Consider the following 72,089-nt stretch of genomic DNA (forward strand, 5'->3'; position numbering starts at 1 on the left):
CAGGGCTCTACAGAAAAGGGGTGAAGTTGCCTCTGGAATAAGGGTTGGCAAACTTTTCTGTAATGGACCAGATAGTAATTTTTTTGAGGGGGCTTTATGGGCTACAAAACATCTTTGCTGTCTATTCCATTCCTAAGCTTTCTCATTTCTGTACTGAGGAATAAGTGCTGAGAGTTGAATCAAAACTGAACAAAAAGGACAGTAGGGATAAAGGAAAGAGGGGAAGAAGAAAAACAGGGAAGGATGGCAAGAGCATGTTTTAGAAAGTATGAAGGCCACATTTCTAATGACAAAGCAATAAAACTGAAGGCACCCTAGAAAGGTGAAGTTGGAAAAAAGGAGAAAAAAAATCCTTCAGTGAGAGCCATAAGAAGACATGCTCACAGAAGAGATGGAAACCACAACCTAATATTTTAAGGCAACTAAAATAAAGCAAGAAAATGAAAAAAAGCAATATCAAAAAAGCAACACAAATCAAAGGTGGAAGAAATCAGAAATGAGGTAATTGAAAATCAGGAATATTTGTAAATATAGGTAACAGAATTACCTCAGAAAAGAATTAGAAATTTTAAAAAATCATTTCAGAAACTAAGGTTAAACTATCTACAATAAAAGAACAAATAAATATATTATCTTTTTTTTTTTTTTTTTTTTTTTTTTTTTTTTTTTTTTTTTTTGCATGCTGGGGATTAAACCCCAGGCTCTATCACAAAGTTTTACTCCAGCCCATATATTCATTTTTTTCTCAAAACTAAGACAGCTTTATTGTCATTTATTATAAAAGTAAAACATATTACCATAAAAATTAAAGCAACATAAAGTATAAAGGAATATAAATATCACCGGAATATAAATATCACCAGAATATAAATACCATCACACAGAGATATTGTTAATATTGTTAATATTTTGGAAAACGACCTCTCCCAGGGAGAAAACTTGACATTTTTTTTTTAAATTTTTAGTTGTAGATGGACACAATACCTTTATTTATTTTTATGTGGAGCTGAGGATTGAACTTAGTACCTCTCACATGCAAGGCATGCACTGTACCACTGAGCCAAGACCCAGGACCATATATTAATTTTTAAAAAGGAGATTAAAAGGAGGAAAAATTGAGAAAGAAAAAAAATGAAGAGATCGAATTTGAGATAAAATGAGCTTTTTACATAGAAAATATGTAAAGAGGTACAAACATTATGTATAATATGAGTAATTACAGTTCTTTGAGAATACTTTGTTTTGTAGAATTGACTTTGGAACTATGTAAATATTTTATCTAATTCTAAAGTAAAATAAAATAAAACCAATTCCTGAAAAACAAGACTAAAATTAAACAAATCAACCTCCCTGTCTATCCACAGAGACAAACCAAAATAGGGAGAAAATTTTCAAACTGCCTGTAAATCACATAATTTGGTTCTGTTCTCTCAGTGTGATAAACCTAAGATAAAAAGAACTATCAATAATTCATATGATTGATCATATTAATCAATATGATTGATTTCTAACAATCATATCATTGTTGCCAGTGATACTGGTATTGTAAGTCCGTTGTGCGTATATGGAAGGATAAAGCAAAAAAAATAATTTTGATGATATCATTGAAAACAAAGACTTTCGACAAAGAAAAAGAGAGATTAAGTCAATGAGGTTGATATCAGCAAAGTTAAATAAAAATCTGATAGTAGCATGAATTTGTGATATATTTTAACACTAAATTTTTTCCAGGATCTAAACTTCTAGAATGGTGGAGAATAGTGACAAAAACTGTCAAAATACCTGTTTTTAAAATTCTAGATTCAAAGGCTTCAAACAATTTGAGGGTATTTATTTGAGAAAAATGACTTGATGTGAATAGCAAGCTTGAGGTGGTTTAACTTGCCTTAATCCTATCCACAGCCCCCTTTCCATGGTAGCCTGCAACAGCCTTGCAGCTTGCAGACACTGCAGGAGGGGAAAGGATGTGTTTGATGCTCTCCAAAAATCCATTCCTAGAGCACTGTCACAATTGACCTGTCTGGTCACTGGAAAACTCCATTCTCAGAACATTATTTGACTTAACTGAGAGCTCATACTGTGTGAACAGCCCAGTCTGCAGGAAGTTTGTGGAAATTGATCAACAACTATTTAACAATGCAGCTGCCCAAGGCAGCATTACCATTTGGGGCTGATACACAACTGACTAAAACTTAAGAAAAACTGGAAAATAAGATTTAAATAAGGGGCTTTGAAAAACTCCAGCAAATTCCATAATCTAGAAGGCCATGCATTTGTTCAGGGCTGTGTGTATGCCTAGGAAAGAACAGAGAAGGCTTTGCATAGGTAGGAACAAAGGCAAAGACAGAGTTGTACAAGGTCTGCTGCAGCCACAAAGGTGTCCCTCATCTTAACAAATCCAGCTATGTACTATATATACAGATGTCGAACAAAGTGATAAAGATGAAAAAGGAGTAGGCAAGGAACACCAGGCTGTTATAAATGAAGGGTAAGTAGAAGCAGCATGTTAATTTGAACAAACAAAAAGGATAATCCACTAGATTCACATTTCCCTGATTCAGAAAACTTAAAATTTTAGTAATTAATTAATCATTTGTCATAGCTCTCCTTTCCCAGTCTTAAATGGTTGAGATGGCAGTCTGGGTTGTATTGGGCTCTTTGCTTCCTCACCTGGAAAGCTCTGCCCTTGTCTGGAAGCTGCAGGCCATCAGCAGCCTGGGAAGTGGCTTGGGTGGGGCTGATACAGCTCTTCCCAGCTCTTATTGCCTTTTCCACACACATAGTCCTGGTCAGCGGCTGAAGGAACTAAAAATAGCTGGAAATGCTGTAGCTGGTCAGTCTCAAGGGGCTGGGTCAGCTGAGGCTCCAGAAAAGGGAATCATGGAGCCTGATAAACAGCTCCCAGAACTGCAAGTGCCTATTTACTGGAAGTCTCTGTGTGATTTTGGCAGCGGAAGAGCCAAAGACACGTCTAGTCACACACTCATACCCACCTGATACTGAGCACGTACCACAGACAGTAGCTAAGGCCATGAACCCTCCTGGAAAAATAATGTGCTAATTGAATGTCTAGAGGCTGACACCAGGTTTCTTGAGGGACCTCCCTGGAAAAGGTGACTAGAAAACAGATCTGGAGTGAGATGCTGTATGTGGCCAGACATGAACAGGGCAAGAGGAAAGCACTCTTTTTCACCTAGCTGGTACAATGTGTTCAGGAAGATGAGATGGTGGGATAGAGTCGGACAACCCTGGCTGTAAATCTCCTTTTGTTCATTACTAACTTTGTGTTCTTAGACTGTTACTTTATATTTGTGTGCATCAGGCATTTTTTTTTTTTGCACTTATATTATGGCAATGGTGCTGGGCATCATGGTGCATGCCTGTAATCCTGACTTGAGAGGCTGAGGCAGGAGGATCTCAAGTTCCAGGCCAGTTTTAGCAACTTAGTGAGAACTTATTTCAAAATAAAAAAAATATGAGATAACTGTATTTATGTAGGGTGGTCTTTGTGTCTTCTATTCTGTACCATTGGTCTACTTGTCTATTTTGGTGCTAATACCATGCCATTTTTATTACAATAGTTTTGTAGTATATTTTAAGATCTGGTATTGTGATGCCTCCTGCTTCACTCTTTTTGCTAAGGATTGCTTTAGCTATTCTGAGTCTCTTATTTTTCCAAATGAATTTCATGATTGCTTTTTCTAGTTCTATAAAGAATGATGTTGGGATTTTAATTGGAATTGCATTGAATCTGTATAGCACTTTTGGGTAGTATGGCCATTTTGTCAATATTAATTTTGCCTATACAAAAACATGGGAGATCTTTCCATCTTCTAAGGTCTTCTTCGATTTCTTTCTTTAGTGTTCTGTAGTTTTCATTGTAGAGGTCTTTCACCTCTTTTGTTAAATCAATTACTAGACAAAGGTGCCAAAAACATACATTGGAGAACAGATAGCCTCTTCAACAAATGGTGCTGGGAGAACTGGAAATCCATATACAGCAAAATGAAACTAAACCCCTATCTCTCACTATATATAAAACTCAACTCAAAGTGGATGAACCTAGGAATTAGACCAGAGACCCTGTGCTTAATAGAGGAAAAAATAGGCCCAAATCTTCATCGCATAGAATTAGGCCCTGATTTCCTTAACAAGAATCCTAAAGTGCAAGAAATAAAATTAAGAATCAATAAATGGGATGGTATCAAACTAAAAAGCTTCTTCTCAGCAAGAGAAACAATGAGGTGAAGAAAGAGCCTACACTTTGGGAGCAAATTTTTGCCATATAAATGTCAGATAGAGCACTAATCTCCAGGATATATAAAGAACCCAAAAAACTTAACACCAAAAACCAAAAACAAAACAAACAACCCAATCAATAAATGGGCTAGGGAGCTGAACAGACACTTCTCAGAAGACATACAATTGATCAACAAATATATGAAAAAACATTTACCATCTCTAGTAATTAGAGAAATGCAAATCAAAACTAAGATTTCATCTCATGCCAGTCAGATGGCAGTCATCAAGAACACAGACAGCAATAAGTGTTGGTGAGGATATAGGGGAAAATGTATACTCATATATTGCTGGTGGGAGTGCAAATTGGTGCAACCACTCTGGAAAGCAGTAGGAAGATTCCTTAGAAAACTTGAAATGGAACCACCATTTGACCCACTCCTTGGTCTATACCCAAAGGACTTCAAATCAACATATTGCAGTGATGCAGCCACATCAATGTTCACAGCAGCACAATTCATAATAGCCAAACTATGGAACCAACCTAGATACCCTTCAATAGGTGAATGGATAAAGAAACTGTGATATATATACACAATGGAACATTACTCAATATTAAAAGAAATAAAATTATGGAATTTGCAGGTAAATGGATGGAGTTAGAGAATATCATGCTAAGTGAAGTTACCAATTCCAGAAAACCATAGGCCAAATGTTCTCTCTGATAAGTGGAGGCTGATCCATAATGTGGGGGGGGGCATGGGAAAAATGGAGAAACTTTGATTGAGCAAAGGGGAGGGAGGGGTTAGGAGGGAGCATGGGGGTAGGAAAGATAGTGGAATGAGATGGACATCATTACCCTAGATACATGTTAATGGTGTGATGCTATATCATGTACAACCAGAGAAATGAAAAGTTGTGCTACAATTGTGTTCAATGAATTAAAATATATTATGCTGTCATATATACCTAGTGAGAATAAATTAATTAATTTAAAAAATTTAAAAAATAAAATAAAAATGACTGGGATGTAGCTCAGTCATAGAGTGCCCCAGAGTTCAATCCCTAATAGTACAAAAAATTAGAATTAAAAAATATATATAGTTTTTTTTTTAGAATAAAATAGTTTTAAAAATTGGCTAGGGAGTCTACCATAGAGTTACTGAAGGAGTTAAGGGTAAGGTGAGGGAGTTCATTTATGTCAAGTGCTCTCACAGAGAGTTGGTCCCTTCCAATCTTTCTTTAATAGGATATGACACAGTTAGCAAGTCAGAGAATATTTGCAGGTAAATGGATGGAGTTAGTTTCTTTTGCTCATCTGGTTATAGTTAAGAGCTCCTAAATTTGGCTTAGGAACCTTTTGAGTTGGGGCTTCCAGGAGAACTATGATTTTGGGAATACGAGATTGGGGTAGGTGATGCTCTACTGAGTCAGTTGAGGTTAGAGTTTTTCAACTACAGGTGACAACCATTAGTGAGTCAAGAAATCAGTGTTGTGGGGTAAAACTAGCATTAAAAAACAACAACAAAACCCCAATATAGGCTATAGAACTCACAGAACAGATGCAGCAAAGTAGCATAATTGAGTGGACTACCTTGCCAGGTGAAAATGTTTCTTACTGAGGTGTGGTCAAATAAGTAAAAAGAAGCCAACAAACATTATGGTCTGGAAAACTTGAAAATTTTTTAAGGGTATTCTGACTACACTGGAAGCTCAGGCCTTGTGAAGAGGGCTACAAGCTGCTGCTTGTGGTTTTGGAGACCTTAATGATTTAATTTGACCTTTTCTGGGTATAACAGATGGAAATGCTAGTCTGGAATTCCCCACAGATGCAGATGGCAGAGGAGCACTTAAATGGTTGACTGGTTTCTACTGATCATTTTTTTTTTTGGCCTTAAAAAGCACTAGCATTTGTCTTGATGAAAGGAGGATGTTGGGGGTGTTGAGTAGAAGTGGGTGGAGAATACATCATGGCTTGACCATCGGGTGGGGAGGGAGCCAAGTGAGGCCTAAGTGAGATTTTAGGTTGTGAAACTTCCTTTGCTCAACCTGAGATAGCTGAGTGTCTACTATGGGCCAGGCCCTACTTTAGGCCCTGCAATACACTTTCAAATAGGTCAGGCATTTTTCCTGTCTCATGGAGAGTATTATCCAGTGGCAGAAACAGATAAGAACTTGCCAAAGAAATAATTTTATTAAATGAGTTCAAAATCTTGCCTATCAAGGTTTAAAGTGTCCCTGGGTGTAATATGGCCCTGAAATACACTTTTGAACTAATTGTGGTAAATATATCAATTGCTTTGTTCTCTTAATTCAAAACTAGTTGAGAGGGAAAGGAATGAGGCATTTCTTTCTACACACGCACACACAGATAAATACACATACTTACACACAATTCAGTTGCTGTTAGTTCTGGCCTTCAATTTTTTAAGTGGGCCAGTGGCTCTCGATAGCAGAACGCTTTCTCTTCACCCCACTTTAGCAAATGGAAAAACTTACATTCCCAGAAGAGTCCTGGACACCCCACTGTGTGGCTTATGTGATCAGCACTTGTGATTTTATCAGAAATGCTGTCATTCCTTGATCATAAAAGTAATACTCACACATTGTAGAAAATATAGATAACACTGAAAAGTATATACCTAGAATTTTTAAAAGTGTGTTTTTATATATATTTTTAGATGTTGATGTACTTTTATTTTACACATTTATTTATATGTGGTGCTGAGAATCGAACATGGTGCCTCACACATGCTAGGCAAGCGCTCCACCACTGAGCTGCAACCTCAGCTCCTATATCTAGAATTTCTGTGCAAGGAAATTATTGATTGAAGCTTCCTTGCAGGCTTATTATTTTGCATTATCATATATGAAGAGGAGATGGGATTTGTTAGAACAGCTTAATAAATTTACAGTCTGAAAATGGTATGAAATATGACTTTTTCCCAGAGCTAAGTCATTCTCCTCTTTGCTCTCTGTAGGAAAAATACAGAGTGACCTTTCTTCAGTTAACATAGAGTGACAAGTTCTATAGACCTCATATGACTTTGGTCATCTTTGCTGTGCCTTGCTAAGCAGGAGAAAGAACACGGATGCAGGGTTAGAAAGCGGGTAACTTGGGTTATAAAGATGTAGGGGTGAGTCCTGAATGAGTGTTTGGGTAGTGGTTTACACAGAGTGGTTCTCAACCAGAGATGATAGGTATTTAAAGATTCTCTGGTGGTGTATGCTGATGACTTACCCCCTCTCCACTGCCATTCCACTGGTGTGGGTCAGATTTTCAGGCGTAAATGAATGGCTGTGGTTAAAGAAGTCCACAGGTTAATTCTGATTCTCTCCCTCCCTCCTCCACTGAATGATAAAAAAGATTATGTGCCTAAACCCTGATAAAAGATACAGATTCAGATGTGAAGAAACATAAAAATTTGAAGCAAGAAGCATCCAAAAAATAATCCACAGCAGGCACTATTTCTCAGATTGCATCTTTCCCTGAACTAAACTGTCCTCTGATATTTCTAAATGTGGCTTCCTGTGCATCATGATCATCTGGGGTGAGACTGAGCGAGCTCTTTGCCTGAGGCAATTATTATCCCCAAAGCTTGGTAAATGAAGCTACAGCTCCTCATTGGAATGCTCTGTTCCTTGTGAGCACCACACTTGGTGGGCACACTGTTCTGGAGACTGATGACGTCAGAAACCTTGAGCAAACAGGTCATCTGATTGAAAGGAACATTGCTGCAGTTATTTTCAGTAAACTCCTTTAAAAATATTTTCAACCTCTTGCATCTTATGTTTTAGATACAACTCTTGTAAGTAGCAAATAGATTTAAAATTTTTATCTTTCAACTGGCTGTATGTGTGTAGGGATATATAGGTACATATCATTCTCAGTGTGCATATACAATTTGTTTAGTCTTCACTATTTGTCTCCCGTTTTTCTCTCATTTGTTTCTTTGAAAAAATGAGCATCTTACCTTTTCCCATTTGAAAGTAACATATTTTATTTCTCTCCTGTTAGCTCAATATACATATACAGATATTTACCACAGTCTAAAATTGATATATAACTATAATCTCTTCCCAATAATTTAAATGCTTTAGGTTAATTTTTTGTAGCATACTGGGGCTTGAACCCAAGGGTAACTTATGACAGAGCCACTCCCCATCCTTTTTCATTTTTTGAGACCAGGGCCTCACTAAGTTGCTGAGGCTGTCCTCAAACTTGTGATCCTCCTGCCTCAGTCTCCTTTATATATATGTATGTGTGTGTATGAATAGATAAATAAATAATATAAATAAATAAATTTCAACAGCTCTGTGTTGGCAGGTCTCCTTTTTGGGACATTGCCTTGCCTTCTGGTTTCCATTGTTGTGGTTGAGAATTCAGTGATCTTCCTTAGAGTGTAATCTCTTTTTCTCTAGCATTTAGGGTCTTTGTGATTTCTGATTTACAGTTTCACTATTATGTATCTGGGTATATGGGTTTAATTTATTTGCTTGGGATTCATTGTGCTTGAACTTTCAGATTATTGCTTTGCATTATTCGGGTTAAATCCTGAGCCCTTATTTCTTGAAATACAGCCCCTGCCCCATTTTCTCTTCCTTTTTCAAAAGCTTTCCTGAGACTGATTTTAGGCCTTTTCACTTTCATGTTGCATAACTTCATTTTTTCCATTTGCTTTGTGCCGCATTCTGCACACTTCCTTCTGATCTGTCTCCTAGGTCATCGGTTCCCTCACTGATCATTAATGTCAGTGTGTTTTATTTCCACAGATTCTTTAAAAAAAATTTTTGTAGTTGTAGATGAACAGCATGCCTTTATTTTGTTTATTTTTATGTGGTGCTGAGGATCAAACCCAGCGCCTCACACATGCAAGGCAAGCGCTCTGCCACTGAGTTACAGCCCCAGCCCTCCACAAATTCTTAATAATCACTTTTTCAAATCTTGTCATTTAAAATATTTCCTATTCCTTGTAAATGTTTTCAAGTTTTATTTGAATTTAAAGAATGTTATTTTGTAGCATTTCAATTTCAGTGTCTAAACCCTATGTGAATCTTTTTTCCCCCTATTCTTGCTAAAGGTGTCTTATTTCCTTGTGTGTTTACTTACTTTGGGAGCTGTTCGTATTCCTTAGGAGATTATTTTGGGAATTCTGAGACTTATGATGAAAGTATCCTTTCAAGAGAGGGTTTGCTTTAACTTCTATCAGGCACACAGGGAACCCTGCTTGTTTTGTTCATCTAAGTGCATAGGTTAGATTTTTGTAATATGCAGGGCATATGAACTTGAACTGCAAGGACCAGCTTGCGGTGATACTTTGTTAGATTTTTCTTAACTAGCCAGTGCTAGAGCAATTTTTCTTAGGGTTCCCTAAGGAACTGGAGGTAGACTTACTACTGGTTTAAGGATATCCCTTAAAGGAATGTCTTTCTGTTTAACATGTCTAGTCAGGCCCTAAAAACTGAAGCTCAGTCCCTAGGGTTCAATTCCCAGTACAAAAAAAGAAAAAAAAAAAAAAAGAAAAATTTAAAAATACTTCAGAAGTGTTTATCTTAAATCTCATTCATTTATTCAACAGACATTTGAATGTCTACTCTGTGCTGATGCAGAGGACACAGATGATTGTCCCATTTTAGGGACAGTCGTGGATTATAGCAGTGCTATTGTAGAATACACTCAATGCCTATGGCATAAACACGAGGCAAGGCAGTAATGGGGAGGAGACCAGAGCTGGTATTATGAAGGGAGTTATTATTTTTTAAGAATGCAAGAAACAGGAATATATTTATTGGCCAAAGAGGAAAGACTAGAAAGGGAGGGTTTGAAGATAAAGAGTTTTCTTCCATGCTGAGAGATCTGGTAGAACTCTTCCAGCTATTCAGGAAGACCTGATCAGAATTAAACTTGTAGTCAATTCACTAAAAGCTTGTAAACATAGTAGCTAATCCATGTCAATAAAAAACCACAAAACATTCCCCAATTTGTAATAATATTATAGAATTTTTTAAAAATCAGAAAAATTGTTTTTAATTAATTATTTTTTCTAAAGAATGACTGACTTTTCTCCAGATTGAACACAAATCAATATAAACCACCTTCAGGTGGGATCTGACCTCTGAGTTCATGGAGAAAAACCAAAGAGTAAGTTTGCACCCATCCTCTTCTTTCTTCTACAACAGAAGATGCACCTCCTCCATTTAAGGGCAGTCCCCCCTCTCCAGTGTTTTGGATCTTAGTTTTCTCCTCCCTCTGGAATCCAAACCATCATAGGTCCCCTTTTGTCTTACTCTCAACAACTCCCTCTTCCCTGGGCCCTTTTCCAAGATAAAAGCAGCATCTAGAGAGAGAGAGGGACACACTATTCTCCTTCTTCCTTTTATACCCGACTCACAGTTGTGTAAGGTAGCTTCTTTCTGACATTTGCCTTCTCTACTACCTAAATTGTCTCTAAGACACCAATTATTTCCAGGTGGCTAAATCCAGTAGCTGTTTTAAATTCTTCAGTCTATTTGATCTCTCAGTAGTCATCAACGCCTGAGCTGAAAAACTCTTCCTGTGGCATTTGTGACTTTACTCCTAGTTTTCCTTTCACCTCATTAGCTATTGCTTGTCGGTCTCCATTTTCTGCTCATGCTCCGTCACTGAATCTTCAAGAGTTACTCATGGTTTGGTCTTTTTTTTTTTTTTTAATTGTAAATTGGCAGGTTTTTTCTGCACCAGAGAGTAAATTATTTTAGGCTTTGCAGGACATATTTTGTGTTGCAGCTACTCAACTCTGTCAATGTAGCATGAAAGCAGCCAATGACCGAAACAAAATGAATGGCTTCTGGCTATGTTCCAATAAAAATATTTACAAAAATAGACAGTGGACTGGATTTGGCCTGTGGTCTGGCAACTCCTGCTCTACACTCTCCCCAGGAAGTCTCCTTTACTGTGCTTCTAATGAGCACCTATGCAAAGACATACCTCAAGATCTTTCAGGCCCCAATCCTTTATCTCCAATCACCTACTTACTATCTAGACTTAAAATGTTTTCCAGGTATCCCAGACCTTAATAGAGGAATTGTGCTCTTGTCTCTTAAATGTGGTATCCTCCCCCAGTGTGTTCTCCTAGTAAAAGGCACCGCTATCCCTACACCTGCATAAGGCAGAAAACAGCAATCACCCTTGATACTTCCTCCTTTTTCTTGAACTGGGGAAAAGCTAAAAAAGGTCTGTAAATGGCATTACTTGAAGCACACAAATTTAACATTTCACTAATAGAGCTAAACTTTATTTCCATGTTATTACATGTTTATCTTTGATGTTGAATACATATTAGAATTGATTTAACATACAACTTGGGAGAAAATTTGACATTCTCCTCTGAATGGATTAAAAAGGAATGTAAAACTACAAAATACTTGTTTAAGTGTGAGTTCTAAATTATGGTAAACAGAACAATAAATACTTTGCTAGTTTTCTCTTTCTAGTTTTCCAAGATGGATTTCATTATAAAAAATTTTCATAACAATTTATTTCAAGAAAGGAAATAAGGGACAATCATAAAAACCATTTTAAGTATAGGGTACAAATAAATTAAAGAGTCTTAACACAGAATTTCTACCTTCTAATTAAAATTATGAAATTGAGGGGGATTTGTTAATATCATTAATGTCAGCTAATGACTTAAGCCCAGGTATGTAATTTGCTTTTGTAAGAAAGAGGCTGATTTAAGGGTGACACCAAGCACAGTTCTATTTGACATTCATGTTAACCATTAGGTACTCAGAATGGGCATGGCCAAATATTAAGTGCTCAGTGACAGAAATTCAGAACCAATTGATTTCAAGTGGCTCAGATAGAAGAGAATTAATCATTCCACCTCCTGCTTTATGGTTACGTACAGACAGCTTTTAGCATTCATTGAAAGTATCAAGACAAAGCTCCTCTAGATATTTTGAGCTACTGAAATTCAAAGAACAAAGAATACTGCCTGAAGCATAATTCCAATGTTCAACATGGACAAAATTATGGTGGTTACTGAAGTTGTTAGTGATTATAAATTGTTTCTTTTAATTCTCTATAAGCCCCTTAGGACATTTCTGAAGAAAGGTATGTAGTGTCTCTAATACTATTAGTCTTTACTTAAGTACATTTTAAAAAAGTCATTAAAATTATTTTGTATCATGGGATTTTAGAATGGAGACTCTTTATTAAAGTGAATGATGCTTTTGTTTTCCCTTAGAATCAGCTGCAAAAAGCTATATTCTTTCTGTCACTTACAAAAGACACTGAATAAAATATAACTCACCTTTCATTAGATTGTTCTAGTGATAAAACATTTTCTCATCTAACTATTTAAGACAGATCATTTATGGCTTTTCAATTTTTAAAATTTCACACTTAATGTCATGTTGTTCAAGCTTTTCTACATCAGTCTTCTAGTATCAGAATCTTAAATCAGAAAGGACAAAAGAGAGAAAAACTTCATTATCAATTATTTAGCCTCTTTTCCTTGAAAATCAATATTTCTCTTAAAATGCAAGGCACCCTCCTTCTCTTAGGACATGGGCCAGAAAACTTTGTTAGTTTGTGTAAAGGGCCATATTACAAACATTTCAGGCTTTGTGAACTTTGTGAACCATTTGGTATCTATCACAACTACTCAGCTTCTGTGTTGTAGTGGGAAAGCTCTCCAATGATAGGGAATTCCAAAAAAGGGAGCAGTCTACTAAATTTGGCCTCTGGGACAGAGTTAGCAAATCCCTGCCTTAGAACAAACTTAAATATATGAGAGTCATTTCGAAGAAACTGGTCTCTAGTCAGATGCAATGACTAACTCAGAACCCAGTAGTTAATCACTCTGAAAATTTTCATGTTGACACTTTGAATTTAGCCAACTCTGCATTTACTAACACTCAGGTCATCTGCTTTTCATTGGGGATAATTTAGCTTCATTTAAGAGCTTGTTTGAGTATTAGTTACTGAGGATTTAGTTTAAAATTAATAATGATGTCCATATAATTTAATATCCAATTTAATTTTTTAAAACCTTAATAGACTAAAAAAATTTAAAATAAGTATACTATCTATTCCAGTGATTCATTTAAGACATACCAACTATAGAATATGAAAAATAAATTCAGAAGTGTAATTACTTTAAAATACACTACTTCCACTTCTGTCAATATTATACATTTATGTATATATTCTATAGTGGAAGCAGAAATTCTCTCTAAAAACATTATCTCCTTAAAATCTTGAGATGCATATTAGAGCTACAGGCAATATCTGACATACAAAATTGCAGTACAGGCCTTTCAAATTTGGCATTTCACTGGTACAATACAATGAATAGGTATATATCTGTACAGTGCCTAGACATTCTAGTAAAAGCCATTATTTTCTTTAATGTAGAATGATTAATTCATATTCTACAAGGGGCAGTGAGGTTAGTAATTCTATAGGGTATGTCCTGACATAATTTTCAAATTGTATAATAACACAAACAACTTTGTTAAGGCCATGTTTTATTTGCTGATTAATGGACAAAAGGCAATGTAATTTATTTTCAAGTATTTTCTTGAAAGTCTGTGCTCATAAAAATCATGAAAAGTTGGAAAGACTGTTAAATCACTGAAACTTTAAATATATCTTACACAATCTTGTTTGTACAAAAATACAAGTTAAATATAAACATAAAGCAATCATGATAATTTTATGCAAATCTGTTTTATGTGATCTTTAGTTATATATAAAAGTCTTGGTTCTGTTATTTGTGAAAAGATCAATACCAGATTGAGTTACTATCTATTGGCAAAGGGCCCTAAAAAGCTTACTTTAGCAGTAATCTTTTACATGGTTATGTGCATTTTCTAATTTGAGATCACCTAAACACTGGAAAAAGAAAAAAGGAGGAGGAGGAGGAGGAGGAGGAGGAGGAGGAGGAGGAGGGCGGCGGCAGTATGTCCATAAACCAACAAATAATTTGGCTATAATGTATCATAAAACACAAAGAAACCCCACACATCTGTACAATAAACATTATGTATTACATACATACAGGTGTATACATGCATGCACGCATGTACACACACACACACACACACACACACGTGCGCGCGCACGCGCACACACACACGCACACACCCAATCGTAAAACAGCCTAATGAGGTGCTGCTTCCAGTTCAATATTCAGCTGTGCATTTTTTCTTACTTCATCAAATGAATAGCTTTTTGTCACCTTCCCGTTCTTGAATACAGTATGGAGAAGATCCTGCAGAAATTAAGTTTAATGATTTTATTAATGAGACCATATTGTAAAATATTTGAATCATGCTGTGATGAATTTATCTAGATACATTTATCTAGAATTTATCTAGATGTTGATGGTGTTCAAATTACAATTTAAAGATTGCTACGATGTTACATTCTTAAGCCAGTTTTCTTAAAAGGAAAACCAAAAAAACCCGGTTCATCAATTTTTTTTTCCTTCTGGCACATGAGTCTGGCTGCCTAGAAGAACCATGACTGTCACTGAAATCATTACTGACAGTGCACTAAGGAAAGCCTGATACTACCAAACACCCTTCTCTTGTTCCTGCCCAACCAACAGACTCAAAACTAGCAATCCAAAAGTTTAATAAATTGATTAGTCACTGAATTCTGTCCTGAAAAAAATAAAAATCAAACCCGAAGCAAAAACAACAAAAATCAGGTGTATATATATAATATATTTTTATCTCATGTATAGATGACTGAGTTTAAGACTCTTAGGTACTCTCAAGACACTGACAAATGCATTCACTGGACACAGACCCTGGTGAAAATGATGACTAAATTCATTCAGGTCTGATAAAGCCATTCCTGCCTAAGGAGTTCTCTCTCTCTAATCTGAATTTTCCCATCTAGCCTGAAGGTACAAGATATTATATAGTAACTTTCAAATTATACTGCTCTAGCTATAGCATTTTCTGTCATACATTTAAATAGAACCTATCAGGGAATGCTGATTCCTATTCATTAAAAATGCATGGATGATTATAAATAGATAAAAACTTCAGATGTTCTAGTGCATCATTCACACACTCATGGTTTTACTTAGTCTAAGTTACAAGTGACTAGTTCATCTGGATAGACTAATTAAGCAAAATCTTGGTAGCTATAAAACCCAAAGTATTGACTATAGGCTATATATAAAGGAATCGAATTCTAAGTTTGATATACAAATCTGTATTTTTTTTCCTTAAAGTTATTTCATAGTTCTGGCTTAAAACCTATAAAAACATAATAAAAGTATCATGTGATAAGCAGCAAATTTGACACAATATAAAGAATCATAGCAGTTGTGCATTTATATTTAGTATCAACTATTCTGAGAATATGAATATTCACAAGTAGTTTCCTTCTAAAAATGAGGTTTTAAAAAATCTAGTGGCTTAAAACCCAGAACATTTATAACTTTGCAGTACACAAATATAAATGTACTTTTGTATGCTAAAAGCCATCAGATCAGATCATGTAGACTACTTTAGCACATTATAAAATTTTCCCATTTGGTGAACGGGAGTCAGAAAACTTGGTTTAAGGAGTCACCATTTATTAGCTATGTAGTCTGAATCAACTTACTGCTTTCACATTTTACCCTACTAAGGTAACACAGCTTGCCTTTTTCAGCTCCTACAGTTGCTATGTGAGTCTAGTCAGACTAAAGAAAATCATCTGAGCTGGATACTATTAAGTTTAAAAAACAAAAATTACTTTAAAAAACATTTTAAAATTTGAATAGCCCCTCCATTATCTATTAAAATTACCAACACATCACTATAATGCAAATAGCTTTGACAAGTCTAAGAATAGCATCCTTTTAAGTATTATTCAGAAATGATTCACTGTTGACAGTAGGATTAAGACCAAATAAACACAAGCTTGTTAAAGGTTATCAATCACTACCATGATGCTGGCCACTACGTGAAAAAACTCTCAATTACTTAAATGTCACAGACTGCTGTGAAAACAATTTAACAAAAATTAATCTTATTAATTTGGAGAGCCAATCAACTAATGTTAAAAAAAATCAGTACAGATACATACGTGACCATATTCCTCAAGATCTCCTTTTCCTTCCTCAAGTGTAACAAAATTCCCTGCTGGTGTCCTATGTAAAGATAATCGGCCCTTTTTGGACCTTTTGTTGGGATCAGCAACTGGGTCCTTGAAGACATTAATCTGCAGTACACATTAAGAAAACGAAGACTAATCAGAAATGTCTATCAAACTTTCACTTAAGACAGTGCTTGTTAGTGTGTTCTGATGGATAGTCATCTGTTAGGAAAAAAGGTATGAAAAGAGTTCAAATCTAATATATCCTTTCTTACCACTAGAAAGAATATCAGTTAATATATCTTTGAGAATTCTTAACATGTGACCCTTATATTACAAATCATTTTTAAACTGATGCTAAATATAGCATACACATGCTATTGAAAAATATTCAACCATGTCACCTCCACCCCAAACACACACACACACACACACACACACACACACACACACATATTTATGTACTCTATTTGTAAGTTCTTTGGAGAATGATCTAGGATGTTACCAAGGTAAAGGCTTTCCTACTTTATAACCTTCCCCTTGTTGCTTTTTGCGTTACCTGGTTAATGGTAAAAACAAAAATATTAGAACAGAGTGTTTGTTTTGTGATGAGAAAGACAGGAGGCAAAATATAATAGATATAAACAGCAATGGCAGTAGAATGAGAAGCAACAGATAAGCCAACCCCAAAAACCCTGATGGAAAGGAGTACACAGGGAACCAACTCAGGTCTTCTTCAGAGTTTTTAGCTTCCCCAACCCATTGCTCCACAGACTCCCCAGCCCTCAAGAAGCTATGGAATACTAGGGAGATGATTGTTCAGTTGTTGGCTACCAAACATGATTATATCAAAACCAGAATCTCCTAAAAGGGTGCTGACATTCCCAAATACAGTCAAATTCTTGATCCAAAAGTATATAGTAAAGCAGAGAGAAATGACTGATCTGCATTTTCTCTTAAACAATCTTACATGTTATTGTTCCTTCTTTTTCCAAGTCTCTTTTGTTCTCCTTTGTCATGTTATTACCTAATGTTAGTACCTGACAATATATTAAAAGTTCAGGAACATATATCCTTTTGGACTATTCCATTCAAAAACTGTTCTCTGCCTAGCTACATTAAAAAGGTGATAACAAAGGAATAAAAGTTGAAGAACATACCCCAAGGCCATTAGTTACAACATAGCTACACTTGAAGGAACAATTCAAGAGATCTCTTGTTAACTTCTGTAGCAAAGCTCCACCAGAACCAAAGGAAACATTTTCAATACTCCACTTTTTTTGTTTCATGCCTTCTACGATCTATAAGGTTAAAAACAAACAAATAAAAACCTAAGCAATTTAGAAGAGATTATTTCCAAAGAACAATGTTAATGAATGAAGCATCCTAGAACAGTTTTGAAAGTCAACAATTAGGTAAGAATAAGGTCTAGATAGTTATTTTCCACATCCTCTTTAAAGACCTGCCCACCCCCCTCCCGCAAAGGCTGCCTGAGATGAATATGAGCTGACGGGGGTGGGGGGGGGGGAATGGATGATTTCATTTACAGTTTGTGAATCTGTGTTGTTGCTGTCATTGTGGGGGTGAGAAAACTGGCTATAAATATCTTCAGTTAACCAAATGATCATCTCTCACCCACCTCAAGTTATTTGCCTAGATGCCAGCCACAAAAGCCCTGGTACCAAACATTTGTCTCTAATTACTGAACTCTGGGAATGACTCTAATCATCACAACACATTGTGTTACTGAATGTCATACGTTAAATCAATAGCTACTGGTGGTAAAAGAGTACTCTCCTACACAAACAGTTGTGATATCAACAGAATAAATCACCCTGGCTGGAGCTCCAGTGTCATAAACAAAATTATGAACTGATGCTATAGGTATTAAGATACATTATTGGATCATTTTGGGGAGAATGATTATCTAGTTAGCTAGACAGACCTGCACGACATTCAGTTCTGGTGGTTAAAACAGTTCTTTTAAGGGACAAATAAATTTAAAATTGCATTAAAAATTTGTTTCTTGTTAATATCATCTCTTCTGAATAGGGTTTATTTACATAGCTTCTGCCCTCTTTAACACATCCCATCACTTTTATAATAGAAGTCAGCAAATGAAATTTAGTAACCATTCCTTTAATCTCATGAAAATAGCCAAAGTTGTAGTAAATGGAAGGGTTAGTTCTGTTTTATTTAAAAAGAACTTTCAAAAGTGATCAGAAAGCCAGAAGCCAGTTTAATAGTTTTATGTGGATTATTAAAACAAATCTACCACATTCCCCTGAATTATCAAGTCTGAAATTGACTGTTTGTTTTTGACTTTGCAAAGACCAAAAATAACCCAAGCACACCTTTAACAAACCCACATTAAGAAATAAAACTTCATTTAAAAATTCCAACCCATCTAAATTCTCCTCTTTTTATGTACTAGAAGAATATAATTTTCAATTAGAAGAATCAAGATGGAAATATACACAATTTAAAGTGATTCTTTAGGCTGTGCACAAATCCAATCTCCTTGTCTTTATTATTGTATAAAACCCAAAAAAGTACTTAAGCCCCTGAATTCATATTTATTTTTCACTGAGATGGCTATGAACAAAGAGAATTTTAGTATGGGAGAAATGCAAACAGTAGAGCAGAAAGAGGGAGGAAAAGAAAAGGAAACAGGCAGATAAAGGGTAAAATGGTTATAGTAAAATATGGAGAAAAAATAGTTTCAGATCTGTCCCCTGATTTTACATGTGTTCCAGAAGCACAATGATGAGGAAATGACAAAAAATAGTATCATCTAATATCACTACATTTCAGGTCAAGTTTCTTCACCAAAAGTTATAAAAATTAAATGATTTGGTGCTAAAGTTAATTTTTCTGTTAATGTGAAATTATAACTGGGGAAAAATTACTATTTGAACAGATTTACACAAACAGGAAACCTGATTAGAAATGAATTGACAAGATACCACTCTTAAGATACTAATCTTTTGTTGAATATATTTTCTTATTTCATATACAAGGTATCTAACTTAACTAAAGTCATTATGCTATTAGGATTTAATTATTTTTTTCTCATCATGACCATGCAGCTGAATCATGAGTTACAATGTGCAAGTGCTTTTGCAATATTTTATGTGTATGTTTGAAATATATTATATATATATTTTTATATAATTAAAAAATAATTTGTTCATAAGTTTACATAAAATCAATGTTTTCTATTAAGTCTCTGAACCAAAATTGTAAGGCTTGGAAATTACAATGAATGTAGAGAAAAGAGTTCCAAAAGAAGAATAATAGGATAGCTAATGGGGAACAAAGAAAAAAATGTTGACCTATGCATAAAATAATAAGATATCATGAGCCTGGGAAGGAAAATGTTTAAAATATGTTAACTTCAGAAAAATATTCCTCTTGGCAACTCAGAATTCAATACTATTTTAATATCATTAGTGAACCACTCCAATGGAGAGATTCAATGACACCAAGTCGAGAATGAATCCCTAACTGAAACCAACAGAGAAGATGAGTACTTAGTATTCTGGCCAATACAAAAGAGATTTTGCCTCTTTTCCTAAATAAGCAGATTCATTTTGGCACATAGTGGAACACAGGGGGCTGGATGACACAAGAGTAAATAGCAAAGTCTCAGAGTGAGGCAGATGGTCAAGAAGAGAAAGGAGTTGTTTCAAATAAAGCAGATTTTTCATTTGTCAAAATTCAGGTATCTAATTCAGCATATGTACAAAGTAAAACTGCTAGATGAATTCCTGCTTCTAAAAAACAGGAAACACCTCCAATATGAAGAAATCAAGTATTATTTTTTAGGTTACGCCACAAGCCAAGTTTCTTTATTTTTCTTATATCCCATGAATACTTTTGTATTGACACAAATCTACTCAATTCTAACTGTTCTGTTTAAGGTTTCAACAATGTCAGAGTATCTCAGTATTCTTGTTCATCTAGTTAAAAAATAAAGTTTTTAAGCTGATTCTCTAATTTGTTTAAAAAACAAGGGGGGAAAAGAAATGGGAAAGCCAAAAAGCTTTGATTTTCAGAGGGAAGTTCAAGGTATCCTGATTACAAAACCCAGCTTAAACGGATGACTATCAGAAGGATGAGGGGGAGGCATAGGCAATGGGAAGAGCCCCTAGCTAACAGATTTTTGAAATGGGCTACAGAACATTGCCCATGTTCCTTCACTGGAAGGGGCAGAAGCATGTGTGAAGGTACTTGCTAGGGTGTCTCCAAGGCAGGTATGATTAATAGTACTTAACCGCCACTGGGACAAGTACCTGTCAGTTCAAAGGAAGGAAGGGGACAACAGCAATTAAATGTGCTGGTGGGGATCTCTATATTTAAAGTTTTCCACTGCAGACTCTCTTGCACATCTCCCTCCATCTTTTCACATAAAAACTTCTTTTTTTTTTTTTTTTGGTACTGTTTTTAACTGTTATTTTTTTTTTTTTATTGGTTGTTCACAACATTACAAAGCTCTTGACATATCATACTTCATACATTAGATTGAAGTGGGTTATGAACCCCCAATTTTACCCCAAATACAGATTGCAGAATCACGTCGGTTACACATCCACAATTTTACATAATGCCCTATTAGTAATTGTTGTATTCTGCTACCTTTCCTATCCCCTACTATCCCCCCTCCCCTCCCCTCCCTTCTTCTCTCCCTACCCCATCTACTGTAATTCATTTCTCTCCTTGTTTATTTTCCCATTCCCCTCACAACCTCTTATATGTAATTTTGTATAGCTATGAGGGTCTCCCTTCATTTCCATGCAATTTTCCTCTTCTCTCCCTTTCCCTCCCATCTCATGTCACTGATTAATGTTACTCTTTTCTTCCTACTCTTCCTCCCTGCTCTGTTCATATTTGCTCTCATTATATCAAAGAAGACATTTGGTATTTGTTTTTTAGGGAATGGCTAGCTTCACTAAGCATAATCTGCTCTAGTGCCATCCATTTCCCTGCAAATTCTATGATTTTGTCATTTTTTATTGCTGCATAGTACTCCATTGTGTATAGATGCCACATTTTTTTTTATCCATTCATCTATTGAGGGGCATCTGGGTTGGTTCCACAGTCTAGCAATTGTGAATTGTGCTGCTATGAACATCGATGTGGCAGTATCCCTGTAGCATGCTCTTTTAAGGTCTTCAGGGAATAGTCCAAGAAGGGCAATAGCAGGGTCAAATGGTGGTTCCATTCCCATCTTTCCCAGGAATCTCCAAACTGCTTTCCAAATTGGCCGCACCAATTTGCAGTCCCACCAGCAATGTACAAGTGTACCCTTTTCTCCACATCCTCGCCAGCACTTGTTGTTGTTTGACTTCATAGTGGCTGCCAATCTTACTGGAGTGAGATGGTATCTTAGGGTGGTTTTGATTTGCATTTCTCTGACTGCTAGAGATGGTGAGCATTTTTTCATGTACTTGTTGATTGATTATATATCCTCCTCTGAGAAGTGTCTGTTCAGGTCCTTGGCCCATTTGTTGATTGGGTTATTTGTTATCTTATTATCTAATTTAAAAACTTCTAATGTCTTAACACTCAATGTCTTAGGAAAGCTGAGGGAGTTCCCACCTTTTTTGAGCAATTTTGGGAGAGGTGGTGAAAGAAACTTCATTTCTGTTATTGAGAGGAAGATCAATTAGACTCCTCACTTTGGAACTCTTAATACACACCTCCACAGAAATACAGTTTGTTATACATCACAGCTCTCATTTTTCAAATTAATCTTTGGAAAACTTTATAATTCACATTCTGACCCTATTCTACCCACACCAAACTCTTTTAAACAGAAAAATCCTCCAATAACTTATGCTACACATCGTATACCACCCAAGACTGGAAGACATCAAAATGTCAGATTTATGGTAGTATACAGTCCACATTATGTTCTTAGTGAGAGCCTTAATTTTTATGGAGTACTAGGGTATTAGTTTAAATTATAGCTCCTAAGCTTATTTAATGAAATGAAGAGGCAAAAGTAACACAATAGTTGATTGCATTTAATAATAACAGTGATGACAATCAATCCTTAATTTAGAAGAGATGACAAACCATTTCATAATTTCTGAAAAAAAGCACCTATTAATATCATTTAAGTTTTATATTGTTAAGGAAGGAGCAGCTCCCTTCTATGAAAACCAGACTTTATGAAAACAATCAAAAACTTTTGTTTTATATTACAAGGAATATTCCTGGACCGACAGTGATAAAGTCTTTAGAATCACTATCCAGGGTGGCCAATGAGGACTAGAAGAGCACATATGCTTTGACTGGTATTTCTATATTTTAAGCTACTATTAACTCCTAAACTTTAGGAAATGCACAGAAAAGACATATACCACCATAAACACTTACATAAGACTTACAATTATATTTAAATTAACATGTTTATCAAACAAATACAAAGTTTAATTATAAGGATTTCCTTATTGGAACACCTACCTCTTGTAAGGTGTTAATATCTACTCCATCCCCTTGAATAACTCTAAGATAAGGTGGCAGCAACTTGTAGCCCTTTGAGTTCTCAGTAACAGGAAACTTCTTACCTAAAATATCCAAAACCTGTATGAAAAAACACATGCAACAAAAATAACTGAAACTGAAAAAAAGTATAAAAACTTTTCAAAGTTAACATGATTTTACTTTGTTAGACAATCTTGAGAATATAAAAATTAATTCAACTTCTTAAAAAGTTTATAAAATTTGATCCCAATTTCTTTTAATCATATTAGAAAGAGGTATGTTATTTCCATCATAAAGTACTTAAAACAGTTTTTTCCTTTATATCTTTTCAAATTACAAAGATTCAAGGAAGAAAATCCTCATTATTAGATTAAAACAAATATTTTAAAGAAGTATGTAAAGCATGATTCAACAAACTCATGATTATACATTTGATTCAGCCCTTGTCCTCCATACTATGCTAAGATGTTAGAAAGAAAGCATACGTACTCCCATTATTTGGCTAGGCAATGCAAGCACTTGGCTCTTTTCTGTGAATTTTTGAAATCATATACCAATGAGAGTAGAGACATATATATTATATTTTATTCTGCTTGTGTCCAAGTTTTGTTTGGCTTAATTTTGTTTGATGTAACTCAAATATAAATCCATTTGAATTACAAAATTCAAAGAAATTGTGATAGACAAAGTTGGAAATGAAGCATATAAATGCATAGTTTCTCTCAGGTTCTCCTTTCCTCTATTAAAGCCAAATCACATAATATAGGCAAACCATCCTACTCATTCATTAACTATTCAAAGTTTTGTAGCAGTTGAAATACTTAAAAACAGATTAAAATTTCTTGGAAAACTTGGTCAGAGATAGAAAATACATACAAGGCAGCCCCTCCCATCCCTTCTTTTTCTTAAATGAACTGATTTAAATATCCTGATAATGAGAAAATTCCAAATAGATAACGTGTGTGTGTGTGTGTGTGTGTGTGTGTGTGTGTCCCGGGGATCGAACTCAGGGGTACTCGATCACTGAGCCACATCCTCAGCCCTATTTTATATTTTATTTAGAAACAGTGTCTCACTGAGTTGCTTAGTGCCTTGCTTTCTGGATTTGAACTCGTGATCCTCCTGCCTCAGTCTCCTGAGCTGCTGGGATTAGAGGCACACATCACCTCGCCCAGCTCAATCTGTTCTTACAACTAGTTGTGTACATTTTTACTATGTAATAAAAAGGTCAAGCCCCATTTGGCTTGCTAAAACCAAATATTTCAGGCTAAGACAAGACTTTCAGAGTGGCTTATCATTTAATAGAAAAAGGCCTCCTTGTAGCTAAGTCCCCTTTTCACAAGGGGTAATTTATCATATGTTCATTAGCTGAGAAAGTGGAAAAGTAGGAAAGCTGCAGTCAAAAGACCTATAGTGGTGGATCCTTGCTCCTTATTTTTCATGTTGTGTGACCTTGAGCAAGTCACTTTAACTCTAAGCCTCTGTTTCTTCTTTTATAACAGAGAAAATAATGTTTATTATAGGACTTTTGATGAGATTAAATGACACATCTTAATGTAAGGCACCTATCTCCTACAATATTTTTCTAGTAGGAGGCATTTATTAATCCTGCTCTTATTAGTGCTTTTTGAAAGCAATCAAGTCCTAAACACTGGAAGAAAAAAAAAAAAAGCAATATCGCTACATTATCAGCAGTATTGCAAAAGAATTACTACTGGAAAAGTAATTTTAAATCATATTTATTCCACATCACCCTGCACATATTTCTCACAACAACTTCAAAGGTAAAACAATGATTTGTGATAAAACAAAGAAACCATACACTTGGTGCCCAAAACACAGGATTACAATGGTAATGCCATTAACTGAATTTGAAGGTACACAGGAAAGAAATGATCAATTCAGCAGTAACTACTTGATAGTATAAAAGTAACCCATAACTCTTGGTATCCTTTCTCTGTTATTATTGTGTGACCTTGGGCAAATCTATTACTCTCTCTGGGCTGTAATTCTTAAAAAAAAAAAAAAAAAAAAAGAGACTGATCCATAAAGCTCTGAAATGATGTGTGTATAAATTAAAAGTAGTGTTGATGCAGTTGGTCTACAGGCATTTTAATGACCAAGTTACATATTAAAATTTACCTTTAATACAGTGTCAAGAGGATTTCCAGAATCAGGTCTGATTATTAGTGGTGCCTCTGTACTTCTTGATACTATTAAATGTCTTAGATCTTCACCCCATATTTTTTCACACGCATTATAAATGTCATAGCTATCGCTGACCACAGATACAGGCACTGATGAAAACTGTGTTACTATATGTTCAAAAGCATCTTTTTCATGGTCTTTCCCCCAAGCTGTTATGGTACTAGAAAACAAAATGAAAATACAGATTTACTTAGCAACACATTATCTACTCCTGAAGCACCATTAACCATATCTTATGTTTACTATCTACATCAACAACACCACAGAGAAGGTGAGGGATTTAATTTATGAATGCATGTCATAAGGTAAATGTAATATTTGGGACAGATTTTCTCTTGGCCAATTTGTTTTCAGCAATTTCAAGTAATCTTATTTGGTTTTAGTAGTTATTAAGTTACTGGCTCTTAAGTCATATTCAACCAAATTAAAACCTTTTTGTTTTTGTTGTTTTGGGGGGGTTGTTGGTATTCCTCAATTTATTCTTTAAAATCAATAAGCTAAAAAGTCCTTGCTAAATGTCCTCCATACTTTATGCCAAGATATTACAAAGAATGAATACATACTCCCATTATTTTGCTAGGCAATGCAAGCACTTGGCCCTCTTCCATGAAGTTTTGAAACTACCAATGATAGTAGGAACATTTTTTTAACCTTTCAAAATCTTATATTTAGAGGCATTTATTCTGTAAGTTTCATACATACAGTCAACTAACTGTTGTATCTTCAAATGGGCAGTTAACAGGCAGTCATTTATTTCGCTTACAGATTATCTTAATACATGCCCAAGGAACAAGAATTTTAATGTTTATTTGGGGCAAAACATAATTAAGATGGGAAATAAAGTATGAGAGTTTCATACTATTGGGCAAGAATGACTAGCATGATTTTTTTGCAATTTCCTCAGTAATGGTTTTTATTGAATAGATTTAATAACTCATATATAATTATAAACATTTGATGCTTAATATATAATTTTGTTCTCTCTCTTTTTTTTTAATCTGTTCTCTTCTGTGAAATAATAGAAAGTGTGAAAGCTTATTCATTATACAGCCCATATAAGTATAAATTTGCCTTAAAACTGTTTAAAGAGCTATACTAATTTAAATTTGCAATTGCCATTTTATATAATTCTTTTTCTAAAGGACTGGAAATTAGCATTTTTTTCACATACTGTTAGTAGTAAGCTGGGAGTAGCTGAGTGCAGGCCCATGTCAGGCCTATAAAGACCTAGCTACCCAGAGACTAGTCTTGTCTAAAGTTAATTAAGGGCTCATTTATATAAAAATTATTTAATAGTGAACACTCTCAGAAACTACAGAGCTGTCAGTTGCTATGATGTTAGCTGTCTACTTCATGCAAGCAACTGAAGGCTAAAGAGAAAAGTAAGATATTCAGAATGCTACTGTTCTCTTTCTGAGAGAATTCAGCCCAATAAACACCAACTCTAATGAATTTTTACAATGTAAGAATAAACCTGCAGTTAGAGGTCATTGCTTATTCAGATACTGTTCTCCAAAGTTATATCAATACAGTCATCTAACTCTGTTACTAATGATGTGTACCATGTCTAACAAACAACTGACTTTTAGTCCTCATGTTACTTGCTTTCTCCATGGTACATGAACATCCCAGAAGCACTCTTTCCCCTGACTTTAATGATATCTCTCACATTTAATTTTTTCCCATTTCTATGATTCCTTTTTAATTTCTCCCAGATATTGTGTTCCCCTTCCACTTGACCTGTCAAATGTTAGTACTTTCCAAGGTTCTGACTCGGGCGCTTGTGTTCCTCTGCAATATCTCCCTGTGTCAAACTCTCAAAGGGTTAAAAAATAACCTAGTATTGAGGGGTTCTAAAACTTGTACAGTAGTCCATGCTTTTCTCCTGGCTCCAGATCTACTTTGTTAGGTAGGAGGTTGAGTATCTTTATCTCATCACCCCAGATGTGTCTAATGGTTCCCTCTGCATAAATCCTTCATTATACCTCCTCTTCTAAAGTCAGTACTTCTCTGTGGAGATTGTCAATATTTGTTGTTTGTTTCATGAATTCTACCCATCCTATTACCCCAAATTTCATGCATCAAATTAAAATCAACCCTTTTTCCAAAGTTGACAGGGAAAAGTCATGTGACTGAATTATTTCTATGTCTGGATTCTCATACTCTCTAAGAAAATATATTATATAGTAATGCTGAGTTCTCTTAAGGTTATTTTGATGCATTTACTTTTGATGAACTTCTTATGCTGGAGATACAATATCTTAGTTTCTCCTTTTGTTTGGTTGGATGAAGGTAACAAAGAACAGAGAGATAAATGACTTGCCCAAGGCCACCCACTGTCAGCTGTAAGGTCACTCAAGGTTTACCAACTTTCAGTCCAGTGCTCTTTTCACTGTACTATGTTGTTTAAAAGATATTTCTATTTAAGAATAGCTGAACTATTCCTACATATCAAGAAGTCAAATACAGTAAGCATTATAGGACCATAATATAGAACTGGATTTTCACTCTGTGCTCATTACAGTGTCCATTTCACTTTAACACAAATGCCCTAAAGTATATATTATATTTATTTTCAGATCTATGGTATATTTATGATGTTATTACTATGAAAACAAAATCACTAGCGAAGAGTCTACTATATGATTACTACATTAAAATTTTAAAAGATGTATGCACATGTAAGTTCAAATAAAAATATTCTAACCCGCTGCGTGTGATGGCAAATGTAATCCCAGCAGCTCTGAAGGCTGAGGCAGGAGGTTTGAGAGTTCAAAGCCAGCCTCAGCAACAGTGAGGTGCTAAGCAACTCAGTGAGACCTGGTCTCTAAATAAAATACAAAATAGAGCTGGGGATGTGGCTCAGTGGTTCGTTCCCTTGAGTTCAATCCCTGGTACCGCCCCCTAAACCTAAAACTATCTATTAACAATATCCGTAATTTCCAATTTATTAGTCTCTTGAAACATATATGAAAGTGTTCAACAAGCTTCTACTAATATAGCAATGTTCAAAAATGTTGGCTGAATCAACTCTCTACAAAACTTCAACTCATATCACCAAGTTTTAGCAATTTTATCTCTTGAGCACTGCTTATGTTTATCTACTTCTTTTCAGTCATTTAGCCACCTGGTTGTGGATCTCATCTCCTCAAGACTGTTTCCTATAAAGCCTAGCTTCTGGTTTTTTAAGTATATAGGAAATCCTGCTTTCAAAATAATTTCCTAAAGTATGTCTCTGATAACATTGTTTCTTTGCTCAAAAACTTCAGGGACTGTTCTCATTAAAAAAAAAAAAAAAAAAAGGCCTATTCAGCTCCTTAGCCCATTTATTGATTGGGTTGTTTGTGTTTTTTGGTGTTAAGTTTTTTGAGTTCTTTATGTATCCTAGAGATTAATGCTCTATCTGACGTGTGTGTGGCAAAAATTTGCTCCCAAATATAGATTCTCATTTTATCTCATTGTTTCTTTCTTTTGCTGAGAAGAAGCTTTTTAATTTGATACCATCCCATTTATTAATTCTTGATTTTATTTCTTGTGCTTTAGGAATCTTGTTAAGGAAGTAGGGGCGTAATCTGATGTGATATAGATTTGGGCCTACTTTTTGCTCCATTAGGTGCAGGCTTTCTGGACTAATTCCTAAGTCCTTGATCCATTTTGAGTTGAGTTTTGTGCATGGTGAGAGATAGGGGTTTATTTTCATTTTTTTGTATATGGATTTCCAGTTCTCCCAGCACCATTTGTTGAAAAGCCTATCTGTTCTCCAATGTATGTTTTTGGCACTTTTGTCTAATATAAGATAACTGTATTTATGTGTGTTTGTCTCTGTATCTTCTATTCTGTACCATTGCTCTACATGTCTATTTTGGTGCCAATACCATGCCTTTTTTATTACTATAGCTTTGTAGTATAGTTTAAGATCCGGTATTGTGATGTCTCTGGCTTCACTCTTCTTGCTAAGGATTGCTTTGACTATTCTGGGTCTCTTATTTTTCCAAATGAATTTCATGATTGCTTTTTCCATTTCTATAAGGAATGATGTTGGGATTTAATTAATAAATGGGAGGGACTCAAACTAAAAAGCTTCTTCTTAGCAAAAGAAACAATCAATGAGGTGAAGAGAGAGCCTACATTTTGGGAGCAAATTTTTGTTACACATAAGTCAGAGCATTAATCTCCAGGATATATAAAGAACTCAAAAAACTTAACACCAGAAAAAAAAAAAATCAATAAATGGGCTAAGGAGCTAAATAGACATTTCTCAAAAGAAGATATACATTAGATCAACAAATATATGAAAAAATGTTCAACATCTCTAGTAATTACAGAAATGCATCAAAATCACTTTTAAGATTTCATCTCATGCCAGTCAGAATGGCAGTTATCAAGAATACAGACAACAATAAATGTTGGCGAGAAATGTGGGGGAAAAGGCACACTCATACATTGCTGGTGGGACAGAAAATTGGTGCAACCAATCTGGAAAGCAGTATGGAGTTTCCTTAGAAAACTTGGAATGGGACCACCATTTGACCCAGCTACCTTACTCCTCGGTCTATACCCAAAAGACTTAAAATCATACTATAGTAACGCAGCCATATCAATGTTCATAGCAGCACAATTCACAATAGCTAAACCGTGGAAACAATCTAGATGCCCCTCAATAGATGAATGGATAAAGAAACTGTGGTATATACACACAATGGAATAATACTCAACGATAAAAAAGAATAAAATCATGGCATTTGCAGGTAAATGGATGGAGCTGGAGAATATCATGCTAGTGAAGTAAGCCAATTCTCCCCCCGCTAAAAAAAGCCAAATATTCCCTCTAATAAGTGGATGCTGATCCATAATGGGGAAGGGGGAGGCATGGGAAAAATGGGGAACTGTGATTGGGCAAAGGGGAGAGGGTGCATGGGGGCAGGAAAGATGATATAAGTTGATGGACATCATTACCCTAGGTACATGTATCACTGCATGTATGGTGTGATGTTACGTCGTGTACAACCACATAAATGAAAAGTTGTGCTGCTACTGTGTACATTAAATCAAAATGCATTTTGTTGTCATATATACCTAATTAAAATAAATTAATTAATTGTAAAAAGGCCTAATTAAGGATAAACTAGTATGATGTGCACACAGTTAACATTCAATGTCAAAATGAATTTGAAGGCTCTTATGAACTTTAATCTATTTTCAATCTACTCTATGTTCTCTGAAAAATCTGTTTCAGACTTTACTTCCTGAACACATCTATGCTCTCCTCTCAAATGACTAGGTTTGACACATAGTAAACAATGTCTCCCTCAAATTTTATAACTCCTTCAAGAATCAAGATCTCACCTCTTTTTAAAAGCCATCTTGATCCTACCAATGATCCTACCTCTCTTTGCCTTGCACTGCAATAGCACCTTGACCATACCTCTTTAGTAGAACTATTTAACCAACACAGCAGACTTTTACTAGTGTACTCTATTTATCCTAAGGATACGGTCAGATTTTTTTTTCTTTCTGTCGTAGCACTCAGCAGACTGCTCTGCACATGAAAGCTGACCAGTTATGCATTAGATAATAAATATTAAAAAATAAAATAAAGCTCATTCTAAACTCACTGCTAGTTTTAGCACCCTGTAATTTTCAAGTATTAGTAGAACTTAATAAACACTTCCAAATTATTAAATAATTGTTATAAATACCCCTGAAATACATTTTAAGATCTCCATTTATTTTTAATAAAGTTAATTCTATGATTAGAGCAGCAGTAGCCCAGATTATAATTTCTTCCTGGTTTCACTAGAGATGGTTTGAGAGCAAAAAAGCATAAAAAGAATGTGAATACTCTTCCTTTCATCAAAAGGGCTTCCTTGCTCATCTACAGTTGAAGTTACTGAATCCATATGGCAATTGCAAGGGCAAAGATAAGGTAAAAAAGAGTGATCAGGAATTTACAATTCTTGACTTCATTTAGTGAAGAAAATCTGTATATGGAAATATGGCAAATGAAAAATATCCCTTACATAAAACCTATGTGGCAATATAAGTATTGGAAAAAACATCTTAAATTGTTTTACTAGGGTGGTTAAAAGTTCTGAATCTCCCTGATACTAACCTTTATAGAAAGTATAAACACTGAATTATTATTGCTTATATTCATGAAGGTTTACTATAATGCCATGTTCTTTAATTAAGCAGAATATCATTGAGTTACAAATACCAAACTAAAAAAAAAATAGTTTTAGAAAACAAAAGTTTAATGGTAGGATGAAAACAAAATTTTACCTGTGTTCTGCAGCTGGAACAGAATAGCCTGGGACAGGATCTTTTGTTCCATAATATTTTTTAATTAGTGCAATTCCTGCTACTGTATCTGTTCCTTTGAAGTTAACCAAATGAGCAGAAGCTCCTATGCCAGCAGTCTGGAAAATCAATGATAAACCAAAAATTCAAAAAGAAAACCCATATTTAACATAGCCCATGTTTAGCATAGCTCCTAAGGGAATTACTGTCTTTAGCTATTTTAAACAGATAATACAAAGATTCTGTTTTTCCTAAACATTTAAGGATTCAACTTTTACCTTCTCAAAAAGACCTATTTATTAGTGCCCCACCTTCACTTCCCATCATTCTTCCTTCCTCTATCCTGTCTTATGCTTCTCTATAGCATTATTTGACATGTGATGTATTTATTATATCTGTATGTCCATCCATCCCTCCATCAAATGTATCAAGGACTAGGACACTTGTTAGAAGACAAAATAGCAAATGTGTCTTGAACAGAGAGGAACACGTAGTGTTGACTGAATCTTTGGAATTTTAAAAGGTGGTCTATACTAATCCTACTAACATCCAGAAAAGTTTATAGTGGTACTCTACCAGACAATCTACATTTTATTAAATAAGATTTATTTCAGTTTCTTACCTCTTGGGAAGAGACTCCTCTGTAGCCAAAATCATGTAACTTGTATTCCAGACCATCTAAGTTACCAGAAGTTTCTAACAAATATTTGGCCAATATTTTCTTCTGCTCTCTAGAATTTGTGGCCACTGTGATTGGATACCAGGACTGCACAAGAATAGTCTGTTGGAACAAAAATTAACCATAAATATTTAGACATGAAAAATACAGGGTTCTTCCTGAGGAAGATCCTAGCTTTCTCTGGAGGAATGTTCTGGACTTCCACACTATCAGGAATATCAATTAAATATTTCAATTAAACAGTAGGATGCCTACCATGTGCATTTCAGATATAATACAAAGCTCAGCTCTCAAATCAGCAGCAAAGAAGATAAATGCACCAAGCCCTTAATAGTAGAGAACTTCAAGTTACCAAGTTTTTGTATCCAGAACTCCAAAGAAGCAAATATTTTGAAAGACCATGGTGAAGGACCAATTTTCAATCTGTTATGGACTGATAGTTTTATAAAGTACACTCATACCCAGATGTCAAGCAATGTCAAATTATTGTAAAGTTTCTATACATGCTTATTCTTTATTTCTGCATTTAATGTAGTCCTGCAACAAACAGGTCATGAACTAGTACTGGTTTACAGACTACAACTTGAATAGTATCAGTTTAAAGAAGTTACTCATTTATTCCTCTAGGTGGTACAGTATTTAAGTTTCGCTGGATGTAACATGACTTTTGGTAGTTCATGTAATGAGACACTGAGTTTAGCACTAGAAAATTCTATTTACTATGTTGTGTTTTATATATCCTTAAGCTTTTGTTAAAATTTATTATAAGAAGCTACATAAAACATTTCTGCATATGCTATACAACTGCAAGGTCGCTGACTTATTTTGTAATATAGTGACTATAGGTTCTCATATTAGGAAGTAGAAGAATTGCTAGGTTCCTACTCTTTGGTAAGAACTGTTCCTCGGTTTCTTCTCGTTTCTTAGCTGTCAAGAAACACCAAACAAAGTCTGATGCTTAATCACAGCAATAACATTAATTACTTTGGGTAGGGAATTACTTCTTTCCCATTCTAGGATAATTTCTATTTTTATCATATAAACCTGATAGCATGTTATTTGAAGAAGCTTCAAATCTATTTTAGAAAGAGCTGCTAAAATGACAATGCCTAAGCTGAACCAAAAAATACTTAATTTCTTAAAATTTTACAAAATAAACTTTTAAATACCAGCTAAGTGATCCATAAATAAGTAAAAACAACAAGATTTCATCTTAGACCTGTCAATTTAGTCATTAACAAGTAAAATATAGTATCAGGCTTGGTTAAATACAGCACTTGCAGCTCTTCTCCTAAAGAAATAGTCCATTTCCTCATCCCTAGATTCAATCAATATGCCTTTGACCAAAAGAATGTAGCAAAAGTCATGTTGTGTGACTTCCAAGAACCTGTTAGAAGGTTTTGAAATTTCTACTCTTGCACTTTGAACTATCCTGCTGTGAAGCAGCCTAGGTTATGGAGGCCTAGTAATGTTCAGCGTTCTGTGCTAAGGCCCCACACATGGGAGTGAGGCAATTTAGAATGCCTAGCTAGAATGCCTAGCTAATGCTGGTACGTAAGTCCAAGCAAGACTACCAGAGGACCATCCAGTGAACCACAGAATCACTGCAAACAATATTTTATTATGCCAGTGTGTTCTGGGGTAGTTTGTATCACAACAGAAAGCTGATGCAACTCCTAACTTAGATCAATCACCTCTAATCTTTGACCATTCTGTTCTTGAAATTCCTTTTTTGATTCCACTGCCAGTGCCTGCGATTCTTCTACCTCTAAACTTTGGTCTCTGTGATTTATTCTTCATATTGCCTCTGGTTATCTATCATTCTAAAGCAAGCTTTATTTATGTTGATTCATTCTTAAAAAAAAACCAAAAAACAAACAAACAAAAAAAACTTTAATGGCACTCTACTTCCTGTAGGGAAGAAAAGCCAATTCTATACAATTAATGTTTTCTATTATCTTGCAGTGTTTACCATCTAAAAGTTTATCTTCTACTATACTTTTTACCTTTACAATGCAGCCCTCAATGGACTGTGTGTTCTAAAAACATTGGTCCATGACCTCAACTCTTCTTCACACTTATTTAATAAGCTTTTAAAGGTACCCCCCCTCACACACACATTTCATGATTCCTTAGCAAAATTACCTATTTTTCTGGTACTACCTCAGCATTACTTCTTCATATTAGTGGTTAGTTAAGAATGAATTACCTAAAAATGCCATTAATAAGACATTTCTTACTCTAATTTGGGTCCAGCAATTTTTTTTTTTTTGGCACATAGCTGGTACTTAATTGATATTCATTTGTTGAATTTAATTCAGTCAACTCTCATTTTTATTCAACTCAGATATCACAATATTATCTAGGAGTATGAGAAAAATATAAAACACAATGTGAAAAAAACTCTAGTTGAGTTATAAAGGTAGAAGATTGACCTTACCCCTCGAAAAATGCCAGGGAAGGAGAGAAATAACTATCAGACACAGTGATCCTTCACATCACCATTTCCTTTCCATAGTCCAACAAAATCAGCTTAAATTATACTCTTAATAAAATCACTCCCCTTTTAAAAAGATCACTGTAGGTGTAAGCAAGGGAAAAAAAGGCAAGTTAGTTTGGGTTAATCCGAGGTCTAATGAAGTAGGCCTTGTTGGAACTTAGCAATGTGCCCACAAATCAAGATACAATGTTTAGCTGAAAATGAAGATTAAGGTAAATGAACCTATAAAATTTCCTTTCAGAGTGTTCACTGTAATGTCATTGTGCAGGATAAGAACCTTGCAGTTAAAAATGGTGTGGTACAGAACAAAGGTGGCACCTTCACTGTTCAGTTGTCTGCCCACCTCTCAGGCCTATTTCCTCAGCTATAAAATGATGACATTTCATCACTGTTTATCATTTTTAAATCTTTTTTTTTCTTTTAATACCAGAAAGATATGGTTTTGTTTTTTGGTAGACGAGAGGAGTAAATTTAGCCCAATGTGCTTGCCCCTCAGCCCCTTATATGCCTGAGACACTTTGCAGAACTCCTAGGTATGCTTAAGTTTATTTTGAAATCAGATGAGAGGATTCAGCACCAATACTGAAACTAATCAAGCAATTCAGCAATTTTAGTGTATTTTTAAATTCAGTATAGTATTATCAGGTGAATAACAATCAATGAATAGTTATTAATAACCTAAAACATGCATCAGGAAAGGGAAAAGAAAGACTACTTGGTAATATTGTTCAAAATGTTTTAAACCTGGAACATCAAGTTTGTTGGGACTGGTAACAGATTTCAAATACCAAATGGTAAAAGGGAGTTAGAGATTGATAAGAATAGGATGAATTTCCTCTATTCTCACACAAAACAAAACACCTCACAAAGGATATAAACTGACCACAGAGAAGTCTATTCTGGAGATAGGACATTCACAGTAAACTTAAAAAAAGGGGGGGTGCTATCAGAAACTACAAGGAATAAAATTAGACCATAATTCTTGTGCCTTAGATAAACATTACTGCCTAGGACTCAAATGATTTAAAATAACATACATTAAAGGTAAACTCAATAAAAATTGTTTCAGATTATAAGCAACTAAAAGCTATGGTCTACATATACTTCTTGGCCAAAATTTAAAAGTCCTATGTTGGATTTATGTTTAATAATTTATTTTATTAAAATGATATATGTATTTGTTAACAAACTATCACTCTAATATGACTGATATAAACCTTTTTACTTTATGGTTTTCTAACAAAAGTACCCAAAATAATAATAGTTATTAAACATTTCTTTTTAATGTATTTTTCACTTTCAGAAGAGGATAAAGGAAACTGTACATGAAGAATGGTAAAATGGTAACTAAATAATTACTTTCATAAGTACTTGCTTAGAGAAGTTCAACTAGACATAGGAACAGTATGAAATCCTCAGTCAGAAAAACTAAAAAGAAAAGAAAATGTTTACACACAGATGATGAATTTTCTTCCTGCCTGGGATCCTTGGCTTTTAAAGCAGAATGCTAGTCTAGATGATATATTTCAGAACTCTTCTACTCTGACAGTTCAGTGGCATGATGTGCGTGAGAAAGGCCCTGGGTTTGATCCCCAGTCCTACCTCCACAAAAATGAATGAATGAATGAATGAATGAATGAATCCCCAACAACAACAAAAACTCATCAAAAAACCCTGTTCTACTAATAATAATATTCCTTCAAAATCAAAATTTGCCAGTATAAAACTAGCAAGATACACTCTCTTTTCACAGTTAACTCTAAGTTTTAGCATACAACCTATTAAAACCTTTATTGAATTAATTGTACATTTTACTATTATTGACCTGTGATGAGTTTATGGTCTGTCAAGATTCTAACAGTGTTTTAACTTGGTCAAAAATGTTATTTCAAAACATTTCAAACATATTCTTAGACTTCTTGCTTTTCCAAAGTTTTCTCAGTCTTTAAAAGTGAACTTCAAATATATTATTTTACATCATAACCAATTATTTTAATCAATAAAATTATTAGAGTTAGTTTTAACAATGAAGTAAACAACTTTCAGTAAGGTGGTATTTCTGTATTTACTTGCTACAGTATTTCCTCTTATAGATAAAATTCGTATTAAAATGTTATGAAACTAAATAGATTACCATTATCATAACTGTGACTATGTGAAAACACATGACTACTTAGGTATATATGCAAAGAAAACAAAAAAGCTTAATAATGTAGACTAATACCCCATAATGTGCCTGTCTCTTAGTTTTGGAAATTAACCATATGAATAGTGAATCTTGCTTGTATTATTAAATGAGAAGCTGAGAAATATCAAATAGTAGACTCTAGTACCTAAACATCAGAGAATATAAAATAATTATTAAAAGCTAAAATAAAATTCCACTAGTCTGAATGGAACAGAATATCCATAAAATGTATTATGTACCTTTGCTAATTTTCTAACTTTGCTCTACTATACGTTTATAATTACAACTAAAAAAATGGAAGCTAATTCTCCGATTTTATTTACATAAAAATCTTAGAACATTAGAATTCAATGGAAAGAACCTTAGAGAGCATTTAACCCAACCGTCATTTTATAGATGAGGAAACTGAGGCCTGGAAGAGTTATTGAACTGTAGAAAATTATATAACTTTATTAATAGCAAATTCTCAACTAGAATCAGTTCAATAATAGTAACCTTCAATTATTATTAAATAAGAATTTTTAAAAAACAAAAACAATTCACCTCAATCCAATTTGTTAGCCAGTAGCACTCTGGATCAGTGTTTTCCACTGTGAAAAGAACGTTTCCTCTGGGAATGACAGACCCTTCAGGAACAGCCTTTACTTCTATTGGAAGATGCCCATCGTACTTCTGGTAGGAAACAACAATGCATTCATTCATTCATTCATTCAACAGACAATGCTCAACTGCCCATTTTATTAATGTTCTTTACATTTTACAGAAGCTAAATTCATTGTCATGGAAACAGCAATCACAGATGCTGTTATACTGTTACACCTACCACTAAAAGAGGTAGATAATTCCAAACTAATCAAAACCAGTTTTCCCCCTACTTGTTCAGAAAACAAACAAACAAACAAAAAGGATGAGTTTATTTTTCTAACATTTGAAAAATATTCTAAGAACACTAATTTTATTCTGTACAGGTCATTTCCATAATATAAAGGCTAAAGACAAAGATAAAATAAAGGATTGCTATGAAGGATAAAAGAAAGTGGAGAGAAGAAAGGAGTAGAGAGGATGAGAGAGAAAGGAAGGAGGCAGATTTCTGCAAAAGAACCTTAAATAAATTCTTTATTCTGATAGTAGACCTGAAATCATGAGATAGCCAATCTCAGCACTTGGTGATCAATAAGGAACTTCTTACTACTATAATAATTCCCTTCAAATTAGGCTGAGAGTTAGTCCGCTATATGTTACTAGGTATTTAAATGTACACCTCCCCAGCTTTATGCCCAAGGCTGTGGTTAACTTTTGGCTAGGAAGTCATGTTATTTCAAAAAGCCTAATAATTTATGTGATTTGGAACAAGATAATTGAATGTGTGTGAGATGTATCACGAAAGTACTCTCCCTTACAAATCCTGCCTTGGATTCAAAAGCAAATGGAAGACCTAGGGCAAGTCACTCAACAGCTCTAGGTCTCAGACTCTGTAAAATGGGGCTAGACAAGATACTTTCTAGAGAATCTATGATTCTCTAAGATTTCCTGAACACATAACACAGCAATGATGCACCACTCTGGAAGTTACAATAATAAGCAAAGGACCTAATTGATTGCTGTGTTTTATTCTCACAACATATCTTACAAAGAGAAATGAGGCAAGTGCAGCCCAAAGACTTTATTGACCTTATTTAAGATATGCAGCACAGTGTGCTTCCCTAACTTTTTCATAGGTACATAATTACCTAAGAGTAAAACTCAGTATTTTAATATAGGCATGAAAGTTAAAGTGATTATTGTGTTTGACAGTCTATATAATGTAAGAAAACTTTCATTTTTGAGACGTAAATTAACACAACATTGTGAGATGCTAACAGATTCTATTCCCAGACTATCTGTATAATACAGAAACCATCAGAAGACATTCAGCTCTTATGATTCAATTCCCATTTCTTGGCATTTCAGAAGTTCAAGCAATAAATTTAAACACACTAGACATTATTTAAAGTACAATAAAGAATAAAAATCAACTTAGTGGATCTATACTAAAACATTCTAACTTTAGTGAGGGAAATGTCCCAGAATTATTATGTAGTGATAGACTTAGGGCATCTATTTTCAGTCAAAAAACAGAATGAAATTTTAAAATTCCCAAATAGCCATGTCTTTTCTTAATTATTAATTTATTTTCACAAATAATTACATGTTCTTAGGTATATTTTCAAGAATGGATCAAACTACCTTTCCAAAAAAAGTTGTTATTTAAATTATAATTCATTCATATAATAAATTACCTAGACCTACTATAGATCATGTGCTAATGATTTACATGGAGGTAGAAAAATCAAAATGTTAGAGGAGTACATTTTAACAAGAATGTCCAATACAGCAATTATATTCAGATTGCAAGCAGAAAAGAACTATAATTACAGTCTAACCTTCTATTCAAATTCCTTCACAAGAAATTTTGAACTAAATACAAAACAAAAACAGATCAAAACACAAAACCACTTTTTTACCTCAAGAATGTAGTTCCAACCCTTTTCATTAAAGACATCATCTTGGAAATGTTCTTTGTATACCTCTTTGGCTTCCTGGATTTTCTCTTTGGTTACTACTTTACCTAAAAGGATACACATGTTCTATTTATATTTCTAAACACATTCTGTGAGTTGCTGAATTGTCATAGCATTAATGTCTTCAGTTATTTCACCCATTCCATGGGTTAAAACAAATAGCAACAGGTTAAATGACTCATGTAGAGTCAACAGCAATCAGAAAAGAAACTTGTACTTCTAATCACTCATTCTAAGCATAAAGGTTAATTTATTTTAAAAGCAGACGCACAATAGAAAAAATTATTACTTATATTATTTTTTAAAAAATCACAATAAATTATCTATTATTTTAGATACTCTTTGAGATGATTCAAACATTTTTTATGTTTTCTAGCAGAACATTCTCATTTTATTCATAAAGAATGTGACCAGTAACTTAGTAATTTTTGCCCACCCCTGTATACATTTATTCTTTTGGCTATAATACAAGGCTAATAATAGTAGAGTACCTACTTAGAGGATGATTGTGAGCTAAAAAAGACATAGAACAATTTATAATAATGCTGGTCTAGAGCATGCAATCAATACATTTTGCTTAACCATATATAATGTCTTAAAAAGTTTTAAAGCTATAGAGCTCAATTGAGTATATCACTGATCTTTGGAAGCTATAAAGTTAACTAGTAAACTCATTTAATATACCTTGGGCAACCTTGCCACAAAGAAGTACTTCTGATATCTAGCTAGATTTTCAATAGCATAGCACATCTGAACTGTCTGATCTTAAAATAACCAAGAAAATGGAAAAGACTTATCATTTGTATAAAATTAAACTTAACCTATATTCAATTTTAAAATTATTTTTATTACAAAATTTGCAAGATGTATAATGTCTTTGGGAATTGTTTTCTCCCTAGAAATATGATTATAAAATAGATTAGAAATAACTTTTCAAATAATAAAGCACAGAAATTCTTGGGGGATGTCCTGGTTTTAAAATGCATTTGAAAATAAGTCCACAATTATAGGTAGTTTTGAAAAATAAGTCTTGAAGGTAAAACTGAGTAATATAATTCTAGTTATAATTGCTATCATAACTCAAAATGAGTTTCCAAGTCAATAAATTCTATACTTTGAATTAATGACTAAAGACTATTAGCAGACCAGATTAGCTTTTCAACATTACTTTTCAAATTTTATTCCAAAACTTATCGGTTTCAGAAAACCTTTCTCATATTGAGGACACCATACAGAAAACCTTTCTCATACTGAGGACACCAAGCATAAACGCCAAATTCTAAGATATAATGCATTCAAATTAACAGATTAAAAAAAAAAGATTCCAAACAGACCCTAAATACTTAAAAGTAATTAAGGATTGGGAATATAGCTCAGAAGTAAAGTACTTGCCTAACATGTGCATGCCCTGGGTTCAATCCCCAGCATCACAAAACAAAAATAAAATAATTAAATATCAAAATTAGACTATTAAAAATTACTTCAAATATTATAACAATATAGAAAAAACATGAAGTTACATAAAAGCAGTATTTTAAATGTACTAGGAAAAGTAGTACCTTTTAAGTACTTATTAAGAATGTACTGCAACCCATAAAATACTGTTTCCTCGTATTTCACCTTCCTTACTTTGGAGTTTTCAGTCTTCTTTTCACGGCATTCAAAGTAGGAATAAACTTTACTTGTATTGGGTGGGTACTGTTTATAATGAGTAACCTATATAAAGAAAAACACTTTAGTTAGAAAACACCAGAAAAGGGCTGGGCATGTAGGCTGCATGGTAAATGTTGGCCTAGCATATGTGAGGCCTTGGGTTCAATTCCCAGCTCCACCAAAACAAGATGAAACCATCAGAAGAATAGAACATAAATCATAACAGAAAAGGCTTGAAGTTATTTCAAAACCTGGGAAACTACTTGCTATTGATCAGCTTCTTTTCCTGGCCATATGGAATTAAAAATAAGTATTTTAATAGTTCAGTATCTTAAAATCAAAACCAAAAGAGACTACCAAATTTTATAAACAACAAGACTGAACTCAAGTAGGTACAAGGCTTCTAAATTGGAAAAGGATTTCAATTGGTCTTGAGGAACAGTCAGCCATTCATTCAGAAAACAGAAGCAGCTTCCTGGGGAGCAATCATACAAAATAATGAACTGAAACTTAGCAATTGGACACATAATGTATTTGTATTCCTTATCTGAAGCACTTGGGACCAGAACTACTTCTAAAACATTTATATATAATTATGAGATCTTTTAGACAGAAACAAAGTCTTAACACAAAATTCATTTGGATTTTATATATACCTCATATAGTGCACCTATGTTTTGAGTGCAACCTGTCACATGAGGTCAGGTGTGGCCTTTTATCTTTGTGATATCATGTTTGTGCTCAAAAGTTTTGGATTTTGCAGCTATTAAGAATACAAACAACAATAAATGTTGGCAAGGATGTGAGGAAAAAGGCACACTCATATATTGCTGGTGGGACTGCAAATTGGTGCAACCAATCTGGAAAGCAGTATGGAGATTCCTTGGAAAATTTGGAATGGAACCATCATTTGACCCAGCTGTCCCACTCCTCGGTTTATACTCAAAGGACTTAAAAACAGCATACTACAGTGACACAGTCACATCAATGTTTATAATATTCACACACACAATTCACAATAGCTAAATTGTGAAACCAACCTAGATGCCCTTCAATAGATAAATGGATAAAGAAACTGAGGTATATATATATGCAATGGAATATTACTCAGCATTAAAAGAAAATAAAATCATGGCATTTGCAGGCAATTAGATGGAGATATCATGCTAAATAAAGCAAGCCACCAAAAACCAAAGGTCAAATGTTTTCTCTCATAGGTGAATGCTGATCCATAATGTGGGAGGGGGTGTGGGTGCGGGGAGAGCATGGGAAGAATGGAGGAGCTTTAGATAGGGGAGGGGGCCTGTGGATAGGAAAGATGGTGGAATGAGATGGACGTCATTACCCTAAGTACATGTATGAAGACATGAATCGTGTGACTCTACTTTGCATACAGAGAAAAGATTATATGTGTACTGTGAATTGAAATGCATTCGCTGTCATGTGTAACAAATTATAATAATAAATGAATAAATAAATAAAAATATGAATAGGTTTCAGCACAAATTTCTAAGAATCTCAAAAATTATCTGCTTTTGTTTAAAGAAAATAAAAAGTAAAAGTGTCATAATTTGAGTTTTATTTTAGTTTTCTCCACATTAAAACATGTCACTAATAAAAACAAAACAAGGGGAAGAATAACATGTATTTGCCTGGTTGAAAGAAAGGAATCATAAAGCTTTAAAGTTTATAGTATAAGGTGAATCATGACAATAATGGAATAAATCTTTGTGGACTAAATTTCACGGATGACTACTGTAAACAGAAATTATTTTCTTGTTTAGTTCTGGTCTCAAGTTTAGGAAAGCCAACGTTTTCTTTGACTGCACAGCTCAATCTCAGTAAATCTTGGCTCTATCCTAAAGATAGCTTAGCACAAGCATTCCAAAATGAATGCATGTTCATGGTCACTTTCTGAATGGCAATCCTCTGTTCCCTCTTCAATGAAGCAAACTTACAGTTTCCCTTCTGTTGCATACAGGCAATCTTGGGGTCAAATCTTTATAATAATATGTGATCTGAGAGCCTAGGTTCTTCAGGAGACTAAGAACCCTGTTTTGCTCAGCTATAAGAGATATCTGATGTCTGGGCTTCAGCAATACTTAAATGTACATGTTTGGGCTTTTTAAGGTCACAACCTAAGGAATGTTATCACTGTCAGCTTAAGTAGCTAAGTGAGAAAGCTAATACAGAACTCACAGCAATTAAATCAAATTTCAAAATGAGATAAATATATTTATGAGTGATATTTCAGAAATAAATACCGTAAGATCATTACCTCAACTACTTAAAAAACACAGATCAGAAAAACCTCCATCTAAAAATATACCCAAGGTTATGTAAAAATGAAATGTACAGTTTACAATCTAATAACTCCAACTCTTTTAGTGGAGGTTAAGTAGGGAGACAGAAGAAAAGTCACTCATGATGAAGTCAAATTTGAAAACAAGGTCTAGATCACATAGTGCAAGTTTATAAAAGTCAAATCCACAGGTAAGATTTCTCAATAGCCTGACCTTCTTTACAGTTCAGATATTTAACAATGCATCTTACAACAGATTTAAAAGCATTACAAGGAGCTGGGGTTGTGGCTCAGTGGTAGAGCACTCACCTTGCTTGTGCGAGACCCTGGGTTCAATTCTCAACACCACATACAAAAATAAACAAGTGAAATCAAGATGTTGTGTTCAACTACAACTAAAAAATATTTTAAAAAAAAGCATTACAAGACTAATTATTTGCCTCTTCTGAGAAAGGAAGACAATGGAAATGTCTTTGAATACTCCATCAGGATCTAAAATTATACTAAAAATTTTCCATCAGACAAATACAGTTCTGGACAATAATTACTTATGTTTACAATTTTGAAGTCTTAAATTAGGCTTACTCACCTTTACTTAAGTATGAAAACAAATTATCACTTAAAATACAAAATTAGTTTCTAGTCTGCTTAGTCATAAATAAAGTATGTTCTAAAATCTTAGAGAATTTATGAAAACTCTTTCAGAGAATAGAGGTAAAGAATTTAAACTGTTTAGGCAAAGTCACAAACGAAAGTATTATTTACTATTAACTGTCTGCTAACACCTTAAAAGTCTGTAGACTACAGAGCATGTTTAGATATATTTATATGGTATATATACATTGTTTAAAGTGAAAAAATTTTTAAGCAGAGTTTCTTAGTAAATATTCAAAGAATTCAATCAGTAGATGGCAACTCTTTGTTTTGCTAATTTACTGTCCTCTTCATTTTATTTTCTGCTAAACTGGACACTCTGAACATCATCAGAAAATGGGATGATATGACATAAATCAAGAAATAGTTATAAACAGTTAATACGTTCACAAATATATACCCAGGACCTACTATGTATCAGGCATTACTATGTTTCAGATGCAGAGGACTGGCAAGTAAAATAGACATGGTACTAATTCTCACAGGGTTAATGAAGGCTTAACTGGGGGGAAGAGAAAAATAATATATAAACAATAATTTCAGATCAAGATGGATGCTATGAAAAAGAAGAGAGAATGATGAGCTAGGGGGACTTGGTTAGTCTTCTATGAGGTGACATGAGCAAGGCCTAAGTGACAGACAGAAAATGCTTTAGTATGAGGGATAGAACAGAAGGCAGGCCAGTGTGGTGGGTTCTTAGAGTATGGTAAGATCAGAGGTAGGCAGACATAGAGATAAGATCATTGGCTAAACAGGGTACCACAAGGAGTTTTGATTTTAAATTAAGCTGGGGTGAATATGATCTAGTTCACATTTTAATTTTTTGATGTTGGGGATTGAACACAGGGCCTTGTCCATGCTAAGTACATGTTCTACTACTGAATTGTATCACCAGCCTGTGATTCAAATTTTAAAAGAATCAATCAGCTTGGTGGTGCATGGAGAATGGATTACAGGATGCTCAGAGTGAAAACAGGAGTTAAGAGACTACTGCCCAATGCTAGACTAGTTGAAAGAAGTGAACCAGTATTTTTGGAGGGAAAAAAGAGAACTAGGCTGAGGGGCTGGATATGGAAAATAATGGTAGGGAAGAATTAAAGATGCTTTTTAGTTTTTTTGGTTAAGCAAGTAGGTTAATAATGGCACCATTCATTGAGACAGGGAAGACAAGACTGGGGGAATGGGTGGAGAAATTGAGAGCTCAGTTTTATATTAAACAAGAAGTTTCACAGTATTCAGAAATAAAGTGAACACAAAAGGAAGCTCTTAAATCATGTTAACTTTTTAGTACTACTTTAACTTCTATCACTAGAGAAGATTCTACAATAAATATAAAATTCTTCACTATATATAGAGAAAGAGAAAATATCTGATAATGTCCTCAGCCAACCTTACCATTAACAAGTTTCCTAAACTGGCATGGTCCTCCTGCAGGTAATAGAATGCCACTTATACAATAATACATGTATGGTAAATACAGACACACAGGAAAATGTAGCTTTTCAACAGAATTTAATTTCAGTTATGTGACTGATTTACCTAATGAAAGTTAAGCTTCTAAAAATTATTAAACTAGATAATAATAACTGATCTTATTTCACTGCCTAGAACAAGGTTCTAACCCTATATAAAAAGCGGCAGCTTTTTCCACTATGAAGTGCTGGCCAATCAACTAAATAAAAAAAAATACATATATCCTCAAGGTTATATATCCTTGTTCCAAGTATGACAGTTGAAAAAAAAAATATGAGGCATATTTAAGATGCCTACAATCTTTCTGAGAGGTGTAATTTTATCTAGATGTTTCTCTAAATGTCTCATGATGTTGATGTCTTTCTATAAGATGTTATTCCAAGATCTTTCCTCCCACAATAGGATCACATGGCCAAAGGCAATGACTACTAACCTAATTTTTCATACTTTTATTTTTGAGAGGACATAACAAAGAACAATCATTAAGATAAATAAACAAATAAATATACACATAAAAGCAGAAGAGGTAACATAGCCAAGGTCACAGAGCAAGTTATGTTGTTATACAACACCTGAAAGTATCAGAAAAGGATCTACTAGCCCCACACTGGTCAGGACTTTGTGCTTCTCCAAACTGAATGTGCTTACCAGGCACAGTGGCTCATGTCTGTAATCCCACAGGCTCAGGAGGCTGAGGCAGGAAGATCACAAGTGTGAGGTCAACCTCAGCAACTTAGCAAGACCCTGTCTCAACAGACAAGATCTTCCATTAATATGCTCCAAAAAAATAAATTAAAAGGGCTGTGAATATAACCTAGTAGTAAAGTGCCTCTGAGTTCAATCTCCAGAACCAAAACAAAACAAACTAATTAAAAAAACTAATATGCCCTAAACAGCAAAAGTCATAAACAATTCTTCTTTTCAGTATTATTTAGGATTACTCAAGTCCTGGAAATCTGTTGCCCCTGAAAATAATTCATTGCTCTTCAGCTATGAAGCACTAAACACTTCTAAGTATGGCTTAAGAATTTGGGGGTTAAATTATTTGGGGGAAAGAGAGAAATTCCAAAGATGTCTATGTATGATCATTATATTGCTTCTCTTAAACCTCCTGGTGCAAAATTTCTAATCACTTTTACCTCCTTTGCCACTCCTTCAAATCAAATTTCATCAGTTCATAAAGGAGGACATCAGCTGGTTGTACTTTCTTAAGTTATTATGAGATTATTACTGACCAATTTATCTACTATAAAGTAAATCCTTATTTATATGATTTTTGTTGCCCAAGTTTTCCTTATAACTTATAAAACTTACTGGGAAATTTGAAATATATGCAAAATGTCACAAATACCTATATGGATCCACAACAAGAAGACACAGGTAGTCTCTAGGGTACAAATTGAAGCAGCTGCCCCCTCCACATGAGGCTCAGGCTGCCAAGTGCATTATTATGCCAGCACTTTAGTATCAGTTCAGAAGCAGTTAGACAGAGGCAACTATGAAAAATAGGAACATCTCAGAGGATAACACTAGGAAGAACTAACTTGCCTATATGGTAATTCTCATCTCTCTCCAAATCTTTTCCTTAAAAAAGCTCAAACTTCTAAGATTTGTTAATTCAGTCAGAGGAAATAAAATCTTCCTTCCTGAATTCTTATTTATTCATCACTATAAATAAAACAGTTCTTGAAAAATTCTCTGAATTTCCAATATTTAATAAATGAACAGTTGAAAATGTGTTCAGTTCTAGATTAACAGCTTATAAATGATCTTCTGAGAAGCAAGCTACATTGGACAGCACATTTTATAACCAATGTGAGATGTGATTTAAAGTGTACAACGCCTAAGGATTAGTTTTGCGTACTATCTGTCTTTTCCAACTACAGTACAATTGACAAGCTCTTCCATTAATTTGCTAAAGGAAAAATGTTCAGAAATGTTAAAACTATTTTCTGCTGTGGTTTGTTACTAGCAATTATATACACCAGGAGTGGGATTAAACCAGAAAAGCAACTAGAAAAAAAAAAATCAACGTATTTCGCTGTCCTCATCAACACTTCTAGCTACTTAGTTCCCTACTTTAATTGGCCAAAAGTTTTTAAGAAACTGATATGGACACATAACATTCTTATACAATTTCCAAATAAAAGTTTTATTACTTTTAACCTCATTATTATTATTTATCTCTCTTCTTTACCTAAGGTAAAAAGGTTAAATAAAACAGAAAACAGGCTACAGGGACCACTAAAAACCTAATTTTAAGGAAAATGAAACTTACAGACTAATTGTTACTGTGGAACACACAATCTGTTTTAGTATACTGCTGTAACCCCTTGGTATAAAACAAATCAATCTGGATTCTCTTGAGGGATTTCTTGGGGGGAAAAAGTGAAAGCTAGTACTAAGGTGAAAATCTTCTGGAAAGACTTCATATAAGACAGGGAATAAGATATACCAGCTTGACTTGAAAATGGACAGGAATGAAATTTATTAAATGAGTGCAAATTCTAATAGTGTAGATAAGTATGACTTGGCAGGAGATTAGAAAGCTTCAAGGTAATTCACTATTCTAATTAAACGTATTCCAGAAAATTGATGTTAAACCAGTTTTACATTCTTCATATATAATGCCTAGAAGAACAGCACTCCCTTTTGTTTTTAGGCTAGACTTAACTTCCATGAACATTTCTCATTTACAATTCAATCACTGCATAAGCCAAAACACAACAAAAAATCTGAAAATTATTTTAAAGATTTAGTTAAGGCAATATTCTACAAAACCATTAATGAGACATTTCTAAAATCACTACTCAGGATACCATAAACATTACACTTGAACTGAGAGAACAGAAGCAGGTTTTAGGGTCAAGTGAAGGACCATACTTATAATGGTCACGCAATAGTGTAGATTTCCACTTTAAAATTTCATTTGAAAGATCACAGTGTTGAATCTCGGCTCTGTTTAAACGAAAACATATCTAAGTACTATTAACATAATCATAAAGCAACTGCAAAGAAATGGACAAAACAGAACTTAAGCAAAATGGAATTCTCTAAAAAATACTCTTCCAATATTGGAGTATTAAAAACAAAAAGGAAACAAAAACATGAAAGTATAATGCTTCATCATTATATTCCAACCCCCCGTGTTAAAAGGTAAATACTAAAATTTAAAACTAAAATTTATTTTGTGCAAGTGGGTTTTCTGGTCTGACATTTAGGTGTTTTTGTTTTTGCTAACAAAAGTTGGCCAAAGTATAGTCCAGTTTATTTGACATAATTTGAAAACTAAGAGAAAGAGTATTTGCTAGATTTTCCCCTAGTTTCTCCTTTGCTAATGTGTGTGAGTTTCAAATAAAATTAATGGGACAGTTACACATGCAAGTGTCCAATAAGCATACGAAGCAATGTTGTGTCATTTCCCTCTCTACAAGTTCTCCAGTGTTAAAACTCCAGTTCCTCTACCTCCTCGTGTTTCACTTTCCTTTTCACAGAAATCCTAGTGACCTCAAAGGTGTAAGAGCACATTGGCTTCTGCCACAAGGGATCAGAAGTGATCACTAGGTGCAAAGGAGTTTGAAACGCAGCCCAGTGGAGTAGGATGGGGGAGAATCCAGCAAGGCTACCGGGCACAACATGTGTCCTCCGCACCGGAACCAAAGGGTCAGGAACGTGGCTGCTCCAGCGACCCTAGCAGGACCTCTCCCACCTCTTACTCAGGAAAAGGACATACCTGCCCAGCAAGGGGCGAGAGCGCGGGATCGGCTCGGCAGGGAAAAGCCCTCTCCTCTCTCCACCGCTGTGTTCCAGAGGCCGTTACCCAACTGGTCCAGTCCTTGGACGAACCCTCGTCCAGGCCAACCCAGCCTGGGGCCAAGAGGCCCGCTCCAGAAGAGGCTGTGGGCGCCGGCACGCCGGCGGGCTCCGCGGGAACCCCGAAGCCGGGCGCCCCGACCCCGGCCGCGCCCCCCCACCGCACAGCCCCAGGCCCCGCCTCCTGCCGTCCATCCCTCCATCCCTCCTCGACCCACCTCCACTCCACTGCGGCGCCAGCTCCACCTGCCCCATCCCGCGGCCGCCGCCGCGCCTTCCCGCGGGGCCGCCTCGCACTGTGCCCCCAGACCCGGCCGCCGCAGTCTCGCGCTCGTCCCTGACGCGCCCCCAGTCCTCCCCTGCCCCCGCCCCGAACTGTACCTTGTAGGAGTCGGTGGCCAGGAGGATGTTGAACTCGGCTTCTGCCGCAGCATTCATCTCGGGCCGGAGTAGAGGGGGCGCGCGCCGCGAGCTCCCCAGCGCGGCTGCGAGGAAAGAGAAAAATGGGCTTCACCGCGCTCCGTTGCTTAAGTCACCGCTCGGTCTGAGGAGGAGGAGGGAAAGGGGGAGGACAGAGCGTGGGGAGGGGCCAGGGAAGGGCGGGACGGGAGTCGTGACGCGGCGGGGGCGGGGGCGATGGCGGCCGTGGCTCACAAGTTAGGGTCGGCGATGTCCAGCGGCCTCCTAACTCGGTTCCCTGCCCCGCCCACCCCGGCGGACGGGGGGGTGGGCCGCGGGGTGCTGCTGCGCGTGCGCAGAGCGCAGGGGGCGGGGCGGCGGGGAGGACGTGAGGCACGCGCTCTTCCTCGGAGACGCCCGACCCGGGAAGCTCGAGCGGCCTGCCGCCAGGGCGCGTGACCTGGGCCCTCGCCTCGGTTTCATTTCTCGGCCAGCGCGGAGGGGCGGGACCTGGGGGGCGTTCCCAGCCTCGCCCCTCTTGCCGTGAGCCAATTCGCCCGCGCCAGTTGGGATTTTCCTGCCCCTCTACCCAGTCCAGGCGGGTTCTCCGAGTCCACCTGAAACCCTGAGGGCCTCCCACCGCCCCCGCCTGGACTCCGCACGCGCTCAGTTACCTTTGTCTCCCTCTTGGATTAAGGATGAAGCTCTTGGCCCCATCCCTCCTTACCCTCCTAGCCCTCTGTTTAGAATCCGAGGAGCTGCGGTGACGAATGAGGTCTGAGGGTCCTTTAATTTGACGCGTGTACTCCGCTTTCGTCGACTCTGGTGACTGAGGTCTTAGATCCTTTGAAGGATGCCTTGATTTTCCTGGAGAAAATTGCCCATTTGTAAGGCGGAGGTTGAATATAGCCTTCACAGCTTTTGAAGGGACACGATCTAATTGAATCTAATATTGCCGGGAAGTAAAAGGCAGCCAGCCACGGCTTTGATAGGGTGCGAAACTGACTTTTTATTATCCTTATACTTGTTAAATCCTGGAAAACGAGTTTGCGACCCCCAAATAAAGAAGTGAGGTGACGTCTGATAACTTCACTGAAATACCATAAGACCACCCACTTACCTCTTATTCATAGTTGCATTTTGACATAACATTAGTATTCCCTTTGCATGTTCATGTTCGTTTAAAAAAAAAGTTTCTACGATTTAGGTTTACAAGATATAAGTAGAGAAAAGCAATTTAATGAATGAAAATCAATAGCAGAAGTCTCATTCCCCCCCCCAAGGGGGGGAGGAACTTGTGAATTGGAAGATATATCTCAGGGAAACTAGGAATATGGTTGATATTGCTTCAAATAAAAGCTTTTAGGTCCAGACTATGTCTTGAAGTCAACACACATCCTTGCCTTTATCCATATAGTTAGGTAGAAAATAGGGCAAAGATCATGGAATTGAGAGAGATCTTCAGGCACTTACCACGGTAGTAAATACTGCAAATACATTTCAAATTATCTTCAGCAATAAGGTTTAAAACGAGGTTTCCTTTTTTTCCTTGTTAATTTGTTTGACCCCATGTTTACTGGGGAAAGTTATTTATTTATTTTTGTTATTAATGCTTTATTGTTAAAAACAAAATCTGAATTCTCTGCTGGGGAATTATTTAAAAAAATTGTAATCTAGGTAATTTTTTAGAAACTTGAATTGGGGAGATTTTGTTAGATTAGGCAGTGTATTTCAAAGAAAGAAAAAGATCCTTTGGCCCTCTTAATTTGGTGTTTTTTTCTTCATTCACTTAAAATTTACATAACCTACTTTACTTACAGGACAAATTCTTATTTGTTGAGTTTTCTGGAATCCATGTATTTACAACTGACCATTGTTCTATGCTGTTTTATGCAGAAAAAAAATAGGATTCTGATTACAACGTGGGCTTTGTTTATGGTAGCACTTTTAAAAAAAGGCAAATTTGATCTTGCAAACTTTGAGTTGAATTTGCAGTTTTAAAATGAAAAAGCCAAATATCAGTACAAGTGAAAAACATGTTAACCTTGCATGTGTACTGACATAGCTTGTTAAAAGCAAGAATAAGGCCTGCACAAGTAGTATTGAACTCATTCCCCACAGCATTCTCTAGAAGAATAGATGGCAATCAAGTTATTATGGTTTGGATCTTAAATATCTTCTGAAGATCCATATGCTAAAGACTTGGTCACCGTTATCAGGAGGTGGAAGCTTTAAGAGGTAACAGAGGGAATGCTCTTAAAAGGGCTTTTGGCCCCTCTGCCTCTCTTTCCACTGTTTTCTGTCCTCAGAAGTGAGCTGCTTCCTCTACTATGTGCTTCCACCATGGTATGCTATGGCCCCATTGGCCCAAAGCAACCATCTACTGAAATCTCTAAAACCATGAGCCAAAATCAACCTTTCTTCCTTCCAAATTGATTATCTCAGGTATTTTGTCACAGCAACAGAAAGCTGAGTAACACAAAAGTCATGTGACTCATAGAAGATCACGTTTGCTGAAGACGGAATTAGGCATATTCTTATGATTGTACCTTCTACATGGTTGTTCCATAACAATTTTGAATTAATCAGGGTTTAGAAATTTAAAAAAAATTATCACCAAATACAAAGAATTTCATTTTGAAATGACTTCTCTTGAAAGGCAACTTAAAAATTAGTTGTATTAGTTAGCTTAGCTTTGCATTGCTGTAACCAAAATACCTTACCAGAACAACTTAAAGGAGGCAAAGCTTATTTTGGCTCATGGTTAGAGAGGTTTGATTCATGGTTGGCCACATCCATTGCTGTGGGCTCAAGGTGAGGCTGAACATCATGGCAGAAGAGTGTGGTGGAGGAGCACTGTTCCATTCATGACAGCCAGGAAGTACCAGACAGTGGTAGATCAGGAACCAAAGGGAAGATAAACCCTTCCAGTACAAATTCCAGTAACCCCCTTCCTCCAGCCATACTCTACCTGCCTACAGTTACCAACCAGTCCATTCAAACTAGTATGGGTTGTTGGGCTATAGCTCTCAAAATCCAATCATTTCACCTCCAAACATTCCTGTATTAACATATGTGCTTTTAGAAGAGACCTCATGTCCAAATCATAATGCTAGTATTTAGTATCTGAGATCTTTCAGTAGCATGTAAAATATCTGAGAATCTGTTTCTCTCTGGTCACTACAAATCATAAGTAATAACTAATATATAGACTCAAATGCCCTCCTCATGTAATTAAAAACTCTGGATTACTCTACTATTTTTACCAAACAGCTAATTAAGCACAGCAAATTGGTCCACCAATTCCTTGTTTCTAACCCTCAGAGTGCTGTGAAAGACCTGAAAGTCACATTTGATCAAAGTGGGTATTAACTGCTACACTCCTGTTTTCTACACACACTATTAGACAGCCTCTGATGCACTTTGATATTTTAAAAGTTGTCTCAGATATCCGATCTGATTGCACTTCAGGGGGAAAAAAACCCACGAAAACAGAAGACTCAAGAGAGGTAGGTGTTGAACTCACCCACCTGCAACCCCTGACAGTGGTCCTATTTATCTCCCTTTTTACTCACCTCTAGAAATACCATTTAGCAACAGTTGTCACAAAGACAGATGTAAAAGATAAGCTTTTAAAAATTAAACTTAGTTCTTTTTCTTATTCAAATTTCCAAGGCCCTCTTGGGACCTCCCAGAGCTCTAATTTCCTAGGAAAAGGCCTTGTCTACAGAAAGACATAGGTTATCTTCATAGAACTAATTATTTTTCAGTGCAGCACTCTAAAATGACCCAGTCTGCTGAGACTTTTACAACCACAAAGAGATACAGAAAACTACTGAGTCTTAATATAAAAGTACAAAAGTCTAGAGTAACCATGATCCACAGACGATAAGAATTGGTGCAGATGTATAGATTTTTCACAAACATTCCATTGCAAAGTAGTTTTGTACCTTGGTGGTGTGTTTGATGTCTGTCTACTCTCCTCACCCACTATTTTCTGGGCAATGCTGAGGTGATAAGCAATCTGATGTTAAACTCTTATGTAAGTCTTGTAGCCTACCCGATTTCTTCCTATTCTATGTATACAATATGACAAGTCTTAATTTTCCCATCTTTGTTAGTTTTTGCTTTCCAGTATATCTAAACCATTTTTTTTCAATTCCAATCAAATAAAATGGAAAATAAGGGCAGAAAGCAAAAACAAAAGGTTTAAATTCATCTTTAAAAGTAAGCAATTGTGCATGTTATGATGTTACATTTAGGGATTTGATTGTCATCATCACTTATAACTTTTGTAGAAGGCCATTGTTTGAGACTCGATAGACCAAATCAATGGCTGAGGGAATCAGATTGTTAGAACTATAAAAAGATGTCTTTTAATCCAATGTTTTATCAAAACAAGGTATGCTAATCAGTTCTAGTACAAGAAAGAAGTATCCAGTGGCATCTAGATACACATTTTTAGTTTTAATGTTTACACATTTTTGCTGAGTGTCAGAAAAATGTAAATGTTAGGTTGGTGGTGGCAACTTGGTGGTGACTTGGTGGCAACTTAGAACAAAGCAGCCCCCACCAAAAAAGAACATTAATCAGATGCCGGCGGAAATGCCTTTCAGTCAGCCAGATCTCCTGACAAACACCTGTCAATCAGCAGGACCCCTGGCCAATCCTGGAGTTCAGCCAACTCACCTGACCAACTCCAAGGGGGCAAGGGACCCTAGAAACACCTTTTCCTATCCTGAGCCCTTCCCTTCCTGCTGTAATCCCCATAAAAGTCCAGTCCGGTCGAGCTTCCACACGGTTTCTCCTCAGACCCTTCTTCTGTCCCCTCTGTGGATCTGATCGAATTCTGCCCGGGAGTGATATCTCAATAAAGCCTCGTTCAGCGGCCCTTTTAAATCTGCCTCCTTTGGTCGATGCCTGCCTTGCCTGATCTGACAGTAAATAACACATAAAACCTGATTTTTTGGGGGGGACATTTTTATTTAGCCTGAAACCAAAGTAGGTGGACACCTTGACTGGTGAACCTTACTATTTTCCTTGCCTTTCTCTAACCTATAAACTATTTTCAAATACTTCACATATGACTGGTTTTCCTAAAGAAGTTGAACATGAAAGACTACGTGCTGTATGATTCTATTGATATGAAATTCAAGACAAGACAAAACTATTGTGAAAGAAAGCATACCCAAAGAGGGGCTCAGTCTAAGGAAGTCAGATTGACTGAAAAGGGTTATCAGGGGAATTTCTGAGGTAATGGAAATGGTATACACAGTAGTGGCTGTACAACTATGTACATTTGTCAATATTCATTGAATTCTATACTTAAAATTGATGAATTGTGTATAAATTCTATCTCAATAAAACTGAACTAAAGAGACCTTTTTTCTTGAAATGATTTAAAAATTTTCTCCCATCCTGTTTTCTTATCCCTCCTCCTATCTTAGTGTTTCCACCTTACTTTGCATGATTTGGGGATGAACACCATTTTGTCTTGTTCAGAGAAAGATGTTCTTAAAGTTGCTGAATGTTTATAAACTCCAATGCCTAAAAGTCTGAAAATTCCTGCTAGGAAGTAGAAAACAGGAAAAAGAACCAATCCCATTATGATTCTATTTAAGAGGTATGTACAAACACCTAGCCTATGCACAGTGCTGTATGAAGAAACACTGAGAAAGAACTTTAAGACGAGATGCCCTTCTGTTGGTTGTTTCACAAATAGCTGTGAAATGACTAGGGTCTGGAGTGAGGGTAGACAGAACAACAGAGGTAATTCATTATCTCCCAAGATTAGATTGTGAGATCAATGTAAAACTTCATGTCCATATAAGCTTTGTCTCCAGGAACAACTTCTGAGAAATAATTAAAGCTTGGATAAAGATCAACTGGGCTTCACCCAGTTTCCACATCCTCCATTCTTCTAGACTAAGAGCTGCTCCTCCTGTAAAGCTTAAAAGGGCAGCAGTACATTCCCTGATCTGTACATCCTGCCTTTCTGTTTCACTTACTCTCCTCCCAATACACCTAACCTTAGCTCTCAAGACCTTTGTTTCTGGCCCAGCATGTTCTCATGACTTTCTTCCTTACGATCTTGCGTGGACCCTATTCCTTCATATTGCTCAAATCAGCTCTGGCTCCCTTGTCTCCTAGCCCTTTAGTCCTAAGTTCCTCACCTTTTTTTGGCTCTTAGTGTTTCAGGCTACTGTGCCTGCTAGGGAACATCACACAGCCATGAGTTAGCCATCCATAGAAGGACATGTCATGCCATCTGGCAATCCTTTTATTTCCCCAATTCAGCTTCTTTCCCATTTTGCTCAGTAGTGTTTGAAATATTTACCACTCTTCTTAAACTACTACCTTTGAACAATTGCCTCTCTTTTAGCAGATGACATTGTCTCCTGTGCCAGTAAGAAAAACCAAAGCTATCAGGTAGGAACTCCCTCAACTATGACATCTATGAGGGCAGAGGTCTGACTTAGATGGAGGTCTAGTCTTAGAATAAAGTGTAGTGGCAGGCATGTAAGTAGGGACTTAGTAAATGTTGAGTGAATGAGTACAGGAGCATCTTTGATCACCATTAAAAGCAGGATGGCCCTCTGTGGGTTGTGTCGTTTGCCTATGTCCAAAGTGCTATTGTACTGTTCACTGCGTGCACGGCCCCTCCTCTACTTCCTGATCTGCTGAACTCAGGCATGGTCATGTGAGTGGCCCTTGCCATGAAATACGATCTGAGAGATGTGCATCACTTTTCAGGAGCAATGTTAAGAGCTGATGCATGGTTTGCCATTTTCCTTTTTCATTCTCTCACAGACTGCAATATTCCAGACAGGGGCTAATCTGGTCATCTAAATCGTGAAATTCAAACAACACGGAAACAAGAGACAGTGGATGTGTGATGTGAGTGAGAAATAAACCTTTCTTGTTGAAAGCCATGGATTTCAGAAGTTGTTAACCACAGTGTGCCCTGGTCAATCCTGATAGATTAAACAGGCCTCCACAATGCTTTCTTTCTTTACCAGGCTCAGAAAGAGGTGTCTTTCCTTGTGCTGCCCCACCTTTTTCTATCCTACCAGTCTCTTCAGATCCCTTGCATCAGTCACCCTCTTTTTGCCTCTGAACCTCCAAATCCTCCCTTTTTGATGACATCTTCTTGATATAAACATTTCTGAATTTCATGCATCTTAAAAAAAAAAAAAAGCCAAACGATTTTCATCATCAGCAAAAGCAGGGTGGGGGGTCCTGTGGTAGATTGTGTTGCTTGCCCATATCCAAATTTCTATTGTAGAACTTCGTCCCACTTCCTTCCAGTCATCACAGCTTTTCTCTCCTTTTCTAGAAAAAAAAGGAGGGGGGCAGTTTCTGCCTCCCATTTCTACTTTCTTTCCTCATTTTACATACTTTGGTCTGTGGGGTACTGATACTTTGGCCATACAAGCTGGCAGAACCAATGGATACACTTCACAGATATTGGCTAGTAGCATCTGTGAAAAGAGGAAGTTTGTTTTTGCTTCTTTTAGAAATTATTCCTCATCTACCCCTCAGAACCCATGGTGAGAGTATTTTCTCCAAAGGCAGGCTGGACCTAGTACTTGCTATTCCTTGTGCCACAGAGCTTTGCTATAGGTTCCAGAGGAAGAAACCACTTGTCTACCTTACGAGCAGCCTTCCTACACACCCAAGGAAGAGTTCCAGGTCTAGGCTAACTAGCTCTTTGCTGATGGTGAGTTTGCTATTCACCTGTAGCACTTATTAGTCAGAAGCTTGGGAACCTTTTTATCCCATCTTTGTCTGGGGTGTTAATCATACTGTCCTTGGGGCCCACTATCTGTCTGAAAGAACCTTTCTTCATTTTTCATAGGATGGCAGAGGTTCCTCATGCAAAGAGAAATCCTCGTGGCCTGCTCTGAAATTCAGAATTATAGATTGAATACATGGACTAGGTTCTACACAGATACTTCATTTAACCTGTTCTTCAAATTCATCCAAACTCAATAAGAATGAACACAGCCACTAAAACTGAGCAGCATGTCTGTACATATTATTTAGTTAAAATAATCCAATGTAATTGAGCTGAAGTGAGGATCGGTGATAGAGTGCTTCCCAGCGTGTGCAAAGTCCTAGGTCTAAAAAACCAAAACCCAAACCAAACCTAACAGAAACAATGAAACTCTACTATAATTAAAGCCCATGGTCCTAACCAAGGTTTGAAAATGTTTTGTTCTACTGAATCACACCTATGATACTTTGGACACTCACATAATAAATCATCATTCTAGATTTTCTTTTATTTTTCCAGGTCATAGCCACTTTTGGGGATAATTAAAAAAAACTGAAACAAACAAAATGGTTTAGGACTTAGAGTCTTCTCTTCCTCTTCTGAATTATCCCAGCTCCTATCTTCCTAAAGTCTCTAACAGACTAGTTTCAATGCTTTGGTTATTTTTGGATTTGGGGGTCATTCTCACTTCTCTTTGCTCTGATGCATGGTGGCCTTTTCTAGCCTGCCTGGCATCCTCTGCAGCCACACGTCCTATAGCTGTGCTTCTTAGGTGACTTCATGCTTTGTAAGTTGTAGTGCTAGGTAAGGCTCTTGGCCCAATGGTAATTTGAACTTTTAGCATACCTTTCAAAATAATTCTGGCTTTCATAATTCTCTCATCTAAAATACTTAAGACAACTTTCTGAGAGCTTGCCTAGAGGATATTTGAATGGCACCATTGTGTTTTAATTTTTTTTAATCTCTCTTCACTATTCTCAGGATGCTTTTGGTTACAAGCAAATATGCAGCTAAATTAGAAGTGGCATATATTGGCTAAATTATATTGTTATATTGTGTGCATGTAAGAATATGTAACAACAAATCCTATAATTATATACAACTATAATGTACCAGTAAAAATATGAGGAAAAAGCAAAAAAAAAATTAATAATTTGAATAGGGAAAAGGGGGGCTTAAAGAATAGGGTTTTAATTTCATCCATAAAAGAAAGTCTTAGGTAGGCTTTTCTAGGGTGGATTAAGTAACTGAAAAATATAAAGATTCCCCCCTCCCCTCTTTATTCTCATGAAGATTCATCTCTGTGGGGTCACAAGTTGCCTATATTGATCCAAATATAGTACCCTCATATAAAAACACAGAAACAGAAGGACAAATGGGGTTTTGTTTTGTACATATCTCTCTCCTTTATTACGTGTGAAAACCCTTCCAAGAAGACCCCAACAGACTTTCCTTGGCCCTTCTATCCAGGTTGAGGGCATGTCCACACTTTAACTGCAAAAAAGGCTGGGAAAGTGAGAATGCTGGCACATTTGGTCTCTACAGTGGGACGCCAGCTCTTCCATCGAGGAGGAAGGGGATTAGGAATGGCAACAACAATGATCACACATCACTGCCAACTAGGAGCCCAGATATCTCAGAATGAATTGTGTACATGAAGGAACCTGCTTGGATTTGACTCACTGTCTCCTTCTTTATTAGGTAGAAATAATCTCACCATTGCAGACAGCTCTATCATTCACAGTGACTTTATAATAATTTCTTCCAATAGCCCAAGGCTGTCTTAATTCGAATAGAACTCTAATAGTCTTCCTGGTACCCTAGAATCAACCTAGGCAGAAGATGTACATGAATATACCACTCCCTCCCTTCCTCCCAATCCTACCCAACCATTTTTTGCTACTTTAAAGCAACAAAAGACCATGTTTACTTCTTATGTAAGATCATAGAATTTTGTATGGACTAGCAAGTGTTTGTACTTTTTTTCCAGATTGATTGTATCTCGAAGGAGTAAATGTACAACAGTGACTTATTTTCATATATGCTTAATGAACTAATCTCATTTCATTGTAACCTTACATTACTGTGCCCATTATATCATTATACTGAATCTAGCAGAGCATTGATACTCAAATTGTCAACAATAGTTCTTATGTACATAGACACTCTTTAGTGTGTTATGTTTAGACTTAAAAATCAATGTGAGCATTTTTAAGATAAATTGTCATCACTACCATCTGAAAGCATTTCTTGGTCACTTAATTTCATGCAGCACTGTTCTAGCTGGTATATAAACACAGCAAAGCAACACATTTTGTCTAGAGATTTGGAATTAAATGTATGGGCAGTAATTGATTGAATAAAATATTCACAATTACCATTGATGAAGAGGAAGGTCAGGCTTAGGTTAGGCTCAGAGGGCTGGCTGCATTCTCAGAAAGGCCTTTATTCATTTCCATTAACAATTTCTTTTTACATTTTCATTAAACAGCTACTATGTTCTGCTGTTCCAAGTGGTAAAGAAGATGAAAAAGGTCCTTGCTCTTATGCAATTCATATTTAATAACATTCTTTTACTTTCTGAAGAGTGGCCTCTTTTTTATTAGTTACACATGACAGTAAAATGATCTTGACAATTCATACATTTGAATCAAATAGGGTATAATTTCTCATTTTTCTAATTGTACAGGTTGCAGAATCACATTGGTCATACAGTCACCTATATACATACAGCAATAATAATGTCTATTTTATTCTGCTGCCCTTCCTATCCCCTCCATTAACATTTAATCTACTGCTATGATTTGGATACTTGAATCCCCAAAGGCCCATGTGATAGAGGCTGGGTCCCCAGTATGGCATACTGAGAGTTTGAAGAACCTCTAAGAGGTAAAGCTTTGTGGGAGGCATTTGGAGTAACCAGAGCATACCCAAGTTGATAGTAGGACCCCAGTCTCTTTCTGTCTTTCACTTCTAGCCATAAGTTATAGGCTTTCTCTGAGATGCACTTCTACCATAATATGCTCCCTCACCATAGGCCCAAAAGCCATGGACCATGGACCAAAACCTCTGAAACTGTGAGCCAAAACAAATCTTTTATCTTTTTAAATTTACCATGTACTTTGTTAAGTAATGAAAAGTTGACAAACCTACCTACTGTGCTCAAAATTTTGTTGGCTCTATAAGGAATGATGCATTGGAATCTTTGCCTTCAAGGGGAAAATCATCTTCTAGAGAAAACATATGCATAATATCCAAGAATTAGTTTCCCTCCTTTAAAGGAACTCTCATGAAGTGTATTAGGAACTCTCATGCAGTTAGACATATTGATTGCTACAATCTCACTGCACCCAAAGCAGTACAGGAATTAAATGATGGTTCAGCAATCCATATTCTTTCTGTATTCTTGAGACTTTGATGCTCTGATCTAAATTGGATGCTCTAAAGCTGCCCCCTCAATTTTGCATCAGTGTGGCTGCTGTGTGAAAAATAGAGCATGGGGGTAAGCGTGCAAGCACAGGATCCACTGAAGTGGTCATTGTAGTCTGTGAGAGAGTTGATGGTGGCTCCAAATAAGAGAGCAGGTGTGGGATGTGCAGAGATGGGTCAATATGAGGTATCTGGGAGCAGAGTTCAGAGGACTTGTCGAGGAATAAGCTGTATGTGTGTGCGTGTGTGTGAGAGAAAGAGAGAACGAGAGAGCACAAGAGATTGGAGTGGGGGATAGTCATGAGGGTTTTGTGGAGAGAAGAGTAGGATTAATGGCAATTCTTAGTTTATGTCTAACTATCAGATGGTTAAACTAAATGAGTTGTAGACAACTAGGAAAGGAAACATTTAGAAAATCAAATCAAGAACTCATTTTGAACAGCTTAGTCTTGAGGTTTCTGTTAGACTTCAAGCAGGTATGAGACTTCCTGCTTGCCTACTGAATTTCTGACTACTATCTGGATTTCTCCTTTCTCTATATTGACATCTGAATGGGGGCCAAGTCCCCAAATGCTTCCATACTTCAGAATAAATGTGTGCCCCTATCCGTTCTTTGGTTTCATTTATGAAACTTCTTGGACATTTGTTTCTAGCAGTCTTTGTAGCTCTCAATTTCCCTAACTCCATTCTTCCTGGTTCTGGCTTCCCATTCCCCTCTTACCCCAATTCTGTGTTTTTGCAATCACAGGATGCCTTGGGACCAACTCTATACAAATAAGGCTTTTGGGAATTCTTTTTCTTCACATTTCATTTGAAATGATCTTGGAAGTTTTTGTCTTATATGTTTCTTCTTTTGTTGTTATCCATTTATTGGGTATATGCAAATAAATAAAATACATTTTTGGAAAATGGCCAAACAGTAAATAAATATTAATGAGTTGGGTATTTATTACTGCCATTTTCCCATTTCGAGGATAACTATCTATTCCAAATGAAGACAGAAGGGAAAAAAAAAGTGGCTATATTCCTCATGTAAAAAACAGGGAACTTAACCTCGATATTATAAAGCGTATATATGACAAACCCAAGGCCAACATCATATTGAATGAGAAAAAAATGAAAGCATTTCCTCTAAAATTTGGAATAAGACATGGATGTTCACTCTCACCACTCTTATTCAATATGGCCTCAAAATTTTAGCCAGAGCAATTACTCAAGAGAAGGATATAAAATGGATACAAATAGGAGAGGCAGAAGTCAAATTTTCACTGTAGACAGTATGATCTTATACCTAGAAGATTCAACAAACTCCACCAGAAGACTTCTGGAACTGATAAACAAATTCAACAAAGTAGCAGTATTCAAAATCAACAACACAAATCAATAGATTTTCCATAGACCAACAATGAATCTGCTGAAAAAGAAATCAGAAAAACAATTTTATTCAAAATAGCCTTAAAAAACAACCACCACCACCCACCCAGGAATAAATCTTACCAGGGAGGTGAAAGACTTCTACAATAAAAATTAGAACACAGAAGAAATAAACTGAAGAAAACACCAGAAGATGAAAAGACCTGCCATATTCATGAATAGGCAGAATTCATATTGTTAAAAGAGCCATATTACCAAAAGTATCTACAGATTCAATGCAATTCTCATCAAAATACCAATGGCATTCTTCACAGAACTAGAAAAAGTAGAATTAAAATTCATATGGAAGAATGGCCAAAGCAATTCTGAGCAAAAAGAGCAATGCCAGAGGCATCTCGAAACCAGATCTCAAATATACTACAGAACTATTGTTAAAAAAAAAGACATGTGAATAGAAGACACAGAGACAAATCTGAAAAAATACAGTCATTAAAGCTCCCAAAAACATACACTGGAGAAAAGACAGCTTTTCAAACAAGTGGGGCTTAGAAAATTAGACATCCATATGTAGAAGAATGAATTTAGATTCCTATCTCTTATCCTGTAAGAAAAAGTCAGTTTGAAGTGCGTCACAGACTTAGGAATTAGAACAGAAACTGCAGATACTAGAAGAAAACACAGGATCAACATTCCAAATCATGGGTGCAGGAATAGATTCTCTTAATCAGACTCCTAAAGCTCAGGAAATAAAACCAAGAAATAATAAGTGGAATGACATTAAGTTAAAAAGCTTCTACGCAGCAAAGAAAACAATTAAGAATGTGAAGAGAGAGCCTACAGACTGAGAGAAAATCTTTGCCAATCTTCTGACAGTGGATCAATATTCAGAACATAAAAGAACTTAATACAAATAAGTTAATAGATGTGCAAGCAGACATTTCTCAAGAGAAGAAATATCAATGATCAACAAATATATGGTAAGGTGTTCAGCATCCTCCCCAATCAGGGAAATGGGAATCAAAACGATACTGAGATTTCATCTCCAGTTAGAATGGCAATCTTCAAAAAATAAATAATAAATGCTGGCAAGGATATGGGAGAAAAGGAACACTTACACACTGTGGGTAGGATTGTAAATTCATACAATCACTATGGAGATCAATATGGAGGTTCCTCAAAAGGCCAAGAATGGAAGGAACCTCCATATGACCCAGCTACACCACTCCTCATTATGCATCTAAAAGAACTAAAGTCAGCATCCTATGTTGACACTTGCATACCCATATTTACAGCAGTACAATTCACAATAGACAAGTTGTGGAACCAGTCCAGGTGCCTGTCAATGAATGAATGGATAAAGAAATGTGGCACATAGACACAATGGAGTTTATGCAGCACTAAAGAAATCGAAACATCATTTGCAGGTAAGTAGGCAGAATTGGAGAACATCAGGTTAGTGCAATAAGCCAGACTCAGAAAGTCAAGAGTGATATGTTTCCTCTTGTATGTTGAGGCTACAGAGAAATAGAGGGAAAAGGGGATTTTTTTTTTTTTTTTTTTTTTTATGAAAAAGCAGTAGTGCAGACAGGGGGATAGGTGGACGGGTAGAGGAGAGACTGAACAATAAAATTGAACAAATTATGTTACCTGCATATATTAGTACATTTAACGATTCTCACTATTTTGTATAGTTAAAATGCATCAAATTAGGAAAAAAAAAAAAAAAGAAGAAGACGACCTTCAGGGCATCTTCATGGTCTTTGAGCTAATGCTTGGCTTGGCAGATCCAGAAGTAATTCCAACTGGCTGCTCAAAGCCAAGCAAGCTGTAGAGGACTGAGAAACACTAACTAAACTGACAATCAACAAATCTTTTTGTGGGAAAATTTAATAAATTGCAACGTGAAAAAAACCAGACTTGACAATGAGATCCTGTTATCTGTATAGCAGGTTTCCTCTGAAAACCAGCTTGCCTATCACTAATTTTCTTGGCAGGTTCTTGACATAGAGCATTAGATGTCCTTAAAAGATATCTTCGTTAAGCCATTCAGGTCTAGGAAATTAGCTTCCTTCACCCCAGAAATTGGGAAATTTCTGTCAATGTTCTTATTGCTGTTAGTCTTTTAGAATCAAAGCAGTCTCCTTGTGGAGGCATCAGATAAACACTGACAAATTCCACAGGTACCATATCAACGTGCCACACAGTTACAAAATGCAATTGGAGGGGGAGAACAGTTTCATTTTACAGACATTTGAGCCACGTTTCTTGATACAAGTACTGGTCATTTTCCAATGCCTCCCCACACATTTGTAAACTGTCTCTTTGGCTTTTTGTGTTGTGATCATATTACTTTCTGTTTTCACTTTCAGAAGATGATCTTTTTAGTCTTCTATCCCCACGTTCTGGATATGCTGGTGTAGTCATAGTCAAGTCCCAAGCATGACTTTAAAGCTTTGTGCCAGAACTGGTAAACTGACTAAGATTCACAAGTTTTTCACAATGAAATTATTCAGTCTAATTAGGAAGGAAGTCAGAGTTAGAAAAGGGCCCAGTAACGACCTCCCACTAGGCTCCACCTCTTAAAGGACCCACCACCTCAACCCTAACACACTGCAAACCTGCAGCACGTGAACTTATGGGGACAAACCACATCTAAAGCATTGAATCACTAATTCTGAAATGCACTCTGTCCCAGTATGTTAACAGTTTCCTCAAAGCCAGCAAGGGAGAGAGAGAGACTATTGACAAAATGAGTTGCCATCTTAATGTCACAATCCTGCATATGTACCCAAGTACATCAAGTCTTCTTTGTCATAGTCTGTTGGTGAGAAATAAACCCCCCCCCCCATTCCACCAGAGCTAAGGGATGGTGATGATCACACAGGATACTTGGGTTTTCTTTTAGTTCCTAGATTGGGCCACATTCTTTTCTGCCTCAGGTCATTGGCATAAGTTATTCCTCTTCCCTAAATGCTCATTTCTTCTCCCTAAGTTTACCTAGTTAATTCTTTACTCCTTTACATTTTACTTTAAATACCACCTTCTCAGGGAAGCAGTCTCACAACTAGTAGCACAGGGCTGAACAGCATTTAGATATTATTGCAGCCTCTCGTGTCTTTCTGCTGACCATGGCTTGTAATTCAGTATCTGACTACTCTCCATCTTTCTCCCTAGACTGTACACTCCATGAGAGCAGGAATAGTGTCGGTTTCTACATCATCATTGTAGCCTCAGCACCTAGCACAGCACTTGGCACAAAGTAGATGCTAAATAAAAAAAAAACAAGTCAGTGCTGTTGTTCTGCTGTTAAAGGCAGCCAAGACAAAGGAAAGGAAGATCAATTCTACTTTAGTAGATCTCTCGATTTCTTGGAAAGGAATTGTGGAAGTTTAAAGCTATGTCGTCACTATTCACTTCCTCTAGAGCATTTTTTTTTAGCAGATTTTTTTGATACCTTTCATATTTCTTCTGTGGTTTTTAATCCGTTCAAGTTATGTCTCTCTCTCTCTTTAAAAGTCCTTTCACTTCATAGATATATTGATCTTTAAGGATCTTCAATAGTTCAAAGAAATCTCTTCTGTCTCTAGAATTTCTCCATTCCTAATGTTTTAATTTGTTATTTCTCTTTATCATAATCAGACTTGTCAAAATTCTCTTTATTTTATTGTTATTTTTAAGGAAAGAACTTTTACCATTGCTGAAATTTCATATATTCTGTTAAATTTTACTTTTAAGCCTTTGTTATTTATTTATTTTTACTTCTTAAAAGTTATTTTGTTTTTCTTTCTTGAGTTGATTTGCTCTTAATCTTTCTTGTTTTTAGATATATTATTTAAGCAGATATACTGGTCCCTGAGCACTACTTTGACTGTATTATGTGAGTTTTAGGTAATTACTTCTCATTTTTAGTTTCTTGTAAAACAGCTCCTAATTTTAGTTTTCATTTTTAAACACTTTGTGAGTTGTTTAGAAACATGACAAATTTTTTTGATTCTCTTCCTAATTTCTAATTTTACATAATTAAGATCAGAGAAGACTATGTGATTTATGCTTTGAAGAATTTGTTAGAATTTGAGATATTTCTCTTTGACTTGATTATGTTCAATTTTCATACCTATTCCATCGGTGTTGGAAAACAATGTACATGCTCTCTTTAAAACAAGGATGGGAATATAAATCATATAAAATCAACAAATATAAGTCTTTTAATTGTATTATTAAATTCTTTACATTCTATTTTAGCATTCTTTACATTTTTAAGTTATAGAAACTCAATATATTACCTTCTGATACATTTATGTTAAAATCTCCCTTTTATGTTTATGCAAATGTCAATTTATTTTTGTATTAATAATATTTTCAATGATATACTTATTAGAGCTGGGTGCAATGGCACAAGCCTGTAATCCCAGTGACTCGGGAGGCTGAGGCAGGAGGATCACAAGTTCAAAGCCAGCCTCAGTAACTTAGGGAGGCCTTAAGTAACTCCGTGAGACCTTGTCTCTAAATAAAATATTAAAAAGGGCTGGGAATGTGGCTCATTTTCCCTAGTTTCCTTGAGTTCAATAAAAAATAAAAAATAAAAAAAAATTTATATTAGGTTATTTTTTTTTATTTTTTATTTTTTTAGTTGTAGATGGTGCTGAGGATCAAACCCAGTGCCTCACATGTGCTATGCAAGCACTCTACCACTGAGCCACATCCATAGCTCTGTTAAGGTTTTTGACTACTTTTTTCCCGTAGTTTCTTTTTTTAATATAAAATGTTTCCCTTTATCCATTTAATGATTTTTCATCTTGAATTTGAACTAATATTGCATTTTTGCTTTCTTTTTATCAGCATTATCTCAGATATTTTTTTTCCAAAACTTTATTGCAATTCACCTGGGTCATTTTGTTTTAGATATGTCTGTTATAGAAGCATATGACAGGACTTTAAAAAACACTCTTTTTCTGTCTATTGGTAGAGGATCTTAATCCATTCATATATATATTTTTTTGAAACTCAGGTAATGACTTTATTTTTTTAGTTAACATAACCAGCCCACGGTACAGCATGCTAAATCATAAAGTACAAGTCCAAGGAAGGTAATACCTTTACTAAGTTACAAAACTTTGGCAAATCAACACAGTACTCTATAATACAATAAAATATTATTTATGTTGGAGTCATATATTAGACTTAGTGATGATTTTTACTCCATAACATCATTTAAATACCAAATCAAAACACTGTGGTTTTTAGCAGAGCAAGTTATTTTATACAATTTAATGTCTTTTAAAACTACACAAATTCTTATTTTAGAGTCAGTTCCCCCATGCAGGCTGCGCTAGTCTGTATTAGCAAGGTGAGTGTATGTGTATGAGGAGAGGCTCTGCTTGCTTGGCTCTGGGGTTGGTCCAAAGTCAGGTACAGTTCCAATGCCTGAAAAGTGTTAAAATTCTATTTTAAGGAGACTCAATGTCAATACCCATTTCTCCGGAGTACTTAAAAAAAATTGTTAAATTTCACATAAATACCAGAACCCTAGAAATTAGTCATTTCAAGCCACAATAACCTCAGATGATCCCTTGGATTTTAAAAGTCCTGTATCTTTTTGTTTTGATCAAAAGTCACATAGCCTTACTCCAGATTATTAGAAAAAAAAATTCTACCTAAAATACAGTTGTACTTTTTAAATAACAAATAAATACACTGTCTGCTTGGAGAGACCTGGGGATTTGATATTCTATACTGACTTTATCATTTTTCTACAAATGCCGCCGCCGCCATTGGTGTCCTTATGCTTCCTCTTGCTGAAGCCGTCAACTCTTCAATCTCAGCATTTAATTTGTGTATTACCCATTCCATTGCTTCTCGGCCTTTACTAGCATTAGACGATATTGTGGTCGCCATCAGTCCTTCCAGGTAACTGCAAAGGCTGACTCCCTGCACAGAGATGATGGCTTCTTGAGTCAAAATAGTCTTTTCTGGGTCTTGAGGATGTGGTTTGTAGATAAGTCTCTCATCCACTGAAACCATATTTGTAAAGGAAATATTAGTCGATTTAAGTTCCATTGTTTTCTCTACAGGATCAACTTAGAATGTTCTTGCACATATGTTTTGGTTCTTGCTGAACCAATAAGAGACTTCACGATGGAAGGCAGTCCCCACTCTGTGCTAAGAAGTCTGTGGCTGTGCAGCTTTCCAGAGGGATCTATATGCCTGTCCAGCACATCAACTCCAACCACACTCGGGTTCATAGGGTTTGGGTATTTCTGCATTGCAGCTGTTGTAACAGTTTCCCATGGGTGGTCGAAGACGTGCTCCGAGGTCCAGATCTTCATGGTGCCGGCGGCCTGAGTCCTGTCCGGGAGACTCTAGGGGACAATGAGGCCACACTACCCAGCCCCACCCGCAGCCGTCGGGCCCGGCGCCAATCCATTCATATTATTGGGCCACATTCTGACATTTTCTTTTTATTTTTCCCATTTATTATTATTTCTTGTTGTTGTTGTTGACCTCCACCCCTCCCCTGCCCGAATAGAAAATCCTAAATGATCCTAGAACAAGAAGATAGTCTACTTACAAAAGAATAAGAAGCAGAATGTCAATGGGCTTCGCGTTGGCAGCACAGGACACTGGAAGAGCAAATTATTTTTAAACTTGCTGAGGGAAAAAAAGAAATTTTTGAACATGATTTTACAGGACTTGGGAAACACCACCGCTGACTGGGGCGAGTCAGGAGTGGGGAACCATGCTGGAAGGCCAAAGGTCTCATCTGGTCCAGCTCCCTGTACTGCACGTTTTATTCTTGTCCAATCATGCTCCTTGCAGTTTGGAGCATGGTCAGCAAACTATGGTCTTTGGACCCAATCCACCCTGCTGTCGGATTTCTGTAAACAAAGTTTGATGGGAACACAGCCTTGCTCCTTCATTTACATATTCATTGATGCTCTCCCCCCTGCAGTTCACAAAGCCTAAAGTCCAGGGTAGGACTAAAAGAGGAAAAAGATGCACTTGGTGTGTAATGTGTAGGAGGTGCTCCTTTTTAAAACTGACCTTGCACTTGAATGACCTCAAACATGAGCACTGTCCTAAATTGGACTCATTAACCAATTCTCTAGCCTCACCCTGGTCCCTATTCTGCCTAAATATTTGGCTCTTAACAGAAATTGTTCCCCACCTCCTGGCTTAAAGCATCTCTGAAATTGTCTGTATTTCTGGGACAGTTTCTGTTGTTCATGATACAGACCATAGTTTTCTACATTTTGCTTCATCATGTCTGATGAGACATGCTTTTTATTTTGTGATTCATCTTTTTAAAGTACATTTTCCCTAGGGATTTGGGGAAGAAGAGAAGGAGGTGGATCTATTTTACAAAGAACTCTAATGACAATTTAGTCTAAAATATAACATTGTAATATAAACTGTCATTCTTCTTTTGTTCCATTTTTCCCCTTCAGTTTTCTTATAGAATCTATTATTGGGAATTTTACATTTTCAAAATAAATCTGACTGTGGTACAGAGGGCATGGTATAGAGTTTTCAACTACATTTTGGTCCAATTCCTGAAAGGTTCATAAATATGTCACTAGAAATTTTATTCATATTGATTTTTTCCTTCTCTACACCCTTTTAAATGTATTGCCTGAGGCAAAGGATTAATACCTTCCTTTACCTTTTATTGGCTGCTTTACACAATAAAACCATTATAGACATGTTATTTATTCAGCATCTACTTCATGCCAGTGCTGTGCTGGGTGCTTGGGCTCTAACAATGAGAAAATGGACACTATTCCTGGTATCCTGGGATGTATGGTCTGGAGGGGGAGACCAAGATTGGTCACATATTGAATGACAAGCCATGGTCAGTGTCATGAAAGAAAGATACAAGAGGCCACCACACTGTCTAAAGGTGAATGAGACTCAGACTGCTAGCTTGAAGAATGCTTCTCTGAGAAAGTGATGACTGAGCTGAAATTTCAGTGCAGGAAGAATGGGAATTGACTAGGTGAACCTGGGGGGAAGAAAGTATTTGAGGGAAAAAGAATAACTCATGCAAATACCCTAAGGCTGGACAGAGCCTGGTACACAGGCTGTAAGAAAGCTCAAGTGATGGGAGGGCTGACAGTCACTCCCATGAGGGGAGGGAATGGAGAAAACAAGCCTGGAAAAAAGGGTGCCACATCCTATATGTCATGTGAATTCTGGTTCCTAATCTTTATAGCAATTGGAATCCACTGACAGGTTTTTAAACAGGAAAATGACATGAACATATTTAAATTGAAGTTTGAAATAAAAATCAGTTTGTCAATGGAGTAGAAAATTGGATGGTGGATTTGAGTGACCAGTGGAGAGGCTGTAGCAGCAGAGTGCAGTGGTGCACACACGTCATTCCAGGTACTTGAAAGGCTGAGGTTGGAGGATCTCAAGTTAGAGGCCAGCCTGGGCAACTTAGCAAGACTCTGCCTGAAAATAAATAAATAAATAAACAAACAAATAAATAAATAACAATTTAAAAAGCTGGTTCAGTGGTCCAGGTGAGAGCCAGGGCAATTAGACCATGGGGGTGGCAAGTGAGGAGACAAAGGAAATGAACTGATTCAAGAGATATTCAGAAGGTAATATGAAGAACTCTTTGTGATGGCTTGGATGTGGGGGATGAGTGTGTAGCAGTTGGCAAGGATCACTCCCAAGCTGCTGGTTTACTCAGTTGAATAGATTTTAGGGCCATTTACTGAACTTAAATAACACCATAGATGAACTAATGGAGGGATAGAGTAAGTATTCAATTTAGGATATTCCAGTGTGATATGTGTACATACAAATACAGATTTCATATCTCTGTCTTGGTCCAGAGAGCTCAAAGAAGAGGGCCAGATAGATGCACATGTAAGGTCCATGGCTTGCAAAGCGGCAGGTGTGTTTAGATTGCCTCAAGAGGTAGTCTAGAGGGCCTGCAGCAACCTGAGGAACATGATGGATGGAAGAGAATGAGCTGGGAGGACTAAGCAAACCCAAAGAGCACAGTTCCATGAAAGCCAAGGGAGAAGCCAGAATGAGGCCACTGGCCATCAGTGTGCTACTGAGTTAAAATGGGGACCAAAATGTATGTTGGATTTGGCCCCATTTTGGAGATTCTTTGTAATCTTCATGCAAATGGTTTCATAGTTTGGCAGAACCCAGATGGCAATATGTTGAGGAACTGGTGGGAGGTGAGAAAATGCTGTCCGCAAGTGCAACCAATCCCTTTATGAATCTGGCAGAAAAGGGGAGTCAGTAGAAAGGGAAGTCAGGGCGCGGGCCAGCTCCCTCCAGTCTGCTTTTTAGGCTGTCCCGGCGGTGCCATGTCGTTCTGCAGCTTCTTCGGGAACGAGGTTTTCCAGAACCACTTTGAGCCAGGCATCTATGTGTGTGCCAAGTGTGGCTATGAGCTCTTCTCCAGCCATGCGAAGTATGCACACTCATCCCCATGGCCAGCATTCACTGAGACCATCCACGCTGACAGTGTGGCCAATCGTGCGGAGCACAATCGACCTCAGGCCTTGAAGGTGTCCTGTGGCAGATGTGGCAATGGCCTGGGCCATGAATTCCTGAACGATGGCCCCAAGCCTGGGCAATCCCGATTCTGAATATTTAGCAGCTCGCTGAAGTTCATCCCTAAAGGCAAAGAAAGTGCTGCCTCCGAGGGGCACTAGGCGAGCTGCCACACCTACCCCAGATGTATGTGTGCCATGGGCACACTCTGGCATCCCACCTTGGCATTGGATCCTGGAAATTCAACAGGGAGGTAGTGGCAGTGACTGAGACACCAGGAAGGCACCCACGGCCTGAGTTCTGGGCTGGACAGCCTTGGGCAAAGCACTTGTCTGCAATAGTCCAGTCTTCTGCCAGAAAGGGCCTTGGGGGTCGGGGCTGAGCTGCTGGCTATCTTGGCCTCCAGCTCACAGTCTCTGGGCTTATCTTGTCTTTGAATGTCAT

General features: G+C 36.3%; 1 protein-coding gene and 2 pseudogenes across 4 annotated transcripts in view; 1 reads left to right on the forward strand and 2 right to left on the reverse strand.

Annotated features, from left to right (window-relative positions):
• Positions 1-13,734: 13,734 nt before the first annotated feature.
• NAMPT (nicotinamide phosphoribosyltransferase) lies at positions 13,735-50,168 on the reverse strand. 2 transcript variants are annotated; one of them, XM_081288015.1, is made up of 11 exons: positions 49,529-49,858; positions 40,812-40,968; positions 39,196-39,299; positions 37,235-37,363; positions 31,947-32,105; positions 31,307-31,443; positions 24,959-25,184; positions 22,796-22,915; positions 17,485-17,625; positions 16,316-16,450; positions 13,735-14,498 (listed from the first exon to the last, which is right to left on the reverse strand). In XM_081288015.1, the coding sequence occupies exons 1-11, from the start codon at positions 49,583-49,585 to the stop codon at positions 14,388-14,390; spliced, it is 1,476 nt and encodes a 491-aa protein (XP_081144141.1). In that variant the 5' UTR covers positions 49,586-49,858; the 3' UTR covers positions 13,735-14,387. The 2 variants fall into 2 exon arrangements, with proteins under 2 accessions (XP_081144141.1, XP_081144142.1); XM_081288016.1 differs by lacking the exon at positions 17,485-17,625 and having other exon boundaries at positions 49,529-50,168.
• Positions 50,169-67,137: 16,969 nt separating this feature from the next.
• Positions 67,138-68,527, reverse strand: LOC308644773 (PRELI domain containing protein 3B-like; annotated as a pseudogene). Its single transcript has one exon. The product of its transcript is annotated as a PRELI domain containing protein 3B-like (transcript).
• A 2,882-nt stretch (positions 68,528-71,409) lies between these two features.
• Positions 71,410-72,089, forward strand: part of LOC308645270 (methionine-R-sulfoxide reductase B1-like) — a 1,158-nt pseudogene continuing 478 nt past the window's right edge. Inside the window, exon 1 of the transcript in view lies at positions 71,410-72,089. This exon is cut by the window's right edge and continues 478 nt beyond it. The product of the transcript in view is annotated as a methionine-R-sulfoxide reductase B1-like (transcript).

Source organism: Spermophilus citellus (genome assembly GCF_964194105.1).
Source record: "Spermophilus citellus genome assembly, chromosome: 3".
Lineage (NCBI taxonomy): Eukaryota > Metazoa > Chordata > Mammalia > Rodentia > Sciuridae > Spermophilus > Spermophilus citellus.

Coding starts and splice junctions, on each gene's coding strand:
- NAMPT (XM_081288015.1), bottom strand. CDS start 49,585: ATGAATGCTGCGGCAGAAGCCGAGTTCAACATCCTCCTGGCCACCGAC. Junction 22,916..24,958: donor CTCTTGACACTGTATTAAAG/GTAAATTTTAAT, acceptor TTTTTCATACAG/GTTTTGGATATTTTAGGTAA. Junction 16,451..17,484: donor TTGTAACTAATGGCCTTGGG/GTATGTTCTTCA, acceptor TGTGTACTGCAG/ATTAATGTCTTCAAGGACCC.